This window comes from Gymnoscopelus microlampas, assembly GCF_963454915.1.
Source record: "Gymnoscopelus microlampas genome assembly, chromosome: 19".
Taxonomy (NCBI): Eukaryota; Metazoa; Chordata; class Actinopteri; order Myctophiformes; family Myctophidae; genus Gymnoscopelus; species Gymnoscopelus microlampas.
The window spans coordinates 13084004-13144951 of NC_139956.1; the positions used below are offsets into that span (position 1 = coordinate 13084004).

At 41.5% G+C, this 60948-nt stretch overlaps 1 protein-coding gene across 1 annotated transcript; it reads right to left on the reverse strand.

Annotated features, from left to right (window-relative positions):
* Positions 1-3109: 3109 nt before the first annotated feature.
* On the reverse strand, positions 3110-55979 carry usp53a (ubiquitin specific peptidase 53a). Its single transcript, XM_084042504.1, has 17 exons — positions 55209-55979; positions 43998-44711; positions 42045-42137; positions 41257-41391; positions 39444-39554; positions 36377-36459; positions 35337-35421; positions 33828-33974; positions 30734-30883; positions 26380-26551; positions 23109-23300; positions 19353-19499; positions 14230-15034; positions 12431-12495; positions 4599-4665; positions 3762-4486; positions 3110-3444 (listed from the first exon to the last, which is right to left on the reverse strand). The coding sequence occupies exons 2-17, from the start codon at positions 44139-44141 to the stop codon at positions 3368-3370; spliced, it is 3198 nt and encodes a 1065-aa protein (XP_083898630.1). The 5' UTR covers positions 44142-44711; positions 55209-55979; the 3' UTR covers positions 3110-3367.
* Positions 55980-60948: the final 4969 nt, after the last annotated feature.

Consider the following 60948-nt stretch of genomic DNA (forward strand, 5'->3'; position numbering starts at 1 on the left):
GTTAGCATTAGCAACAGGCTTTGGGGGTAGTGGTTTCACAACAACTCTAAACTGACTGAATTGTCTTTATTCTTCAATACGAGAATGTATGGCTCATTAGCTCTGATGTGTTATGGAAATAATCTACAATAAATGATGATTCTGTGTGTTTTTCATACCAGTAGTTCTTCTTCACAGCTTGTTCTCAGCAACCAAAACATAACCACCTGGAAGGAAGTGAAAATTACAAAACAGGATGACGCTCAACCTGCCACCTACAGTACTTGCAAGTCCTTGATGCAGCCTTTGCTTCAGGATGGAGAGGAGCTTTTTTCAGTTGCTCAGTTCTTAACTACTTTCCAAGATTGAGAAGAAAAATTCTCTGCCTATCTACAGCGACTACGACTCACCTTGAACTAGTGGAGAACTAGCGTCATAATTAAACTTAATGTTGATATGGCACACTGACGAGAAAATGAAAACATGGCAAGGTTAGGTTTAGGCACAACTTCACAGCACCTCAGTAAAACTACCGACCACAGCACCAGGATGTGGAGGCGAGGAGGAGTGAGACGTAACAGTTGAAGGTGTTAAAATATTAGTTGTGTTAAAGGTTTTAAAGGTTTAAGGTTTGAAAGGTTTAAGGTTCTAAAGATTTGAAAGGTTTGAGGTTCGAAGGTTTGAAAGGTGTTAAAGTATTAGTAGTGTTAAAAGTTTTGATAGTTTTGACAGTGTTGAATAATGTAAAATGTAGTTTTTTTTTAGGGTAAAACGGTGATTGCTAGGGTCTAATAGGTGTTTGCTAGGGTAAAACTGGTTGCTAGGGTCTGATAGACGGTTGCTAGGGTTTGGTGGTTGCGAGGCTCTAATATGGTGTACGGTCATCTGGTGCCGAAGTCTGGCTGCAAGTCTGTGGTTGCTAGGGTCTGATAGACGGTTGCTAGGGTATAGGTGGTTGCGAGGCTCTAATATGGTGTACGGTCATCTGGTGCCGAAGTCTGGCTGCAAGTCTGGCTGCACAGTGCAGCGCGGGGACGTCACCTCTCGCTAAATTTGTATTCTTAGGACATCAGGGCACTTTTACCTTCCTGGTCTTTCCACTCGTGGAACATCATGGACAATAAATGAATAAACTTGTATGTGATGTATTTGATGATGTATGATGATGTAAAATAAGTCAATGAATGGAGTGTAAGCAATGGAGTAAGCAATGACCCGTCACCTGAACACAATGTTTTAGGTGAAAACAGGGGGGAGAACACCGAATATTTTCAGATGGTGGCCAAATATATGATCAATTTGGGCAAGGCTAAGCCATGCTTTTTGATGGCTTAGCCTATGGCATTGGCTTTTTGTAATATTGTTCACAACAAAAAAGCATAAAACAAAATGTGGTTACATTGTCAAGCCAATAATGTTCACAGTTAATACCGACATTATTTGATCTGCCAATTATGTTAAAGAAAAGTAGTAGCCTAGTTATACTGTAAGCCATATCTCACCAGTCACCTCCCTAACGTAGGTGTTTGTATGCCAAATGGTATTCCTGCATCATGATTGGTGGCGTTTCCATATGTTCTATGAAGCAGGATTTGCCCTTCTGTTTAGCAATCCTCCTCCAGCATATCCTTCGACTTAGGTGCCATATTAAAGACCAAACAGTAGATGGCAGCAGAATATCATGATCAAATCAGTGCCAACTATGCTCAAACTTGAATTGAACACAATCATTTTCCATTTGATTAATGGTATAAAATAAATGACTTGACATTGCTTGATTGTAACTACATGTTCTGTATTGGTGCTGTTGGGGAGAAACCTCTTATCTCCATATTTTAACTTTTTGCCCTATACTTGATCATACTACGTCACAAAAGTATCAGATCCACAAGGTCGAAACACGGCGTGAAGGGACGCGTTTTCAGCTTGTCGATCTGCTACTTTTGCATCTTTTAATTTGAATCCTGAAAAGTAACAGTTTTGGACATATGAGGTATCCACCCGACAGAGACGATATAATTAAATACTAAAAGCTTTCATATTGTTGAAGCAGCTGACAAGTTATAGGAATGGAAACGCTAAACAACTTGGCACATTTCATGGTTAAATAAAATTGTTTTATTAAACAGTTAATCAATAAAAATGAACTTAAATGTTATAAAATAATCTCAAATTACAGAATTATACAAATTATGACTCCTATTTAAACTTGTTTGGACGTAGAAAAATAGAAAGGCACTGTGCAGTAAATTCTGCTGAGCAGTATACAAAACACCATATTAAAACAAAACAAAAGAACAAAAATTACCAATGAGATTTAGAGCATCTTTTGAGAAAATAAACAAATGTACAGTATGGAGCTTGGGTTAAGCAAGAACATAACCTACTAATAATAATAAGTAAGCCCCTTATATCTCTTGAAGACACTCTTGATATCTCCATACCCTGCCAAAATAGGTGTACTGGAAAGGCAAATTGCAACCGATAAATCCTTAACATTTCACAATGTGGAGGAACATTGGAACAGTGTGAAAGATACAAATTCTAAACCTGGGAATACAATATAAAGTCATATACTGTAAACTGTATATGATTATTGTGTGTTCATGTGATGGGGGGTGTGCAAGCAAGTACGCCTATGTGCCAAATACCTGTTTACCAGCAAACGATAAAGCCAACAAAATTTGCCCACCACCATATACCTGCAAGGACCCTTGGGATCCTTTTTTTAAGTAGCAGTCCTTTCATAAACATGTACAATACAGTATGTACAGTAAATTAACTTCCCCCAAAACATTATTATTAACAGGCTTTAAAAACCTCTACACCAATAAATTACAGCAAAAACATTCAATAGGCGGAATTAGGGCAGACAGACATCTTGTAACACTGAAATGAGAGCAATTCAACAAAGAGATATAAGCATTCCATAGTTTGAGAGAGAACAGATTGGTTAGAAATAGGTTATTCTTTGTTAATCTCTTAACATGGAAAGTGGCTTTTTGAGATAAATTCTTTACTAATCCAACCCACAAATCATTGGCTTGCCTTGCTAGTTCTGGGAAATCCAAACTGATTGATAGCAGCCATCTTGGTGCCATTTTCTTCTCTTTTTTTGTCTCTCTCTCTCTCTCTCTCTCTACCGTGCAAATTCAAACTTGGAGTTAAGGAGGCTCATACCAGAATTCGAACAGAAAATCCTTCCATTCTTTCCGCTGTGTTCGGGACCAATCTCTTTGGCATCCAGATTTGTGTCCAAATTTGTGACAAATGCACAAATCCATTTGAGGGGTTCACTTATTGCAGCTGTCACAGTGAATAATAACTTACAGCTTTGGTGACATCATGTCACTTGGTAATATCAGGTCCTTCAACGCTTTTGCTAAAATCACAGGAACCCGTGTTCATCAAGTCCTTTTGTAGAGACAGGGTTCCATTTTGCAGTAGGTTTATATGTAGAATAACCTGCAAAATAAAAGGACAGACAAAATGAATCAATTATCATCTGTAGTAATATAATCATTCTGACAGATGCCAAAAAGTAATTTGGATAGTGTGGTGCTCTGGAAGATATACAGTATAATATGTTGGGGTGAAGCAATCAAATTTGTTGATCCACAACAAATCCACAAATGTATCATGAAAACATTTGCTCATTCATAGCTTCACTACAATGTGAATGCTTGTATAATTGGGTTCAAATAACAATCATTTTGTACTTTATCATCATTTTATAGCACAAATGAAACTCTTGAAATTAATAATTGAAATGATTTCTATACCCGATTCTGATCTGCTTTTGGGGGGCTCTGGTGGCTGGACCTCGGGCACTGAAAGCCCCTTCTCTTCAGCATCACTTTCCCCTGACAAAGCATGTTCCTCTGCTTTCGAGTCTGTCATCATGTACAAGGCAGGCCTCTTATGGTATTTCGCCCGATAAGTGTCTGTCATACAGTTATCTACAGAAAAGTATGTGGTGGGCAGAACCATTTCTGTCGGAGAGGGGGAGTACATGTTCTCATCATTCCCCGGCTTTGGACTGGGAAACCTCTCTTCACTCTCGCTGGCAGACAGATCATTTCTGTCCTGATCTGACGAGCCTGACTTGGAGCTGGCATCCGAGGACAGCTTGTGCTCGGCAGGTGTCTCAATCCACCGACGAAGGTGTGAGAGGGAAGAAAGGTTACTCTTGTTTAGGGAGCTCGTCCGGGATGGCGGGTGAAAGCCTGATGTGTCATTGTATCCATGGCCATAAGTCTTGGGAGGTAAAGGAGGTGCTAAGTTATGGTGATTGTGCATGAATGGCTCCCTGTGGATTAAAGTGGGTTCTTCTTGCTCAGAGAAGGGACCGGCGAGATCGTCAGAGCTGTTCCACTCAGAGCTGCTGGTCTTGGCCAAGTATGGTGGCACTGGACTAACAGGGCTACCATCAACGTTTTCCTCCCGTTCACTATCAGGACCGTCTATCTTCTCCAGGACTCCGGGAGTGTATCGGAACGCTCTCCCTCTGTTGCAAGCACAGATTACAGATTACATTAATGATGTATCTGTGAGGCATGCAATCTTAATTTCATGAATATAAACAGTGGTACATTTGTTTTTAATTGTTTGTTTTTTACCTTTGTAAACATGGGCTAGATTTGAGGTTTGCGTCTTGTAGATCAGGAGATTTCCTTCCGTATTCACCTTGAAGACACAAACGACAGCTCATATCATCACACTAGCTTCTACATTACAGGTAATTACTGCCAGACCAACACAACTAAACAAAATGGCCTGTGCAAAGTTTCTACATTTACAGGTAATTACTGTCAGACAAACAAAAAACAATGTATTTAGAGTCCCAGAGATGCAGTGTTTTTCTGTCTCCAGCACAGACAGACATGTTACCTAACAGGGGTCACGGTAAGGGCCCTTGTCTGGCGCTGGGAGAGGAAGTATAAAAGCAGATAGCCGGTCTGGCAGACCGCCCTATGGCCCCCTGTGTACCACTCTGACTGTCTGATCCAACAACTAAAAGGGAGGCCCCCTCAAAGGGAAGTTGGGTTCACATGCAGGCCCTGCCAGTTTTTTTAGCTAGCAATGCTAAGACTAATGACACTCTATGATCCCTACACCAAAGGGGAAAGGAAACGTCAAATTTGCTTGATCTTTCATTTGTGTTGCTTTGCCTGCTTTCTTGTTTTCTGTCTTCTATTATACAGTATATCAACCCATCGATCTACATGTGATTGGATGGTATCAGGTCATTAGACTAAGTCACTGGATTAACCCATTAAGACCTGAGGCCGATTCTTACTTATGTCTTCTGAAGCCTAACAGTTTTCTGAAAAACGTATGTTTCTATATCAGTGGTTCTCAAACCTTTTCATGTTAAGGACCCCCAAAATGATATGTATTTGTCCGCCGACCCCCATCTCAAACTATTTTGTTCCAGGGACCCCCAGAAGCAAAGATTTGAGTTAAAAATGTTCGCTTGAAAAGAATATAAATATATTAATTTGCGCACATTTTCTTGATTTTTCAAAAATAGCAGATCTACAAGCTCATAGCGCGGCACTCGGTGCCGCACTATGAGCTTGTATATCTGCTATTTTGGAATAGCCAAAGTGTAAAAATAATGCTGCGTTCCAGGTCTTGATGGGTTAAGTTGCCACACTGAGATAATACATGAAGGTGAAAAGGTGGCCAAACAAAAGCAAATCCCCAAAAGCTGGTGGCATCGGTGTGATTTGTAAGGCTTGAGACAGACAACAGCTGACTAATGGGGCAAGGAAGAGAGTGAGTGGCTAAGGACCATCTGTGATGTGTCAGCACACCCTCCCTTTTTTGCACTCTCTGGGAGCATTAGTGACTAAATCCTTTCTGCTGGCATGCAATTACAGTATGCGAGGGTCAGACTCCTAGAACCCCTCCCCAGCACTGCTGCTGCGTGTTTAAGCCTCTAAGTCCATGTGGCGATTCACTATTTGATGCAGTTGAATTTCAAAGTCAGTAGACGATTTTGAACAATATGACTCTCAAAAAGAAGACAAAGTGAGATGGCGTTTGCAAGCCATGTAACATTGCTCCTCAGCAAATCCCCCAGCCTTTGCAGTCACAAGTGCTGTTGCCAAGACAAAGCTTGGAGGGGGTAAAGAACTGTTGTATAACAAAAGGGCAAAGCGACTGCTAGTTGGTTAGAAAGCTGCCTTTTGCTGTTGAGATCATTAAAACAATGTCGGCATTGGCAACAAAACCCATTCTTATGATTCAGCACTAATTCACCAATACAAATTCTCTGAAGCGAAGTGAGGCTAATAGCTGTTCATACAGTATGCAGTGGAACTTGGGGAGATATGTTGCTGTATGCATCTAAAAAAAAGGCCTGTATCGCTCAATCAGTGTGTCCTGCTGTTTGAAGTGAATACCATGTTTGCCAGGGAAAGCATCCATGGTATCCTGTGACTGCCTCTATAACACAATTAACCGGCCATAACATCTTATCTACACACTATGATAGAGGAGGTGTCTATTGAACAATACAAAAGTCCCACAACTGGGAGTGGGAAAAAAAAACATCGAAACCAGTAGTTTTTTTTTTGTGTTGGACCAAGCGACCAACACTGCCGTCCTTAGAGCCCCGCCACAAGCAGGGCTCAAAAGGCTTACGTTCACAGCTTCATTTCATACAGTATAATGTACTAGTCTGAGCAGAGCACTGCAAAATACATACAACCCATCTATGGAATGATTAAAAAAAGTCTCCATGCTGTGTGCACAACTATATATTTAGCTTTTAAAAAGTGATGGATGTGAAGATACTGTTTCTAGGGATATAAATCACATGGCGCGGCCTTTGATCTCATTCCAGCAGACGCTACTTTGCAGCCGCCAAAAGAGACACCTGTTAGGTGAATTGATATGATCTGTTGAAACCGTTAATCATGTCACTTAATCGATGACTTGAGTCTGAATCTTTACGATGATTTGGAAAATGTGTTGCTATACATTATGTAGTATGTACACTGCGAAAGCAATGCCAATTTAGTTTTGAAAAATTACACAGCCAGGATTGTTGACAGCCTTTTGAAGTTTTGTTGATGTAACAAAATGAGACACCTTCACACAAGTCAAGATTTATAGTGCTCTACCTCCTGCTGAGTTTCCATCCTTAAAATTCCTGAACATCAATCATTTCCTCAATGCATATTTGCAATTCAGTTCTGAATGCGGACCTCAGCTAAGTGAGGAGGAAAAGAGAACCACGGCCAAATATCAAAATTGTTTTGGTTTTTAAATCAAATGTACAGTTTTAGAAATACTTGAAAAAGTAGTCAAAAGCCATTTAGTGGCTTCAAAATAAAGTTCTTGTTAAATATGTTGCCAAATGGTGTGAAGGAGGTCACTTTTGTGTTGATGTGTAAATACATCATCACTGCTTTGATCATTTGAAGTCACTAGAGTCCAACACAAATGATCCAAACTGAGATCATGTGTATGCATATTCATACACTGTAATTACTGTGAGTGGTAAGAAACTGAGCCATTAACCCCATTGGCATGATATTACCGTATATCAAAATGATCACATTTTGATTGAATCACCCCTCTCCTAAACCTAATCACCCCTCCTGGCATAGCGTGTACGGGTTTAGTTATGGCCCTAGCCTGAGAACATTAACCCATTAAGACATTCTAAACAGGTCTTCTAAGTCCAAAAACAGTTTACTGAAAATGTCTATGTCAGTGGTTCTCAAACTTTTTCCAGTCAAGGACCCCCAAAATTATATTTGGCCGCGGACCCCCATCTCAAAATATTTTGTTCCTGGGACACCCAGAAGCAAAGATTCAAGTTAAAAATGTTCGCTTTAAAAACTATATATATATATTCAAATGTTCACGATTTTTCAAAAATAGCAGCTCCACAAGCTTGGCCAAAGTATAATATATATAAAAATCATTGAAACCAGTAGGGTTCTTCCTCCAGGGAACATAAAGGTGCACAGTACCTTTATGTAAAATCATAAAGGTTAAAGTGGTTAAAATCTAAAATGACACCGATCTTTTCCCGGTTTTAAAGGGTTAATCCAAAAAGGTACAATATAAATTTGGACTCATTCCAAGGCATTAACACTTAGGTTAGCACATCAGTCACCAGCTTGTTAAGTGGCATCAATGGGCTCTCTAAGCCTGGCAGCATTATAGTCCAGCTCTCAACACGAACAAACTCATCACCAGACATGCACACCACAGATGCCTGTGTACACGCATTAACGCAATGGATATCATGACCATGCTTTATCCCTGTGATGAAGTCTGATAATGCCTCATAACAGCTTTTATGATTTTTTGATAAAAACCTCTATTCTGACATAAGTATATTTAAAGTCAGGCTGTCAAACATAAAAGCATATGTAAAATGCTTTGCTACCGAACAAGGAGACAAAGGAATTTTCCCCTTCAGGCATCAGAGCCCGGGCACTTTCTCAAGCCGTCAACGTGGACATATTCACTGCCCACTTGAATATCTTCAGCATATTTCAAAAACCCAGACAGTGTGTTTGTTTTTTTGCATGTATATTTTTAGATAGCGTGTCAACGTTGGGTCAGTTCCCTCTTCACCCATTCAGGCAATCGCATAACTTAGAATATGCTAATGTACTAAGGAGACAATAACACTACATAAAAGTAAGGTTTCTAGGGAACCACAGGAGCCAATCTGGGTAAATTAAAGTGAGGGGGGGGGGGGGGGGGGGGGGGTTTACTGGTAAGCAACCACAGGTTGATTTGGCCTGATGCCCTGACCATCTCCCAGCAGCACAGCCTTTCCAGTTATCACCGACACAATCCACTGCCTAGTATAGGGATCAATTTGTAAATTAAACAGGGGGAGACATTTTTAACCACTTAAAAGGACCACTTCACCCATTTTCAACCGATCTTCATATAATTGGTCCTCATTAATGCTCATTATAAGATTCCACCTTTTCTGTCTTCTTGGTCTGGGTCTCAGAGGAGGGCTTTGGATCGTTCAGAACCCTGCCTACCAGTGACATCATCATTAATTTCAAACTTTAAAAAACAAAAATAATGCAAGAAGCCAAGAACACTGGCTTCTATTTCAGCATACCAACTTCCCAGGAAGAGAAAGGGATTCCCAATCGATGATGTCATTGGTAGGCAGGTTTCTGAACTGTCCATAGCCCACCAATGAGACTCAGGTGGTGCCATCTTATATTGTGCATTAGTAAGGACCAGTTATATGAAAGTATGGTACGTGTTTTAACCTTAAGCCCTATATAACCACTTAAGCCCTTTGTGTACGATAAATAGTGACAAGTTCTATTTACAATGTACAAGCTCACAACATGTCGCATCACGATTCGTTGTGAGTTTGTAGATCTGGTATTTTTGATTTTTGAAATGTTTTTGCCGCAAATAGGGATGCCAGAGGTTAAAGTGGTTAAAAAATAAAAGTATTTTAGTGTAGCAGTGGAATCTTCCCAGACGTCTCTGGGAGAGCAGCCCATGCCAGTGTATCACAGCTATGAGGTCCAGCCAAACTGACTTCACACACATTTGCTGCAGTTTGTCAGTACAATTTGCAACTGTGGGAAGGAGAAGCCTTACAGTGGCTCCAAAACAGAAAGCTCTATGTGGGATGTTTTACCATATACATTTGGGGTAATATATAGATCAAACATGTTTATGTTAAAATAACATAACATACACAAAAAAAAATATGTTCATGTGAATTAGTACAGTATGTTTATATAAAGTAACTTTTAGCAAAGTCCTCAATCAATCCAAACAAAAAAACCCTGTTCCATAAACATTAAATGCAAGAAAACTAAAACTAAAGCTCATGTATAGTGTAGCTGCATCGCAATTTTATGTTGTTCTCCGATCCCAGATCAGACTCATAAAAAGGCAGCAACATATTACAAGTACATTTTGATTAAAGACATAAAAAATATAATGTAAAATTGATTTAAATATATATATATTAAGTGTAATATAACACCAACACTCAAAACAAACACTCAAATAAAAGCTGTCTTTAGAAAAGATAAATTCAGGGGGGAAGTAAAAAGTCAAATCAGGGACTAATTGTACCAATGTGGAAAAAAAGCATTTGCTTTCCAGAAAGCATTCCACGTAGATGACTCTGCATACACAGACGCCCATTGCTACCATTAAGTTGTGATTTTCGTCAACTCACCAGAGTTTATTATAGCATAATGCCACCTTCAATTTGGGCTAAAAACTGTGGCTGTGTTTTCTTCCACACAGAGATAATCTTGGCAAAGTATTTGCCCCAGAATGTTCAATAACACCAAGGCAGAGGAGACGTGGTGGCCATACAAAGTGGCGTTTAATTTCTACACATGCTCGAGCAGCACCTTCTGACAGGCCGGGTCATGACGTTTTCTGCCTGACTGGGCACAGCTGGGAGGCCCCCTAAAGCGCACTCATCATCCCCCCTTTAGCATGAGGATAAACCACACATGTGTTCCAGTTGTGGGAAGTATGGTGAAAGGTGAATCAATTTAAACTGATGTTCTCCCCTCTCTGTGTTGTTCATAGATCACATGGTCGGAACATGTGCTCCGAAGAGAGGACAGAGAACTGGAGTGTGTGGAGAATGTGGAGGGTGTCTGAACGACAGACCCCCCCGCTGCTATTCATGACATCTAACCCCCCCCCCCCCCCCCCATCCTGTCTGGGAGATAAAAATAGCCATTATATTTATATCAACTTCTCAACCTGACTCGTGGTCAGTGCGTTTGCCTCTGAAACCTTCTCTCGTCAATCACACACGAGAGGACACGCGGCAGCTGGGTGGTAGGTGGAATGCCACTTTAAACCCAACGCAAGACTTTGCCTGCCATGGCCAAGTAAGACAATTCTCTCACAGCTGTGCAGAATGAATGTGCACACACAACAAGTTCCACAAGAAATTAATGCGTCTGTAATGCAGGGGTCTTTCACACAGCGGGGGTCTTTCACACAGCATCTACTCAATTACTCAAGTCTGCTCGCACACTCCTCACCTTGTATCAGATGACATAATATGTCATCAAGAGATGCACAACTCAAAGCTGATATAAGAAAGAAAAGAAAATCTAAAGACCTGGAACGCATCCGTGTCATTTTTTGATTTGAGCTAAAAAAGCATTATTTTACACTTTGGCTATTCAAAAATAGCAGATACACAAGAGCTTGTAGATCTGCTATTTTTGAAAAAACTTGAAAATGTGTGCAAATCTTTGAATATATTTATTTTTGAAGCGAACATTTTTAACTCAAATCTTTGCTTCTGGAGGTCCCTGGAACAAAATATGTTGAGATGGGGGTCCGCGGCCAAATACATATCATTTTGGGGGTCCCTGACATGGAAATGTTTGAGCACCACTGAAACATACGTTTTACAGAATACTGTTGGGATTTAGAAGACATTTTGTAGAATTGGCTTCAGGTCTTAATGGGTTAAATTCCATCTATCTTGTTTATTTTGCCCTTTATAAGTCCATGCTAACAATAGATACTTGGTACTTGTGCTGAACTTTCAGGTGAAAGTAATGCATGGGTAGTTGAGAGCAGGGCACATTTGTGTGTTGCTTGACAGTCATTAACTTGGCTGAGGAAAAAGGTCAGGGCCAGTAAATGAGGGACCAGATTACATGCATTTCCATACAATATCCCTTCCACCAGGCTCTGACCTTAACATTACTGATGGAACCATAAATCACAGAAATGACTAAGTAATATCTTAATGCGTCCAGTCTGTACAATACATGGAAGTCCATAGGGCAGAGGAACTTGACGGGAGCAAGGATTATAGATGACTCTTTATAACTGATGGCCCTCTTTGCCGCAGAGAAATTAGTCAGTCTTTGAAAATTAGTCAGTCCTGAGACTCCTGATAAGAGATTTACTGTAGGTGGAAAAAGCCTCTACGGTAATATTGAAAGATTTCTTTTGACTGATTCAACCTATGGTGTCATAACTTAAAAAGTTATGTGTTTAAGTTAAAACATAACTTGAAACCACAGTACCCTTTCATTTCAAATAAGACTTAAGGATTTTACTGTGTATATTTACTTTTGCCAGATGTTTGTCCAAGAATGCAATACAAAATAGGCGATCATTACAGCTGCTAAACAAGTAACGCCACATGTGAGAAAACGTTAGAGCAGTGGTTCTCAAAGTGGGGTCCGGGGACCCACCATGGGGTCCTTGAGGGGGATCCAGGGGGTCCCCAGCTAAATTATTGACGGTTAGGAACCAAATGGACCATTTGCAACTCCTGAGAGTGTACAAATGGCACCAAAAGGACCCGTAAAGGTCCACTCCCATTTGTACACCTCAGAGTTATGGGGGTCCGTGGCCTAATTCGTACCGAACTGGGGGTCCTTGAAATAGAAACGCTTGAGAACCACTGCATTAGAAGTAAGTAGTCGCTTACCATAGGAAAATGAGGAGTGCAAAATGTCTGCTTCTGTATCGTCACTTCTCTGAGCATATGGATCCCTAAAATACAAATTCAACAAATTATTAGATTGCATTAACAGGGCTTTCATCATTTGTAATTCAACACAATCAATATGTATATCATACAGTGCCTGGACATCCATATTTTCACGCTACCAACCTTTTAAATAGTTTAGTGCCGCGCTATGAGCTTGTAGATCTGCTATTTTAGAAAAATCTTGAAAATGTGTGCAAATCTTTGAATATATATATTTTTAAAGCCAACATTTGTAACTCAAATCTTTGCTTCTGGGGGGTCCCTGGAACAAAACATTTTGAGATGGGGGTCCGCGGCCAAATACATATCTAAAAATGTTTTCTAAATCCAAACAGTATGTTGCTATATCAGTGGTGCTCAAACTTTTCCATGTCAAGGACCACCCAAAATGTAATGTATTTGGCCGCGGTCCCTCATCTCAAAATATGTTGTTCCAGGGACCCCCAGAAGCACAGATCGGCGTAAAAAAAAAAAAATACAGTATATATACAAAGATTTGCAAACATTTTCCACGATAAAAAAAAAATAGCAGATCTACAAGCTCATAGCCGCGCTATGAGCTTGTAGATCTGAAATTTTTTAAGTCTCTATCCTGTGTAAAGGATTTGTCATGAGCTTGTTGGCTTGATGTCGATCGTTATCTCAAAACAAGACCTGTGCTGAAGACTGCAGAGCCAAAGTCCAGCACAATAACAGCGGTTCATCAGCCTTTTGTGCATTTTTATTTGTTAAAATAAATCTTAAATAGCTCTATATTCCGATAGTAACCGTTGCTATAGGGTTGTTTGTTCAGTCACAGGGATCTCTCACCCGTCTCTCCAGCCCTTTGGTAAAAAGAAAATGCATTTTCAGGTTGGGAGACTAATTCTATCCATTCAGGAGAGAAAACTAATACAAGAAGCAGGATTCTTTTTAAAAGAAAATTGGAAGTGATGAAACAAAAATAAATTAGTAGTCAAAGTTGGAACTGGAACACTATAAAAGTGAAGCTGATAAATCTTTGTGGGGTTCTCTCTCCTGATTGGATAAAAGTGGTATCCCAAACTGAGACCCCATGTATTGCAAAACACCCATAACAATGATTACTAGTATCAGAGAACAGAGATTTTCTATATTTTTTAAACAAAATTATCACACCACCTTTAAAACGGTCTTGCTATTCTTAGAACAGATTTATTTGTACTGTTTAATGATGGCAGCTGAGTTGATGCTCAAATTATACGGGATGACAAAAATGCCTTTCAAACAAACAATCAGGGGAAATTAAGTGACATGATTAGCAGTGACATATGGTAATAAGATATATTCCTAGTAGTTCACTAACCCATTCAATTCTGTGTCATTTTAGATTTTAGCTATAACCATTATTACCATTTTATTACTAATAGCAGATATACAAGCTCATAGCGCGATGAGCTTGGAGATCTGCTATTGTTTTATCTATTTTTTTTGCAAATCTCTTAGGATATATATATATTTAAAGCAAACATTTGTAACTCAAATATTTGCTTCTGCGTGTCCCTGGAACTAAATATTTTGAGATAGGGGTCTGGGGCCAAATACATATCATTTTGGGTGGTCCTTGACATGAAAAAGTTTGAGCACCACTGATATATAGCAACATACGTTTTTCAGAAACCAGTTAGGATTTAGAAGACATTTGTAGATGCGTTCCCGGATTGAATGGGTTAAGGGAACCAATACCTGGATAAAAACAATCAAATGATCTATTGTACCTTGTCCTATGTAGTTCAGGAATAGGCCGAAGGTCTTTGGAGGACAGGTTATCCACCACGGGAGAGTCTAGGTTCGCAGAGCCATTGCTGAGTCTATCGCTGCTTTCGTATCCAGACTCGGTCCTCTGGATCTTCCAGTTGTTGTCCGTGTGAACTTTAAGAGTGGCCACGCCCTTCGACCTATCCTTGTCACCGTAGCCGCCCCGGCTGTCCGAGTCCAGGGAGCTGCGGCTGCCGCCCGTTTCGTGCCTCAGCTCGTCCTCGTAAATGGTCATGAGGCTCTTGGGCTGGCGCTCCTCTCGCCCCGCCCAGGTCGACGAGTCTCTGTCTCGGTCTCGCTCTCGTTCGCGGGTGGGCGACTCACTGCTGGGCCTTCTCCTGGGACTATGCTGCCTTCGCTCCTGACCCGCCACGCTGCCGGCGTTGCCGGCGCCGCTTATCACGCTGTCCACGTTCAGCGCTTCCCGCATGGGCTTCCACGGGCGACTGGGCCTGCTGTTCCCCCGGCTGGCGGGGCGCTCCCGCGAGTCCTGGCTGCTGTCGGTGTCGTATCCGTTGGAGTGCTGCTGCTGCTGGTCCGGCCTCCGGCTGTGGTGGCCGCCACTGGGCACGGCGGGGAGCACTTGGACCCTTGGGTGGGAGCGATGGGTTTCGTCACGGGAAGACCGACCGCCCATGTGAGGCGTTCGCTCGGTCCGCGTGGGACCCTTGCCCTGGCTGGCGTAAAGTCGAGTGTCCAGGTACTGCTTGAAGCCGTTCTCTGGAGGGGAGGCAGAGCGCGAGTAGGGCCGATCCTGGGCTGGATCTAAAGGGCAAGGAAAAATAAGTTTCATTAAAGCTTTAACGGACAGCACACCATCTCATTAAGCAGAGGTTTCATGCAACTGTCGTTCTGCATGGTAATAAATCAACTAAATGCAACATTGTGGTTCATTATTATTATGCAAAGGACTGCAGTGAAACCGCAATGCAGTGAAAAATCAGCCATTTATTAAGATTTTAATTATCTTTTGATCAAAGCATAATATGGAGAAACAGGGAACTTTTAGGGGTCAAAATAACCAAACCAGGTAACAGTAAAACAGTAAATCACTTTTTCTGCAAAGCAGTGCTGATTCAAACACAGCTTTCTGGCTGGTACCATCTCTCTCCTGCTGTGTATCGTGTTGCCAAGAACACAAAAATGCACTTTGAAAGCAACCAAAGATGCAAGGCCTTGCTAAAAACGACAGCAGGTGGTGGGGTGGTGACAACAGGGTCTCTTGACATTTAACTCTGGGATCTCTGCATTTGAGAGGAAGGTGTAAATAATGGTCAGTGGGAGGCTGCTTTCCTCTATGCCGTGTGTCCTCTATGCCAGTGGTTCTCAAAGATTCTCATGTCAACGACTCCCAAATAAATACGTATTTAGGCCGTGGACCCTGATTTGAAAAGATTTGGTACCAAGGATGTTATTCACTTCATTTCAATGTAATCTTTATTTTAGACTCAGGGTCCATATCCCATACACAACATAGTACAAAAATAGACAAACAATAAAGACATACAATTAGTCCAATCTACAGGCACTCCACATCTCCACATCATGGAAGAGAACCAATTTGACCTCTTCACAGGGTTGATTAGAACCACACTGACACAGTTGTCTGTCTCTTCTAATCGACACATGCATTTAGAAATTTAATTTCTTAGTAGAGCTTGACAGGTAGGCACCCCCCAAGTTAACAAACAGCTGGCTAGCACCATGCCATCTTGGAACTCTCACCAGCAACTGCAAAGCATCATTATATGCCAGCTTCTGCATGCTGCTAGTCCTGTAGTTACTCCCCAGGTGAGCAGTATACATCGCCGTACAAAATGCATGAATTAGTGAAACCTTGACATCTGAAGAACACTAGTAAAACGTACGTATTAACATGTTTACCTGTGCGTACAGTTCACAATGTTATCTATGTTAGTTAAGATTCTGTACAGAATTCTACAACTGTCTATACTGTAGGTGGAGAGAGACACCTGTGATTGTGTACTTCCACGACATTCTTTAGCAAAACCAGTTTAACCAGTTATTATCATTACTGTTAATAGTGATAACCTAATAATGTAGACCGTATTAATCCTGCAAGGGAAATTCAGTTTCAGCTTCACCCGGCTGATGGCTGCTCAGGTGGTCATATTGAGTGCTCAGGGGGAGCAGTTACGGGGTTAAGTATCTTGCTCCTGGACACATAGCCGGGGGCCGGGAATCAAACCTGGGACCTTCTGTTTCCCAGGCGGCCCTCTCTGCCCATTATCTACGCCCCCTATTGTCGAGCCACCTTCCATATTATATGCTCTGATCTTTGATTTGTTTTCTAGTGTGTCTGACAGAACTTGCTGACAGTGCATGAATTATAAATTTCGAAGACGCCACAGTCAGAGTGGGCGATGTGTGCGGGATGGGTGATATGCACGGTCACGTCTAAAAAACACAGCAGCTTGTGATCTACAGCAGGGCAGGGTATGCTCTCAGGTGTGCAAAGTGAATTATGGGATACAAGCCCAAGGAAGTAACCTCTCGAGATGTGGGCGTCGCTGTACGGAGGGGGATTCTGCTGACGCCACATGGGACTTTAAATCAATTCAAACAGTGCTTACACGCTTCAGGTCTGTGGCACCGCGCCGTGACGTTAAACTTTCTGATGTCAACTTGAGGTTTATGGGTGGCTGAAAGAGGTCCACACAGTGCATTTTGGAAGGAACAGGTCTAAATCGATACAATAGGAGATATCGTCGCTGTCAGGCAGAAATCCCGTAAGTCCAAAACTATCGCCATTATCGATAGTTAGGATCAGTTATTAGTTAGTTAGGATTAGACATCATTATCGTCAAAATGACCCCAAACATGTTTGAAAGTGACATATCCCTTTTAACAGTTAAAGCCCTTGGACTTGGTAGAATTTTATATATTTTTTTATTGATAACACACTTTTAACTGGACCATGTACTGTAAACCCCAATAGTCCCTGTTAGCACCGGCCCACGTTCCATTATGATTGAATGCAGTAGGCTAAAGGAGGCTAACATCTCTGCCGTGATGGATGACGAGGCTGGGGGTGACACTACGGTTAATGCAAGTAGCATAAATCTACCCCGGCAATGCTTGCGCCCAGACTAGCATTCTGCTGAAGAGCCCACTTTCAGAACAACTTGAGCCACTCAAGGAAGAAGAAATGCCTTTGGAAATATATTGCCAGTCGAGTAAGAATGTGGCATTTTGTGGTATATTTGACCCTGAGGTGTTTTTAAATTATTTTGTTGGTGTCGGGCAGAAACCTTGTATCTCCATATTTTAACTTTTCTTTTTCTTTTCGTAAATTGGTGCTACATCCTACATCGTCGTACAAGAGAGTGTTGCACAAAAGCAGCAAAAATAGCTGATCTAAAAGTTCACAAGTGTTTGTAGCTTGTAGATCTGCTATTTGTTTTTACATTGGAACACATTGTTCTTTTTTCCATCTTCTGAAAATATGCCTCCCCTTCCTATACAAATCCATTGTACCTTCAAACTCTATTTTAACCATGATAGATTCATCAAAAACATACGTCCTTGGTCCTGGTGACTCATACTGCCTCCTAATACGTGAGGGGGCTGTGACTTTTCGATAATTATTGTCATTAATTCACTTATTTAAAAAAAAATAACAAAAAAACTAAATAATTAATTAAAAAAACACAGCGCCCTCACGTCAGTCGGGCAGTATGAGTCAAAGGACGGGTGTTTTTGATGAATCTATCATGATTAAAATTGAGTTTGAAGTTTGTATAGGAAGGGGGTGTGTCTTAAAACTGCTTGGAGTTCTCACAACAGCCTGAGTAGATGTTAAAATTATCCCAAACATGTTTGAAAGTGAAATATCCTTTTCATCAATCTAATATATTTAATTGATATATTATATCATTATACTGTATGTGAACATTTTTCATAAATGTCTGGGTGCTCTTCGTTTCTAGTTACTAGTTTCTAATAATATTAATGATTCAGGAAGGTTTATATCTGTGGAGATGCTTGATGCAAGTTGCTCTGGAGTGTCCGACAAAAGCCTAAAGAAACCATAAGCCTGTCGTGGCGAAACACCAGAAGGACTGATGCTTTAAAAAGGACTGGATCTGTTAATAAATGCTATAGATGTTGGGAATAGGGTTGGAGGAGGGATGGAATGTGTGAAGATGTAGGGAAGGGGGCGGGATTTTCAGCATAAAAAAGTAACTAAGTAACCTAGCACTCTAATTGCAGAACTAACGCGTTAGGTTACTCCGTAACTCAAAAAATATATACACTAACGGCGTTACTTGTAACCCGTTACCCCCAACACTGCAGGAGATCCACGAGGCGCTCTCTTTCCAGTGCGTTTCATTCAGGGGCCGACACCCTAAATGCCTATCCCAAACCTCAACCGTAACCTAAACCTCACTGAAACCATGCCTAATCCTGACCTCAATACCACGGCCATCCGAGGCGAAACACCCTGAAAAAAAAAACTGACTCCCGGAGAACCACAGAGGTCAGTGAAGAAAACGAACTACAAACCAACATCATTTATGCGAGTACGATCGAGTTCAATGAAGGCATGGTAGGCTTTAACAGGCGTCAGCACTTAACAGACGTCAGCACTTGATCCCCTTCCTGACACTTTGCTCCCAAACTTCTGGTTACATAAGTGCTAGTCTTCACTAGCTAGCCTTTTGCTTCATAATGGCTGATGGCGATTGGCATGCATATGTTTACGCGGGAGATTGTGTGCATAGAGTGCTGCTTCAAGTGTCAAAAGCTTTCACGTCACCTGATACCTTGTGTGTGTGTGTGTGTGTGTGTGTGTGTGTGTGTGTGTGTGTGTGTGTGTGTGTGTGTGTGTGTGTGTTTATCTACAAGACTGTCAGCACTGTTGTATGCACATGTTTTATCCATGTGTCCCCCTGTATTGATCCATATTATATACTGTATAAAGTAGTAACATCTTGCTCTAAAAGCAGAGACACAATTCCTTATTGCCTTACAATATGCCTTATTTACAAACTCACAAGGCATCGCAGACACCAGAGCGCGACTAGGTAAATCACCCTTAAAATCACAACGGGCAACCGACCTCTGTAGCGTGACTCCACCCTCTTCTGGCCGTTCCTCTCGGGGTCTCTTCTGGTGGGCTGCATCCCTCGGATCTCTCCTGCCCTCTGGGCAACTTCTCTGGAGATCTCCCTAAAGTGGCTCTTAGGGTCACCGGAGCCCATCTTCGCTGCAAAACAAAAGAAGGCTAAGATATTAGCGGCGGTCACTTAGCAAGCACACATCAGCCCTGATGATCATAGGAGGACAGGAGGCCACAAAAACCACATAAGCCAATATGGAAGTGCTCATACATGGGGGATATTGGTGTGTGCAAATGGGACAATGTTGAAGCTGTTATATGGAACTTATGTTTATGAATATTTCACTGTAGAGCAGTGGTTCTCAACCAGTGGTCCGGGGACCACCAGTGGTCCTTGGCTGGGTACCAGGGGGTCCCCAGGGAAATTAGTTAACATAGAGTCACAGTCATTTTAACCACTTAGATTTGGCTATTCAAAAATAGCAGATCTACAAGCTCATAGCGCGGCACCGAGTGCCGCGCTATGAGCTTGTAGCTCTGCTATTTTTGAAAAATCTTGAAAATGTGTGCAAATCTTTGAATATATACATTTTTAAAGCGAACATTTTTAACTCAAATCTTTGCTTCTGGGGGTCCCTGGCACACAACATTTTCAGATGAGGGTCCGCGGCCAAATGGCTATCAATTTAGGGGTCCTTGGCATGAAAAAAGGTTGCAAACCACTGCTGTAGAGTATGCTAATTCAGTACGACTGGCACATCTGCAGTGGTTGGAGGAGGTCTCCCTATACTCTTCCTTTGAGAAATGTACTGTAGACCGTGGAGTCGGGTAGGACACCTACTAGTTGACAAGTAGTACTGCCTGAAGCACCAGAAGGACAATACAGTGTAAGCACAATATCTCCCCAGCAGAGCAGAGTCCATGAGCAGGGATTCCATCTCGGAAGAAATATAGGTCTCTCGTGCGGCAGAACTGGGCTCAAATCCTCCTCAGGACATAAAAGTTTAATGCGTATTGTAGCTTTAAGAGAGCAAAAAGGTAATTAACGCAACGTAGTCACCCACAGAATGGGTGCCTTGGTAGTGCGTAGATAAAGACAAATTAGCCACATAAGCCACGTTAGAAGTGCTGATAGAGGGTTGATTCTCTCCAGACAGCAGATTAATGACTATTTAATCACAAGGTAACGCTACTGCATCGAGCAGAGGATAGGCTTCCCCTGCGGTGCCTGGTTGGGAAAAAGAATCTTCATAGAGCATGATCACTGTGGATCAGTGGTGTAAAGTAGTTAAGTACATTTACTCAAGTACTGTACTTAAGAACAATTTTATGGTATTTTTTACTTTACTGGAGTATTTCCAGTTTTCAGTACCTCTACTCCACTACATCTCAGAGGCAAATATTGTACTTTTACTCCACTACAATTATTTGAAAAACGTAGTTACTTGTTACTTTGTAGATTTAGATTATTATTACAAAACATACATTAACCACTTCAACCCTATATACATTTCGGCCATTTGAAAATGGCTGATCTACAAGCTCACATGTTATTTTCAAAAGATATTTTATACATTTCGAAAACTTGAAATGGGACATTCTGCACAATGAGTACTTTTACTTTTGGTACTTTAAGTATATTTTGATGCCAATACGTTTGTACTTGAACTCGTAACTCAACTTTTTACAATTTACTTGTAACAGAGTATTTCTACATTGCAGTATACCTTTACTTGAGTAAAACATTTTAATACTTTTTTCCACCACTGCTGTGGATGTCCTGTTCCCATTCTCAACCTTGAGCTACTCTTAATAAAGCTCCCCCAACGCCGTTAGCGCTCGCCCCCAATTTCCCCGAGCTTGTCATCTACAATGCAACGTGCCGCCCCAAAAGGCACTACAGTTGCTGAGTGTGTAGATAAGGGAGGGAAGAAACCTAAAGTCAGATCGATGTGCTGATGTATACGGCGCAATTTCTGCTGCGTACGGGGAAAGGCACCAGGGTGGAACCGTATAGGCCATATCTCTAACTTCTGCCTCACTTCTGTGGCAACAAACGTCTCCTTGCACAGAGGACATTTTCATGTTAACCCTGATTGTTCAAGCTCACAAGTCACATTGTGACGCTTATGAGCTTAGAAAAAGCTTAGAAAATAAAATAAGTGTTTAAACTGTTTCTTTTTTTTCTGGGGGCCCCCTGGAACCCCGTCAAGGACCCCTGGGGGTCCCCATACCCCACTTATAGAACCACTGTCCTAGAGAAGTCAGTGAAGACTGATGGAATTAACCACATGAACCCTAGAATCCTTTAGTCACAATAGGTGAACATTAACCGGAAATAGCAGATCTACAAGCTCACAACACCTCGCAACGCAGCCCGTTGTGAGCTGGTAGATTGGCTATTTTTGGCAAAGAGATTTGGAGCGGAGGGAAATAAAGAAGGTGACCAAGTATAGACACATGGGACACAAATAGTTAAAGATGACCAGTCTCCCCCTCTGAGATAAATTAACAGCATTTAACAGTAAACTGGTGTAAACTGTGCATTCATTGTCCCATTATTTTCAATTGCCCCTTCAGCTTCACACTTCAGCGTATAGCTGAAATCAATAGAGAACAAAGTGATGTCATGTTGTACAGTACTTCTAGTCATTCATACATTGCTCATGGAAAAATATTGAGAACTATTCATCACTCACACCACACACCCACGATGCAACTTTTCCTGTCTTTAGCTTTCTTAAAGGGGTGACTTCTTTAATACGCGAGAAAATATGCGAGGTCCTAGCTAACAACAACAGAGAGGGCAATCACAAGGACATATGCAGCCTCTACGGTAATGATTACACAAGAATGTGCTGTAACACTAAACAAGTCATGGATTTAAAGTCTGTCAAAGGACTTTTCCTTTGACCTTGCACCTGAACACTGTACTGTTCCACTCTCAAATCAACTTTGTTTGTTCTTTCTATGTTTCCTTGTAATCTATGTTCCTGTGTTCTCTCTTTCACTCTAGTTTAGTGTGTTTATCTTCAAGTCACTATCCTCTCTTCTTTTCCCTCTTTATTCTTATGCATTAATAAGTCCCTAATCCCTCTCTCTGTAGAGAGCAGACACTAGTCATTGTGCGTTATTTATCTTCCTGTTTCTCTCTTCTTTTTCTCTCACTATTCTTTTTCTCCATAGTCTCTCTCTATATCTTATTCCCTGAACACATTACTATAAAAATCACACTCACTTTGTTAATGCTACTTTAGCATAAATGCATATTTTCCCCCCCTGAATCTCCTTCTGGGAGATACACTTAGCAGCATGTCCTAAATTGATCAGTGTCAGACTCTCAGACAGACACCACCATATTTTTGCCATATGGACTTTACTGCAATTTTTATATCCCTCGAGGTGTTTTATTTATTACCATTATACTACTCGTACTCATAATGTATTACTATCACTTCACTAGTATTTATTTTGCTTGTTTTGCACTTGAATATTGCCCACTCAGCACCTTTTGCATGCCTGTCCTGTTTGTCCCAGAAGGGGGTCCCCTCCTTTGTGATCCTTCCCGAGGTTTTCTGCATTTTCTTTTCCTGACAAGGTTTTTTTTTTTTTTTTTCCTTGCCTGAGCGTCTAAGGACATCGATTTGGCTCCTTTTGAGACTGGAACAGTGATTAAGGGCTGTACAAATAAACTATACTTGATTTACTCCATCCCTATTCCAGCGCCTTTCACATCTCTCTCCACTGCACTCTCACCATATCCATTCCTTCCACTCGTCCTGCAGCGCTCCTCTCTCGTACCTGGTCCCCGGCCACCGTTGGTATGTGCGCTGGCCCTACTGAACGTTGAAGAGGCCTTCTGTTTGAAGGAGCCCTGGCCCAGCAGTGCATTGAGGTTCTCCCTGGTCAGGTCCAATTGTCTGGGACCTGACAGCGGAGAGTCCAAGTCTGACAAAGACAGGAAAACAGAAAGGATGTTAATTCAATGTTAATGTATTTAAAATAATTCTATAATCATCACACGGCACAGATTCAAGAAAATAAGAACAAAACACCCAAATAGCTGTCCATAAATTACTTAAACTTTATATTCACATCAGGTGTAAAAAAAAAAGGGGGGATTGAATACATACAAGCTCCCATCATTTCAATTTTCAACAAAGGGGGAAATAAACTGAGAAAGAAAGAAACAGGAAAACAGTCAGATGTGTCAATATGAAGAGCAGTGTAAAATATACCTGTACACGGTTAAAATAAAAAAAAACGATTTGCGTGATGTTTCGACAAAATCTGTACGAGTAATATCAAAACAATTGTTTAGCAAAAGTCGCCCTACTGGTGGCGCTATAACAGGACAATGTGAAAAAGGTGGCATGGCTTCCTCGGCCTAGTGGGAATGTGCGTGTAAAGTTTCACGGCAATCAGACGCTGCATTTATGATTTGAGAAATTTTGTTCAAAACAAGCCACTCCTGCAAACTTTAAATGCCAATCTTAGCCAATCAGGATGTATTATGAAAAATCGGACAGATCCGTCTTGATCACATGACTATAGAGATAATGTGTACAGATTTGCGTGATGTTTGCACAAAATCTGTAAGAGTAATATCAAGAAAGACCTCCTGGTGGCACTATAAAAGGCTTGTGTGAAAAATGCGGGGCAGAGGTTTTTCCTTAGCCTCAAGGGAGTGTGAGTGCAAAGTTTCACACAGATCGGTCCAGTAAGTTATATGTACAAATTTGAGATTTGAAAAATGTACGGTGGCATTTCTTCCATGGTAATGTGCGTGCAAAGTTTCACAGCAATCGCCTATGATTTGAGGCATTTTGTGGAAGACTCCTGCAAACTTTGGAAGCCAATCTTAGCCAATCAGGATGGAATATGAAAAATCCGACAGACCAGTTTGGTTTAATGACTATAGAGATGCTGTGTACCGATTTGTGTGATGTTCGGACAAAATCTGTAGGAGTAATATCAAAGCGTGTTTTGCAAAGATCGGCCTCCTGGTGGCGCTATAACTGGACAATGTGAGTGCCAGTTCTGCTCTGGCATCCAGAGAGTGTGTGTGCACAGTTTCACGTCGATCGGGCCAACGGTGCCGGAGATTAGCTGTCCACAGACGGACAGACGGACACGCGGACAGACGGACGGACGGACGGACAAACAGACCAGGGTGCAAAACATAGTCTCGGCCACGCCTTCGGCCTGGCGGAGACAACAAACATGTCATAGTATGCATAAGTGCCAGTGCTGCAGCAGTGGAGCACACGTGCAGTCATATACTGTATACAAAAAGAAAAAAATATCCTGTGTCGTCAGGACAGCCTGGCGACAGGCAGGTTTAAAGCTTGTTCAACAATCTGATGGTAGCCAGGTGGAAACTGTTCAGAAGTCTGGTGGAATGGCTTGGTTCCACCAGATCGGATCGGTATTGTTTGCCTAGCCGTAGCCACAGCAGCGGAGTGAATAGATTGTGGCTTGGGTGGTGACTTCATCACTACAAATTGAGTTTGACCAAAAAATAAATAAAAAAATCACCTTATATCAGTGGTTCTCAAACTTTTTCATGTCAAGGACCCCCAAATTAACACTTATTAGCCCGCGGACCCCCATTTGAAAAGATATGCCAGGGACCCCCATAAGAGAAGATTTTTACGGCTCTATAGCAGTGATTCTCAACCATTTTAATTTCAAGGACCCCCAGTGTGACATGCATTAGGCTATATGGACCCCCATTTAATGACAAGTCTATCTCTGGGACCCCAATTCATATTGTAAAATCTATGTTAATCTAACTCTGAGACTGTACAAATGGAACCAAATGGACCCGTTAGGGTCCATTTGGTTCCATTTGTACACTCTCAGAGTTACAGACCCATAAGGGTCCATTTGGTTCCTGTCCATCATTTAGCTGGGGACCCCCTGGAACCCCCTCAAGTACCCCTGGGGGTCCCCGGACCCCACTTTGAGAACCAACGCCTTATATCACTTGAGTCTAGGAAACAGGCATAATCTCAAGATGAATCACACACAGAAAATCATTCCTCATAGTTTCTGGACAGAGAGTGGACCTTGGCCAGGGCCAGCATGTTGACTTATAGAAGGATGTCTAAAGGGGATTAAAAACTCCCCAATCTAACAAAACCAGAGCTTTCTAATGTACACTGTGGAGATGATCAGCTTGTTGTCCTCAACACATTGTCTACACTGCTGGCCAGCAGAGATAACAAAAATACTCTGTCTGGATATAAACTGGCAAGAGTTATAAGAGTATGAAAAAAAACAAAAACAAGACCTCACCCATTGTACTAAAGACTCTGGTGTCAGAGTCCTGCCTGGGGTGTATTTCAGGACAAACCACTTTAAAGTCACTCAAACACCAGACAACACCAACGCTCCATGGCTAAACTCCTCACCACTGTTACATCCTTGTAGGGGCCAGAAAACTCTCTGTCCACAGTGCCAATTGTCTACGCTCTCCTCTGAATTGACTTTATTTGCTAAATATAGTATCTCCTTATTATGTATGAAATAGAAAAGGGGAAGATGAATAATGGATGATGTGTGGTTCCCATGACTTTGGTACATGCGAGGGTGCCGAGGGAGTGAGATCTTTGTGTAATTTGTGTAAAGAAATGTGTATTATGTGAAAGCCCATGTCCAACAATGCAACAACAAAAAAGGACTGAATTGAGGGTTTTTCTTCCCCTGGCAATAGCCTATCTCACATTTGTGAGAAAAAAAACAACTTCTGACATAAAGAATACAAACTGGAAATGTTATGCTATGAAGTTGAAATTGAGGGAACTTTTTTTTTAATCACAATTCAGTACTTTAAAAAAATATATTTTTGACAAAACTAAAATAAAGCAATCAACAGACCCATGGGGGACCCCAGTCAACGTAGTATATAGGGTTTAAAACATTAAGCAACTAATTGACCTGCTGGAATTGACAAAAAAGGTCACTGACAATGGCTTTAATGTAGAAACATTTGATCTCCCTCTCTTCAATTGACTGCGCTTACCATCCTCTCCATTAACAGGAGCCTTGTAGTGGGACTGGTTGCTGTTGTTGTAGCCTCGTGAGGCATCGTCTGCCGTGACAGCGCTTCCGTCTGGGTTGGAGTAGAACAGCAGCAGGGGCTGGAAGTGACCTTTTATGCATTTGGTGACCACGTCTTTCCACCTGGATCCAATCTGAGGCAGAGGACAAAGAATATGAAGTTACATACTGTACACAAAACGCAAATTCACAGATCCCATCACACACCGAGAGAGAGGAGGAGATGAGATGGGGTCTTTTTTTTTTTTACAACAAAGTGGTACATTTCAGTGCCACTGTAGAGCATTGGTTCTCAAAGTGGGGTCCGGGGACCCCCAGGGGTCCTTGAGGGAGTTCCTGGGGGTCCCCACTCCCCGGCTAAATGATGGATAGACAAATGGATAACCAAATGGACCCTTATGGGTCTGTAACTCTGAGAGTGTACAAATCGAACCAAATGGACCCTAACGGGTCCATTTGGTTCCATTTTTGTACACTCTCAGAGTTAAATTAACATTGATTTTACAATATCGATTGGGGTCCCAGAGATAGGAATTCTATTAAATGGGGGTCCGTAGCCTAATGCATGTCAAACTGGAGGTCCTTGAAATTAAAATGGTTGAGAATCACTGCTAGAGCCGTAAAAAAAATCTTCTCTTATGGCGGTCCCCGCGGCATATCTTTTCAAATGGGGGTCCGCGGCCTAATAAGTGTCAATTCAGGGGTCCTTGACATGAAAAAGTTTGAGAACCACTGCTGCAGAGCATATTTTTTATTGGGTCTTGTGTAAATACTACTCACTCACAAGGCAGAATCTCACAATCACATTAGCTAAGCTGGGTTAGGTAAAGTACGTGCCTCGCCGCAAGAAACGCCACAAAGGCAGGCTGCGAGCTAACAGATGCTAGCATGTTCCTTAATTAAGCAAATGAGGTGAGATGAGGGGAGCAGAAGGTTTGAGAGAGGTAGAGACTGAAGGAGAGGAGCGAGGTAAGGACCCGAGGATAGAAGAGTAAAGGGGGGGGGGGGGGGGTAACAAGGAACAAAGAGGTGATAAAATGAAATAGGAGTGGTGTTAGTGAAGAGAATTGCACAATGGATGACAGTAAAAGAAGAGACAGGAAGAAAAACTTCTTCAGTGACACACAATGCACCTTGCTGTACAGCTGTACACTGGTTTGAGTATGAGCCAATATTAACACAGCAGAGCATGTGCACTTCGAGTATGCCTGGAGCTCTTAGTGACTTCTTATTGTCTCCGTGTGTGCCCGTGTGTTGTGTGTGTGTGTGTGTGTGTGTGTGTGTGTGTGTGTGTGTGTGTGTGTGTGTGTGTGTGTGTGTGTGTGTGTGTGTGTGTGTGTGTGTGTGTGTGTGTGTGTGTGTGTGTGTGTGTGTGTGTGTGTGTGTGTGTGTTCGTCCGTCCGTTAACAGCCAAGCTCTGGCACCGTTGGAACGATCGGTGTGAAACTGCGCACGCACACTCCCTGGATGCCAGAGCCGAACCAGTTGCCCACGTTTTTCACATCGGCCTGTTATAGCGCCACCAGCAGGCCTATTTTTGCAAAACCCATTTTTGGCTATTACTCCTACAGATTTTGTACAAACAGCACGCAAATCGGTACACATTATCCCTATAGTCATATGATTTTGACTATGGGGATATGATCTGATTGATCTGATTTTTTATATTCCATCCTGATTGGCTAAAATTGGCTTCCAAAGTTTGCTGGAGTGGTTTGCTTTGAACAAATGAAGTCAAATCATGAACGCAGCGTCCGATTGCCGTGAAAGGACGAGGAAGAAATGCCACCCTTTTCATATTTGCCTATTATAGCGCACATTTTTTATATTACCTCTACACATTTTGTCCAAATATCACTCAAATCGTTACACATTATGTCTATAGTCATGACGATTCCTAACATTGCTGACCCACAATAACCTACCTGACCTGGTGGAGACCTGTGCTGCGAGGAAAACTTTTTATAGTTCCCTATTGTGAGGGAAGTAATTTCACTATCTTTATAACTATGAAATATGTTTTATAACGCCCCCCCCCCCCCCCCCCCCCCCACTCCCCCCCCGCCAAAAAAAAAATGTTGTTTGGAATCCTTTTATGAATCAATGTTTTGTAATCATATTTTGGAACAACAACATTTCTGTGCTGGCAGTCACTGTTCTAGCTCCTACATTCCAGCCAGGGAGGGAAGGAGGAAGGAAGCGCACACACAGCACTAGCTACTGATGGATTGACAGCGAGCCAGCAAGCTGCTGCACCGCAGTCTGGGAGAGAGAACACTCTGGGATGGGGCGGGAGGATATATGGGGAGGGAGGGGGGCTCGAGAAAGGCACAGGCACACACTCACATGTGAGCACACGAAGAGCAGTGGTTCTCTCAAACATTTTCATGTGAAGGACCCCTAAATTGACTGTGCTTGGCCCGCAGACGCCCATGTGAAAAGATTGAGTGCCAGGGGTCCTCATAACAGAACATTTATGTTGTTAAAACATTTTACGCTGATTCAAAATGTTCCCAAGATGTGTACAAAATATTCAGTATAATAGGGTTAAAGTGGTTAAAGTGTTCCTCATTTTGCTGGACCCCACTTTGAGAACCTCTGCGGTAGAGAAAAGGGCACACACACACACACACATATACTCATGACTGTATCACACATTAAAAACACAACACAAAGACGTCAGGAGGTCACAGCTGACAGCACATAATTTTGCATGCATCCTCTGACCAACGAAACTCTAAACCAGTGAAGACTCAAGCCAGAAACTTATTTGAAGCAGAGCACACACACACACACACACACACACACACACACACACACACACACACACAGCACCACGGCTACAGTGGCACAGTGAGGGAGCTCCTTCCACAGACACAGTGCTGCAGTGTTTTAGTGGTGAGGGAGCAAGGGGAATGCTGTGGGAGAGAGAGCAAGGGAGGGGGGAGCTGTCTATTAAGGCTCATCAACCTGGGCTCCTTACGTGGCAATCGATGGAGCCCTTATTGGGCGATACAGAGAGCGCTGATGTTGATAAAGAGACGGAACACCCGCTACGCCCCTCACTTCCATCAACTCCGGAAACGCAGCACGTTTCATACACTTTCTGCTGCTCCGGAGGAGAGGAACGCAACAACAACAGCAGCCTAACAGCATATGCAGTTAGGCTGCTGAAATGTGGTTTGTTGCTAAATAAATGATGTGCGCATGCAGTATATATAAATGCTGCGCATTTCAATGAGCTGGCATTGGGTGTTTTCTTAATATCTGATGGTGTGAGTAAGGCAAGCATTCTGCACACACAGCAAAGTCTGGTCCGACTGTCAATTCAACTCTGAAGCTGTGTTTCGGCTTCTTTTTCAGTTGTTAACCACTTTAAAAGGAGAGATCCGGGCTCAAATACATATATATTGTGTCTGCCTATAATCATTCACCAACATACCTGATGCAGTTGACTTTTTTCATGGAAGCCCCTGTGCTCCATGCTGCAGACCCCTTCCACAGCTAGAATGGAGCCTAGAGCATAAATCTAATTCAGCTATTTTCGTCGCTCCAAACTTCTTCTTTTTTTTTCACAAATCCTCTCTACAGTATGTAGTGTCCTGGCACTCACACATGCATTGTTTGTCACTCATGAGCTGCCGTTCGTACAGAACGGCTCTGATGAGTGAACTCTCGCGAAATTCTCGCGTCCCGCGAGATTTCACGTGTAGTGCTCCCCCTCCCCTCATAAGTGACAAACAATGCATGTGTGAGTGCCAGGACACTACATGGAGAGGATTCGTGAAAAAAAAATAAAGTTTGGAGCGACGAAATTAATTATGCTCTAGGCTCCATTCTAGCTGTGGAAGGGGTTTGCAGAATGGAACACAGGGGCTTCTATGAAAAAAGTCAACTGCGTCAGGTATGTTGGTGAATGATTATAGGCAGACACAATATATATGTATTTGAGTCCGGATATCTCCTTTAACCCTAGCGTCCATATTCTGGGCTTTTCATAATAGGCAATAGGCGAAAATAGGTGATCTACAAACTCACACAACACGTCACGATGCGAGCTTGATCAGCTATGTTCGCCAACAGGGATTTGGTGTAGAGGTTAAAAAAAAGAAAAAAGGAGGGGGCCAAGGATAGACTCCTGGGGGGTCCATGAAGAACATAGGGTTTAAGTGGTTAAATATAGTAATACTCCAGATTTTGCAGTGTATATACACCATTGTTTAACCTCACATGTACTTTAGTTTTGACAGTAAAACTGGACAACTCCAGGGGGGTGTAAATCTTATGCATCTTTACCATTATGTACTTTCTCTCACCTCTTTCACCGTGGCGTCATCAAAAAAGACCCATTTAGAGGTCTTCGTGTGGAAGGCGAAGGCACAGTAGTGGCGGCTCGAGTAGCAGATCATCCCCACCAGCAGAAGCTCTCCCTTTTTGGCGTGTTCATCCGTCACCCTATAGAAGAGCTGTACGTACGCATGTGCACACAGAACACACACGCACACACACACACATCAATTACTCAACAGCGTCAATGCTGCACCAGCAAGTGGGCAGGGCAGTGAGTGATGCCGATAGCTAGCAGGATCAGTTACCCCATCTGTTTATAGATTAAGCTCTGAGGGAATGAACCGCCAATTGATCTGACAATCAACACAGATAACGGCTGGCTTAACCCATTAAGGCCGGGGTTTCTTAGATTAGATTTCTTTGGGTATTCAAAAACAGCAGATATACAAGCTCATAGCGCGGCACCGAGTGCTGCGCTACGAGCTTGTAGATCTGCTATTTTTGAAAACTCGTGAAAATTTGTGGCAAAATCTTGGATTATATATTTTTTAAAGCGAACATTTGTAAAATATTTAGTTCCAGGGACCCCCAGAAGCAAAGATTTGAGTTACAAATGTCCGTCAAAACAAAATCTAATATTTGCACAACTTTTCATGATTTTTCAAAAATAGCAGATCAACAAGCTCATATGGTGCCGCGCTATGAGCTTGTAGATCTGCTATTTTTGAATAGCCAAAGAAATCTAAAAATGACACATACTGTAGATGCGTTCCCGGTCTTAAAGGGTTAAATCAGGGCCGTCACAGCCTGCATGGCCGCAGTGCTCAGAGAGTGAGTTTATAAAGTCATGTACAATGCTATACAGGCACCGGATTCAATTTTATATGCTTCGATTTCCCAGCGGGCAAAATAATGACTTCATCAGTGAACCAATCATCACATCGGGGGAGAGAGCCTGAACTGTAACCGATGGTGCAGTAGAGGGGTTGAGTCAATCAGGCTGAACCACATGAACCCTAGCGTTCCTATTCTGTGGCGAACATTTGGCAAAAAATAGAAGATCTACATGCTTACAAACGCATTACGTTTCAACGCATTCTGAGCTTGTAGATATTTTCCGCAAATATATTTAGTGTAGAGGGACAAAAGGAGGACCAGTACAGACCCCTGATGAACTCAGGACAACTACGTATACAGGTGGTTATTATAAGTATATAAGAGGTTAATTCTCTGTACATACAAGATGACATGGTGAAAGCAACATGCTTGAACCTCCAAAAACACACTTTTTTGAAAACAACAGCCTTTCTCCTGGACGCCCCATGCCACACTTCCTCAAGTCTGCACGGGGCCAATGGGAGAAGAGTTGTGTAACGGCCACTTGTTTCGCCTGCCTGGGGCGAAACAAGAACAGCCGGTTCTCTCGCCTTCTTTCTTTTTCCTCGTCTGAGACAAAGGATTTCAAAGCAGGGGGAGGCTTCCTTTAAACACCAGAGAGAGAGTCACATGAAATGGCCCCATGAATCAAGGTCTTTGTGGCGCTCCAGTGGGTTGGTGGTAGACTAATCCTTGTGATGGAATGCCTTCGAAACTCTGGAGAGGCGCGAGGAGGGGAGCTGTCAAATAAAGGGTCTCTATACTTCAATGGAAAAGTTATGCAACAATCTCACGCTTATGAACATTTGCCCTGATGTGAACTGCACTGATTGATTTGTTTTGTTGTTCCCTTCTGTTCTTTTCCGTGAAGCTCATCCTACACAGAGTGAAGCATTTTGTACCCACTAGAACTGAGCAATATTAAATCTTTAGATCATCATTTTTCCCTGCATGTCTATAGGCCTAAATCTATGTATTTGTAAACAGATGTTATTTCTGCAAATTGAACCTCAGTTCCACTGTTATTCATGTGCGTTTTAACCAGGCTTATTCATGTTTTAACCTGGACATAATGCAGCATCGAAAGGAGGCGGCAGCTGTAACAGTATCAACTCTACTCTGTTTGCATAAGGGCTTTGAGACACACGTGTGTATTTGATCAAGTTAATGTGAAAATAAACAAGACAACGAATAACAGAGCCTCCTCAAGCACGCCCACAAACATAACACAAACATGTACTACTAAAACTACACGGCACACACACACACATACACACAGCTAAAGGGGTGGGGTTTTGGACACGTTGACCCATGCCAGCAGGGGCTTTTTCATCAGCTGCGCGAGCCAAGTGGGCACTGGGCGCTGGCTGCTGCTTACGCAATGACCCCGACTTACAGAGAAATAAATCCCTACTTTATTCCCCACATATGTGCCGTCGCACCAAAATAAACTGACCCCGCCATGAGGGGGTCAAGAAATACAGCAGCCATGAACCCGTCTTTATGGATTGGCCTACAATGAAGTGTTGTGATGTTTCCCTTTGTACTGTGACCCATCAGGGAAAGAGGTTTGAGGCCCACGCCCTTCAAGGGTCAAGGTTTATGCACATTTTGTTTTGGTACAACGCTTATGCACCTTACATCTTTAATTAGACCAGTGGTTCTCAAACTTTTTCATGTCAAGGACCCCCAAAATGATATGTATTTGGGCCGCGGACCCCCATCTAAAAATATTTTGTTCCGGGGACCCCCAGAAGCAAAGATCTGAGTTACAAATGTTCGCTTTAAAAAATATATATTCAAAGATTTGCAAAAATGTTCAAGATATTTCCAAAAATAGCAGATCTACAAGCTCATAGCGCGGCACTCGGTGCCGCGCTATGAGCTTGTATATCTGCTATTTTTGAATAGCCAAAGTATAAAAGGTCATAATTATTGTGATGCTATATTAACACATTTTGCTGGGTACCCCCTGGAACCCCCTCAAGTACCCCTGGGGGTCCCCGGACCCCACTTTGAGAACCAATGAATTAGACTATGTGTACAGGGTAGCAGACTTTGAATAAGGCTTTTAATTAATCTCACAAATCTCAGAATGTTTTCTTTTTTTTTTTTTTACTGAAGACCATTTTCTGAGTCATGAAATGACCGGTCTATATGAAGTAACTGTTATTCAAGTATTGGTACATATTAAATATGTGCATAAACAAACAAAAACAGCACACCAGCAATGAACAGACCTACCCCAGAGAGATTTAGATGAGAGCCCAATGAGCGGATGACGTCCTCGGTGAGGTCTGACTGCTCTGTGTCCCAGACGAAGCCTATGGTGACAATCTCTGGGGAGTTCATAAGTACCCGACGAATTCTGATCCTCTGGCCACAATTACTCTGGAAACACAGGAGAGACGCAGAGAAAGAGACCATTAGCCAACAGCAAGGATTACCAATTAGCAACTACACTCTAAGGGCTCTGACAGATAGAAAGCGGCAGACACTTGAATCAAGAAATACACCGTGCTGTTAAAACGTATTAAGTTAATAACGAGGTACAAAAGCACCCTGTTCCCTGGAGGGAGAGAGGGAGGTGTGTGTGTGTGTGTGTGTGTGTGTGTGTGTGTGTGAGTGTGAGTGTGAGTGTGTGCGTGTGCGGGGGGCCGATCAGTCCCAACTTTGTATGCACACGGGCACGGCTAGTAGGTGAAAGAAGTACCTCATACTTGATGGAAGTCAATGGGGGCTCTGATCAGGCTGAAACCTTGCCCAAATTTGGAGATATGTCATAGACTACGAGACTGACTTCATAGATGACAGACTTGACATGCCACATGAAGTCTGAGATCCACACTGGAGCCACGCCGTTCCCATGTGGATCTCGATATATACATAGTTTTATTTATTTTTTCAGTCCATCAGTCCATCTTTTTATGGAACACAGGTGCATCTCAAACAATTTAAATACAGTGGTAAAGTACATGGAATATGTAAGGAATATGACATATATTAATCCAAGAAAACATAATTTCATTTTCAAAGCTATATATCCTATTATGATTTCTTAATTTAAGGAATTACTTCATTACAGTTACACTTTTGAGATATTTTGAGATACTGATTATTATTATTTTTTCATAAACTGCATGCTGTAATTATCTAGATTAAAACAAAAGGCTTGAAATATTGTACTTTGTGTCATGAATCTAGAATACGTATACACGAATGCCCTGCCCTGTAGGTGGCGCCGCCATTGCTGCGGTGTCAACCTCAGTCAGCTGCTGATGCGACTCTGTCCGTCTGTTGGCGTTACTCTTTACCTGCTTGGCTGTTGGAGCAGCCATAAACTACACAGGTTCATCCCGATTTTCTGTACATCTTTGTAAAGTTAGTGTTAGTAAAAAGCAGGTAAAAGAGTAACGTGGGCAGTCAGTGACTGCAGCTGACTGACGCCGCGCAGCAGCAGCTGATCGCGTCTGACACCGCAGCAATGGCGGCGCCACCTACAGGGCAGCGCTCCGTGGATTCGTGTATATGAAAGTTTAACTTTTTAGGGGAAAAAATCTACGATATTCAACATTTTCGAGATGCACAATGTCATTTTAAGTGTCTTTATGACCCAGGGGTCGTGGTTTTGACATCACGACTTTGGTACTCTATAGCTGTGGTAGGGAGTGTGACTGTCGCAACGGTTCCTTAAGCAGATTCCTCATCCTGCGCACACTTCATGTACTGTACAGTAAGCGTTCCGGTACTTACTGGGCAGTTACGCATGTCTCCGATGGTGCTCGCCGCTTGTAACACCTCCCCAAATGACTCATCTCTCCTGTGATTCATCTGGTGGCTGTGGGGGAAGAGACGGAGTTGCAGATTGTCAGAAAGAAAGATGATGTGAGAAAGAAAGACCAGGAGAGAGGAGAAATAAACAGTCTGCAGACAGGCTCTGGGCGGTTTGGAGTATGTGAGGTGCGAAAATGTCAGCAAGAAAGCATGTCAGCCCTGCCAAGCCAAAGTGCAGTAACTACGAAAAAAAGAATCACTGAAAAATGGGTTTAAAAGTGATTCAACTGGTCAGCCAAATGAGATATCGGCATATAAGTGATATTACACTAATTGTACATCTGTTCTTGAGGTAATTGTTTATCCCCCAAAATCACGAAGGCTAATTTCACCTTTGGGATACACAAATAAGTCGGTGTGTCCAAAGATGTAGTTACTGCACTTTGGCTTGGCAGGGCAGAATAGCTGGTTTAAGAGAAAAGTTATTATTACTGGCCAGATCATAATGGGGAAGATAATAGTTTAACCCCTTGAACCCCAGCATGCCTACAGTATTCGTGGGGGGGGGGACATTCACCAAAAATAGCAGATCTAGATTGGCTATTTTTGGCGAAGATATTTGGTGTAGATGAAAGAAAATGGTCCTAGTACAGTTGTAAAGGAGGAGTTCACCCAAAAAATGACTTATTTTCTATCAATTGCACACCCCATGAAGCCTTGAATTCATGGATTTATTTTTGTTTTTGTCGCATTCTTAAGCCAAACATTTGATGACCGGGTGCATTTCCGGGAGGAGACACAAAGAATCTAATTTGTGTCTCCTACCGGATACATTAGCCGGGTAGGAGACGGGAATCAAGTTATTAGCTTAGGAATGCCACAAAAACAAAAAAATAATCCATGAATTCAAGGCTTCATGGGGTGTGCAATTGATAGAAAATAAGTCATTTTTTGGGTGAACTACTCCTTTTAAGTGGTTAATGCAGGCTGCGGACACAAAAAAAAGATCTGTGGCTTACCAGAGGGCAGTAGTGGAGACATAATGCACCAGCTCGGTGAACGGTAGAGGGTCAGAGGATGCCCCGCAGCTACGGCACACAGACTGCAAGACAGGCAAGGGTAGAAAAAAGCACAGCGGACACTGGGGTGTTAGTGATGCTCATCACTTCATTTTCAAGTCAGCGGGTCATTTGTGGAAAAAGGGATATCATCAAGGTCAAAAGGAAATAACCCATTTTGGGTGTGGTTCAGTGGTGTAAAGTAACTAAGTACATTTACTTAAGTACTGTACTTAAGTACAATTTTGAGGTACTTTTACTTTACTGGAGTGTTTCCAATTGTCTCTACTTTTACTTCTACTCCACTACAGCTCAGAGGCAAATGTTGTACTTTTACTCCACTACAATTATTTGAAAACTTTAGTTACTAGTTACTGTTGCAGATATAACTTAAATATAAATATTACATTATAAAACATACATTAACCACTTTAGCCCTATTTTATACCTAGGCTATTTGAAAATAGCCGATCTACAAGCTCACAACGCGTCGCGATGCGTTGCGTTGTGAGCTTGCGTTGTGAGCTTGTAGATCTGCTATTTTCAAACATTTTAGTACTTTAAGTACATTTTGATGCCAATACTTTTGTACTTTTACTCAAGTACATTTTTAATTCTGGACTTTTACTTGTAACAGAGTATTTCTACATTGCGGTATTGATACTTTTACTAAAACATTTGAGTACTTTTTCCACCACTGGTGTGGTTTCTATCACCCGCGAAAGTTGATGACATGCAATGCACGGCAACATCCTAACTATAAGAATGTCAAAATAATAACCTGCAATAAAACATTAAGTAGTTGTAGTGTAGGATGATGTAGCACTAGCAACAGTATCCTTGGTGACAGAAGAAGAGTGAGTCAGAGCTTGAATTTGATCGTGACACCACCAACAATAGGCTCTATGCTGTTAGTTCTTTAGCTCAACACTTCTCAGAGCTTGATATATCATGTGTCCAATTTAATTTCTCAAGTCATCAATCCTGTATCGACAGAGTGCAGCTCACATAATCTAGTGTGTGTGTGTGTGTGTGTGTATTCTGCTCATGTGTGTGTGTGTTCCGTGACAATCCAATAGTCATGGGAATGAGCGGCATGGAGTGGGGAAAAAGCAGATTCAGATCTAAGGTGCGTCACCAATTACAGTGGGTGGTTTAACCCTGAGGTTCCGATTCTACAAAATGTCTTCTAAATCCTAACAGTTTTTTGAAAAAAAAACGTATGTTACTATGTCAGTGGTTTTCAAAAATGTTTATGTCAAGGACGCCAAAATGTATATGTATTTGCCCACGGACCCCCATCTCTAAATATTTTGTTCCAGGGACCCCCAGAAGCAAAGTTAAAAATGTTCGCTTTAAACAATGTATATTCAAAGATTTGCACACATTTTCTTACGATTTTTCAAAAATAGCAGATCTACAAGCTCGTAGCACGGCACTCGGTGCCGCGCTATGAGCTTGCATATCTGATATTTTTGAATAGCCAAAGGGTAAAATAATGCTTTTTTGCTCAAATCAAAAAATGACACAGATGCGTTCCAGGTCTTAATGGGTTAAAGACTCGATATGGTGATAACAAGCATTGCTATGGGATTTAGGGATGGGAATCAAAGTGACAGAGCAGGGTGTGTGCAAACTGGAATGTATGTGTACTTTATCTATGATTCATCTTGTTGCTCTAAAAGGAATCTGACCGGGGGCTCCCGCCCTCCTCCAGTGGGGTAACCCAATGTCCAAACATGACAGATTAGACCACTAGTGTCTCAGACGGTGATGCATGTGCCTTTCTGTGCGAAACAATGCTCAGTCTGCACTCTGCACATAGCTTTGCTTCTTTGGGGTCAATGTGTCCTTGAATTGTAAGAAGGTGCAAGTTGGACTCTTGTGCATTGACTAAATCATTTTACCACTTGAAGCCTAGTTTCCCTATTCTGGGGCAATTATTTGGTGAGAATAGTAGATTTACAAGCTCAGAGCGCATCAAATTATGACGCGTCGTGAGCTTGTAGAACGGATATTTTCAGCTAAGAGATTTGGTGTTAAAGGTAAAAAGTAGGGAACCTAGTATAGACCTCTGAAGGACTGCAGTCATTGAAGTATAGGGTTTAAGTGGTTAAAGCAATGTGGGAGCAAATATACTAGACAAGATGTACTACAATGCTGTGTAAAGCATTTTTTATTGCCTTGTTGTTGAAATGTGCAATACAAATAAACCCTTTCCACAGACTGGTGCAGTAATACAAAGCAATAATTCAGTGGGTGGTAAATTAGCTGTCAACATCTCTTCCTCACATTGGTATGGTAGCACAGAAAATGAGTTCATCAAGTTCAATTGCCCTGCTGAATATCGCAGAAAACCTGTCGGGCAGAAACCTTTTATCTCCATATTTCAAGATTTCAAGATCGGCTATTTTCACAATTTCTGAAGAATTTTGAAAATGAAAGTGGTTAAGTGTGTCTGTGGGTTTTATGAATATTTAACCAATGAATGAAAAGTGTGAATTAATCCAATTAGACCTGGAACACATCTGTGTCACTTTTTGATTTGAGCTAAAAAGCATTATTTTACACTTTGGCTATTCAAAAATATATACAGATATACAAGCTCATAGCACGGCACCGAGTGCCACGCTACGAGCTTGTAGATCTGCTACTTTTGAAAAATCGTGAAAATGTGTGCAAATCTTTGAATATATATTGTTTAAAGCGAACATTTTTAACTCTATTCTTTGCTTCTGGGGGTCCCTGGAACAAAACATGATGGGGGTCGGTGGCCAAATACATATCATTTTGACATGAAAAAGTTTGAGCACCACTAATATAGAAACATACGTTTTACAGAAAACTGTTGGGATGTAGAAGACATTTGTAGAATCGGCTTCAGGTCTTAATGGGTTGATAATAACTACAAAGTGTGAATTAATAATAACTACATTGGATCCATTGGAACACAGGTTATTTTCTCCATGTCCTGAAAAGTAAAAAGAGATACAAGTTTTCCACCCGACATGGGAGGTGGTTCATTTACCTGCTCATACACTGACATTGCAAACTTTTGGTGTGTGATGCAAGACTTTGAGGTGCAGGCATCGGTCTCCTCAGGCACAATGTGGAGGTGAATCCTCTCCAGAATGTTTTCCTGTGAAGGATAAGGCATAGGATTACATTTTGATATTTATACTTTGTTTTTCATTTAAATAATGATCTGTCCGTCTGTCTGTCTGTCTGTCTGAATAAAGCTACTAAACTAAATTAAGAGGGCTTTTTACCCTCTATATTTCCTATTGTCTGGCAAAAATCACAACAAAACTGGATATTTCTGGCTATGTCAGGCACCAAAGTAGCCTAACAGCGCATCGCAGGTTTGAGTCCCGATCACTCCCCATCTCTCTCCCCATTTCCTGTCAGACAGACTACTATCCTATCAATGAAGGCATAAAAAAATATATATATATCTTAATAAAACAAATAAAAAAAGAACAGGATATTTCTATCCCACATTTTAGGAAAGCTGGAACTAACTTTCCAGCTGAAGAAGAACTTTCAAGAGTGTTACTCAATTTGAGCACTCTCTTCATTCATCATTACGAGTTCATAATATATTTATGTTGCTTGTAGAACTGGAAATGTTATATGCATGATTCATAACCGATTAATTTATCTCAGTAAGCCAACAGACAGTGTGACACTGCTGCCAATGCATTACATTGTCAGTACTCTACACTCAAGTCTTGGATCTATGTTGGATTAAGTAAAGATTACCCACCAAACTGCAGAGATTTTGGCCTGTGCACAAATACACAGAGAGATAGGACCTTAAAATGTATAATTTACGGTGTATCCACGTTTGAGATTTAAGATAAAATAAAAAATAAGTCACTTCAAAGGGTGCCTTTGTATTCAGAGCGTAAGCCAAACAAAAAGTTGTTTTGCCTGGCTCATAACTTCACAGAACAAGAGATTTGATATTCACTGCTTATTTTCTACTAATTTCTTATCCACATAACACGCCTGTGTTATAGCTGTGGGAACTTGAGTTGTGTGTGTTTGTGTGTGCGTGCCAGCGTGAATTGTAATGTTTTAGTTTATGTCCCCCATGCAGAATATTGGGGTGTGCTCTGGTTGGGCTAGCCTCTCCTCCAAAAACAACTGCCGTCTTCATTTTGTCAGCTGTTTATCCAATATGCTACGTAATGAGACATCTTAACTGAACACACCCATCATTGCAAAACTGCTGAGCCACACAGAACAGAATGATTACACATCTATGCTGCCTAGCATCATAGCAACTACGCTACAGGAGGAACCTTAATCCAAGCTATTAACGGGGCCAACACTCGATTAACTCGTGAAATGCATTGTGAAGCAATGTAGGCTACAGTATGTGTTTTATGTTGCAGCCATTGCGGCCAAAACAGAACTGTAGTGGAAAAAACTGACCTAATACTAAAGCCTTACAATTCAGCTGACAAAAAAACAACTCAATTTTGGAACAGTATCAAATTGAACACAAGAAAACAGTCCAAATGTGTGAGGACCCATTAGATCCATAAACAAACATTACTTGGCAGAAATAGTGTCTCAAAAAGCTGAGGACTCCAGACAGAGCTCTGGCGCTTATGTAACCTGCCATGAAGATATTTAGAGCCAGTGTGGCAGAGGTTGACGGGAGGGGAAGGCAGGGACAGAGGCTCTTTCAGTGACCTCGCCAAACAATTTGTTACAGTGCATCACCCTACACAGTGTTTGGCAAACACCCCTCACACACACACACATTCCAGTGTCCCTCAACCCCCTATGCCCACCCCTGCTGGGACGGCCTGGTTGCCGCGGGAACTTACAAAGCACTCTGCGGCATCATCCATGTAACCAAGCTGGAAGCGCTGCTCGTCCTTAAAGGTCTCCGCCAAGGCGTTGCGCAGGTTGTCTGAGGGCAGCGCGCGCTCGCGACTGTGCTGGAATTGGGAAAAGATTCCCTGGAGAGGAAGAACAAAATGTTTTATTTGCACTAGATTGCAGAAGATATTGACATTATTCACAGTCACCTGTGTCACCTGACACAGTCACACTAGCAAATGAAACAGATACAGGTCCAGTGGGCACAAAGTATTTCTGGGCACCACCGCAGTTTCCCCCCCCCCCCAAAAAAAAAATAGGCCTATAAATGTATGCTTTGGAAAAGGGTTGGATATAATGTAAATTATATATGATTTGAACATAGACGGATCATAATCAGACCTAAATTTACACATACATACATGTTTATGACTGGATATCACAGGTTTTGCAGCAATGTGTAGCAATTGTAGAAGTATTGAGCTTTAAATGTAATTTAAAAAATATTACATGTATTTGGCCCCTCATTTATAAAATGTAAACATAAAAATCTAATAGAAGTTTCTTGTTAATGGTGCCCAGAAATACAGGGTGCCCAGTGTTCTGATTACCAAATAAAACCATTATTCTTACATTTTAATTAATCTGTTCATCCTGTGTTCAGTATTATAGTGCCTTGCTAATTTTACTGCAGCTACTTATGTGACGGTAAAATTTGTTTTATTTATATACATTATAGGTATTGTAACTTAAGCATGTGACAATAAAACCCTTGAAAAGCTGATTATGTTACCTTCAATGCACAGAAGATGCAGTTGTCTCCCAGACAGAAGTGTCCAGGTAGCTGCCTCAGGCTTCGCCTGAAGATATCCAGCTGCCACAGAACCTAGATAAGGGAAGAGAAATGGCATTATTGTATGCTCATCTTACAGTTGTTTCCTTTTCTTCTCTGTTATCTTCGTTTTAATTATTTTACCCATTGATTTTGTGTGCCGTTTTAATTCTTATGATTATCATGCCGTTCTTTCTTGTTCTGTAAAGCACTTGGTAACCTTGTTTGGAAAAGAGCTATACAAATGAATTAATTAAATTCTAAAAATATATACAGAAACGATTCACAAACATCAAAAACATTCTGCACCGTTGGAGGAAAACCAATAAATAAAACATTTACAAAAATAAAAGTAACACTGAACATTGTCATCAAAGTATTCCCTATTTCATTACGACAGGGAAATGATGATGCTTTGATCAATGTCTTATTGGGTGACATCGTATTAGAATAAAGTCTCGGAGGACACGCAGGGAGATGGTGGGGGAGTTGGGGGCTACTTCCGAGCAGAAACAAAGCCCAAGGTAAGGATATTCTTCAAGAAGCTCATCGGCTGTCCAACCCTGTGACTCAGAGAGTCTTAGAATGACCTCACTGTGGGCTGACCACAGTAGACACTCGTCTACCAACGAACATCCCACCAGACAAAAACAACCTTCGTGAAGTTCTGGGAAGTCATGACACATCTAGAGAGTGACTCAGCTTTGGGGTTCTAATGTAGAATTGATGTCCTCCGCATGATGACAAATCATTGAGCAAGAAGGATTGTACATGCATATTTAAGATAACGGCTTTGCTTCTGAAGAATTCATTACTCTGCGGGACTGTGGCGATATAGAAACTTGAAAAACAAATGATAATACTAATCTGCCGAGAGTGTTGTTTTGTTTTCCCCAGAGATATAATTGTTTTCACTGTTGTATTACATTTTGATGGTATGGCAAACAAATAAGTGTGTGGTCACAATGTCATGAGGACAGGTTATTACAGTACGTTCGTGTTTTTGTTAAATGGAAATCCAGTGCTAATGTATTATTGGAAATCATTATATACCATAATAAAAAGGCACTAGCTAAAGGGAACAGAACACATCCATGGTACCCATTACACAGAGTAGGATGAATGGTACAGCTCTGTGTTGATCAATTTTGTAACAGAGACAAATGGTGTTGAGATGTCTAGAAAAAAATGCTAAAATCTCTCCATTATTAAACTTGTGTAATGATGACATGAGGTTGTAGCCTACAATGGAGTAATCATTGACTTACTTTAGAAGACTAATCAATCTGTTCCTGTCCAGTAAATGTCAAACTAATTAGGATGAATGTTTCAATAAGAATCGTTGAATTGCTTTACAAGGTAAATGGAACTGTGGTCCTGAAAACGTGTGTAGGAGACATGGGTAATATCTCTAAAATTATAAAAGAATTTTTAACCTCAAAATATTTTACATGAACAGCAACTCCAAACACATTGAATGTGTTTTTTTTTTCTTCTTCATAAATGAATGCCCTACTGCTACACAAAAGTAGCCACATTAGCCCATCTACAAGCTCACAATGTGTCACAATGTGACGTGTTGTGAGCTTTTAGATCTGTTATTTTTGCTACTGTTTTTCAAAGTGAAAGTGCTTACTGAACATGAAAAACCGAAAAATACTGAATCAGTGAAAAGTATTAACAAGAGCTTGTGACTGATAATAACTACATCGGATTCTATGGAGCACAGGTTATTTTTCTTTTTTCTGAAAAGTAACAGTTTTGGACATACAAGGTTTCCACCGACAGTACAGTATATGACCATCCTCTGGAGAGGAATCTTTCTAAAAGCATTCTCAGCTGAGTTTGCGAAGCTTATCCTATAATGGCTCATTAAACTTAGAGGAACAATGGTTTGCAATGTGTTGGACCCACCTGCACAGCACTGTTGAGGAAGCAGCTGTTTTGGCCCGGCTCGTTCAGCAGACCCTTGGTGGGGGCTAGAGACAGCATGCTCCCCGGCTGGTAGGATTTGGCAAGATTCCCCCCCGGCTTCTTGAAGAACTTGACCCATGCCATTGGATAGAGGGGTCTGCCTTTGGGACGGGTGGAGGAGACGGTCTACGGGGCTCGCCGGTGATGGTTGGCGGGAATCCTCGGCCCCTGGTGGAGGAATTCCCAACAGTCTGAAGCTCCGTTAGCTAGCTATGCGCGCTAGCTGCTTCAATTGTCCCGCTACACGCATTAGCCTCTAATCCCCCATTTCTGCAGCTTCAAAGGGTGGTGCTTGGACCTCGTTTGATACTTGGAAATGTCTCAAATTAATATATTGAAAGGGGGAAAGTTACAAACTAAATTCAAGGTTAAGGAAAACCTTATTGCTTGTCAGATTGTTCTTCAGAGTAGTTTTTTGACCATACTGTAGAGAGCAAGAAGCTTATTGCCGTCATCTTGTCTTCCTGGTTCTGCACGTCACCTCACAGCAACGTTGGAGGGACTGTGACACCCCGGCTGTCCGCTGGTGGATTACCACATGGCTCTGGCGTTATTGAGGGCAATCAATCAGAATCAATTGTTGCCCGCCGAGGTTCATCCATAGGGAACGTCCAACCATGCAGCTCTTACCATTGGATTTCAAATTCAAGTGGACTGCATAGAAGAAAAGAGAAAAATCAATATCATTATAACAGTGATGACTGAGCCTATTATCTGCTATTTTACACGTAATAATTGATTAATGAATTAGCAATCAATTGTTCAGTAGCAGTACTGAGAGGCGACATGTAAATATTGTAGTTCCACAAAACAGTAAAAGCAGCCTTTACATATCTAACTAAAGATCATGTGTCAACCTGCAATCTTTCAAGACATGTCAACAAAACATTATACATTAACTTTTATGAGTACCCTTTGCACTAGACGTGACACAATATCAACATCTGACTTGTTTACATTTTTAACCTAGATTTATTGGATGATTTCCAAGACAGTATAGCTTGAAAGAAAGAAAAGAGTAATACTGGACAGAATATAAAGTTGACTTTGCATAAACAAGTGCAATAACACTGGTAATCTATTCATTTCAAATAAATGTTCATTAATTATAAGATAAAGATACCTTAACGAAACTTGACCATTTGATTTCACATAATGGAAACCTATAGTCTACAATATGGTACAAAAACATTCTTGCCGTTTTATTTCGGTTCCAGCACTAGTCATATTTCAGATTTTCATTTTAGGCACACATGAAAGAACAAACACTAACTGCCTCAAATAACTGCCATCATCACTGCCTTTTTTTTCCTTCTCTCAATATTGATATAGGAATTTTACTTTTATGGGGTATTATGGGGGAGGTCTTTATGGGATAAAATATTTACTCAGGTCTACTCTACTTTGGCAACTTTGACTGTTTTTGGACTAGATAAATAAACAACCAGGACTTTTCTTAAATTATTTATGCATCCACTGAGCCATCAATACTAGCGGTTGGCATTTTTAATTAATTTACTTCCTCAAGTTACTTGGTATTTGGGCTGGAAACAGAAAATGTTTCAAGTTTATCGATTGAATTTCTTATTTTATTTTTGTCCAGACTGCATCATATGGCCCCTTCAATTTAAAGTTTATTGTCACATAACAAGTTTACACAAGGTATAAAGAGGAGTGGGAGAAATTATTTTTCACAAGCTTCCCACAAATTGTAGTGTCAAATATGAAAGAATGAATATCAACTCAAGTACACATAAAGTTAAGTCTGTGACAGTGTTCCACAGTCACAAACATAGGCTTAACCTTGTCATGTCAACACAAGAGAACAACAAACAAAAATAGTGCATTGAATATGCAGGGCACACAGCAATGAAAATAGAGTTGTTTGGGTGCAGTATGCTTCCAGAGGCTCTCTGAAAAGTGTCATCTGTACCCTGTGGCTTGGCTGGTTCGAAGCATGAGTATGCAGTCCAACCTGCTTCAAGGTTAATACTGTAGGTCTGCACATGCCACAAGGGGGGCATGAGGTAAGCAACTCTTCGTTCAGGTCAGGAATGTGAAAGTTGAAACCTGAAAGTTCTTAATTATAATGAGGCTCAGTAGATTATAGCAGGGGTTCATCTCGTGCTAGTAGACTTAAGTACCACATTAAATGATAAATGGTTAGAGGAAATCATCCAAAGCTAAAATGAGATAATGAGCAGCTGTTTCCCTTTGTTGGATATCCTATTTTTAACACCAGACACCTGACAAATAACCATGCTGACTAATTTACTAAATTTAATCCTCTGCCATTCAGAAAACCCCAGTTTGTAAAAACGAAACAATGAGACTTGTTTACCTCTCACAGAGAACGCTCCGGGATCCTACAACATTTTAGCCAGAACCAGTTGGACAACTTCTCCCTCCCTGGTATTTCAGGAATTTTCACCTGATCCTGACATTGCAACCCCATGTAACTTAAGGTATAGCAGGTTAATGTTGCAACCAAAAGTTTAGCATTCCTGTTACATCTTTCCCCGATTTCCTATCCTACTACACAACAACTTGCTAGAAGGCCCAGTCTCTATACTTTGCAACTCAACTCCATTCTATAGCAACAGCATTACACAGCAATCACTTACTTAAGACCAACTAAAGACCGATGTTGCTAAAGTCTTTGGGATTATCTTCAGTGCTGGAGGGGCAATAGGTAAACTGAGTACACTCCTTTATCTGCCACCTTGAAGAATGACATCATACAGGCATGAATGTATTTGTAAATAAATATCCCAGTCTCAATAAACCACATTGCCTCCTCATGCACAAGTTTGTTGACAAATTTGATCAAATTGACAAAGACTAAAACTAAAGATATTTTCTGTATATTAACTTTTTTTAAGAGCACAATCCAGTTTGTGTTAGCTTGAAATGTAGCTTTTATTTACTATATCAGTTAACTAAAATGTGTTTGAGTTTAGTTTTAGTTAACTCTAATAAATGACCTGTAATTGATCAGATATTAAGTTGTGTTCATAATACCATGGTGTTACATTAGGCCCAAACATCATACTGCCATTTCCCTCGCCTCGGGTCAAATTTGGAAGTTATCAGATATTAAGTTATGTTCATAATACCATGGTGTTACATGAGGCCCAAACATCATACTGCCATTTCACTCGCCTCAGGTCAAATATGAAAGTTATCCACATCACAGTACATGGCTGTATTCAGCTTCAACATCACACCTCAGAATGACACAACTAGACAATTGCACTTCCCTGCAATCACAGATGACACGTACAACTCTAATATAATCAAACTCAATTTCTTCCACATGAATGTTCAACCAAATGAACTACCAGCCCCCTGCATAATGCATAATGATAGCCCTTTTTTTAATTTTATTTTTATTTCAAACATATTCAAATATAAATGAGAAAAGACAAAGGAGGAAAAAGGGTAAAGTTAGATAACAGAAACAGCACCAAAATTATTTTAACATACATCATCCTTAAATTATATTCCATGTTCAAAAAAGGAGTAGGAACTAGGAAGAAGTTTTGTGAAAACTTATCAGGTCCACCCCTTCTTTATGTGTCTCAAATATCTCAAAAGATTAAGAAAATATATTTTGGCTTTCCGCCCCAGTGTTGACACACTTATAAACAAAACAAAAACAAAAAACAAGTAAAAAACAAATAAACAAACAGTCAAGCATACAAGACAGTCGAAATGATGCTGATCCAGATCTAAGCCTACATCTGTTATACCTAACTGGCTATTCTATCCTATATCTATTTAGTATAGCCAATACAAGTTTTGCACTGACAAATAGCCAACAAGTAACTCTGACTCTGTCCTTCCTGTAGAATTTGTATTGTATTATACACTAGTATAGCTCAAGCTAAATTAGCTGCTGAACGTCATATTTGCGAACATTTCTACAAACTCATCTACTGTACAAGCCTTGTAGATCTGCTATTTTTACCAAAGAGATTTGGTGTAGAGTGGGAAAGAATTGGGGGGATAAGTACAGACCCCTAGGGGACCCTGGTCAACCAAGTACATAGGGTTTAAGTGGCTAAGGTTAAAGGCCATCTCCATTTAACTGAAGAGGTAAACAGATGGTTGTATGTACTATTAAAAGTCAGGATAACAGGAGAAAGGGCATGGTCATTCCTCTCAATATGGGAAAGGGTAGACTTGGCTTGGCTAGCTGTGCACTGCAGTGCAATGGTTTGGGGTAACAAAAAAAAAACAGAATGAGAATCTCTCCACCCAGTCTTTTGTCATAATACTCATTCAAACAGCTGCATCCCCAACTACGTCCTCCAGATTGTCATGCACTTATTTAGGACTTTTTTACATTTTAATTTGGCTTAGAGAGAAAATAAGCATTGTACCGTATGCTGGGTAAGTACAGTATGTATCCTGTGGCTCTTAGTAGCCTACAGAATGTATTTTGTGAATTATACAGTAGCACCTAAACAAACACATACTAGACATAGAAACGCAGCATGTGACCTGCAAGTAGTATTATTCAGCGTTGGACTGACTAAACGCCAATGCACAGGAGGTTAACGTGAGACCATGTTGCTTAGTGAGATCAGGTGTAGAGATGGAAAGTTGATACTGTAGGACTGAAAGAGCGATACACGTTGTCTGCCCAGGTGACTAAGGCCTGATTTGTACTTCGTCGTGTGCCTGTGTCACGCACCAAATATAGCAGATCTACAAGCTTAGCTCACAGGGTGTCTCTAAGAATCACATCGCGACGCCTTGTGAGTTTGTGGATCTGCTACTTTCCGCAGGCGACACCGGCGTGCAACAAAGTATAAATCAAGCCTAAGACTCAGAAAACAACATGTTTTTCAGTGACTGTGTGGTATTGCTAATTTGCTATTCAAATATCTAAATCTAAAATATAGTTAATTTGATTTAGATGAGTGTATAACAACAGTGATTGAGGTTAAAAATCTGCTTCCTCATTTCAGTTATATAGGTGGAGTAAATGACTACTGTATACACTTTGGTCACATGTCTTATGCAAACAAACAGTTATGTCATGACCTAGTGTAACCCAAGCGGTCAGTCCACACCCTTCCGTTTCAAGTATTCAGTACTATGAGTGAGATCATTTTCTTCAGGCAGCATGGCTTCCATACATTTCAGAGATGTTTCTTTTCTTAATACACTAACTTCTCTTGCAAAGCACTTAAAAACAGGACAGTCAGGTCCTTAAACACTTTGAACCTGGCATGCCAATGTTGGCCATGTCATTAACTAGGTGACATTGTTTCAACAATTTTCAAAAACATTCCAAACATTTGCAAAAAAAATCAAACATTTTCAAAAACACCATCTTATAGATCAGCTATTTTCCCTATTTGTCATACGTATACACACCGACAACATGTGAGCTTGTATATCTGCTATTTTCAGCGAATATTCTCCCCAGAATAGGGGTCATTTAACATTGCTCTTGGATCACTTCTCAATAGGGAAAGGTTAACCACCAAATTGATTTAAATCGATTAGAAAAAAATAATCAATAATTTAATAAAATAATAAATGTATAATCAATCCCTATTTTGGGTATCTCATAGGTAATGTTTTTTTAAAAAGGTCTTAAAATTAAAAACTGTGCAAATAGCAGATCTACAAGCTCATTCAAGTTGATGTGTTGTGAGCTTGTATATCCGTCTTCACTAATTTTGCCTGACACCGTTGTGCAACTGGTTGATCAATTTCTTGACATATAAAAGGAGATAATCAATAGTAGCAGCCCTACTACATTTCCAAGAGCCATCTTAATCTTTTTGCTACTTATTATCATCAGAACTCCCATTAGAATTCCACTTTGTTTTGGACATTTGTCACTGTGAGGTATGTATATAAAAGAACAAAGCGAAACACCCCTCTCACTACACACTGGATATCCGCCAAATATAAAATACAGATTTGAGTAGCAGCCAAACAGGGGGGCTCAGAGAAGAAGCCATTTTACTTTTCAGGACTTGGAAGTGACATTTCACACACAGGAAGCCCCGGGGTTTTCCTTTGTAAACAAAGACTCCCCAGGTTGTGAGCAGTGAATGCCAGGATTGACTTGTTTTTTTCTTTCTTGTCGCAGTAAAAATGCTATGGCCAGCACCTTGGGGTAATCAGCCAAAGAGTCTCTGTTGTGCATCAGCAGCTTTAACAGTCAGGGCAGTCTGCTAGATACTATACAGCATGTACGTTTCTGTGCGATGGTACCGAGAGTCTGGTGCTGTAATTTATCTATTAGTGATCCGTTGATGGATAGCCTCATTAAGAATGATTTAATTGATCTCCGTTATATGGTGGTAATGCTAAGAGCCTGTGCTGCATTGATTCATGGTGAAGTGAACCACACTAATTTAGTGTCTGCAAGATAAATAAACACAGTTGCATAGTGAGAATAGAGTATTGTTGTAAAGCATTGTTGGATCAATTGATATTTGTTGGGCTGACTGACTGTACCATCCATATGTGATGTCACCTTCTGACAGCGTGATTACGTCATATTGCTACAGGGGGAGGACACTTCTATATTCTTTGCATGCTGATGCTAGGTCTCTCTGCATGCTATGTACAGTATGTGATTGCCTTGCTTATTGTAAGTCACTCTGCAAACAAACAGTTATGTCATGACATATGTCATGTCATGTCTCAATGCCTAACTTGTAAATTGTGCAGTCTATTACGATTATTTGTTTAGAGGTCCCCCAACATTTCCTAATCTATAAACATCAAACTCACACAATTGTTCCAGTGTGTGTCAATCTTAACAATTTAAATACCGTACCAACTGACCGGGGTCCCCCAGGGGTCTATACTTGGCCACCTCCTTTTTTCCCTGTACAGTCTACACCAAATCTCTTTGCCGAAAATAGCACATCTACAAGCTCACTATGTGAGCCCCAGCTCTACCTTACTCTGAACAGTCCGATACAACTTGAGAACTTTACTTCTGAAATTCTCTAGAGTTTGACCATGGCGCAATATGCTTTTTCTTAATGCAGTTCAATACATCATCTCGCTGGCATGGCACATTTACACACCTGTGTGACAAAATAGTGTGTCCCTTCCTATGTTACCCCTAAACTCTGTCTCAACATTGATGGATGGCTTTCCTTACTTTGGATAACATTCAGCTGCAAAACGTCCCTACGGACACTATAGAACACTCTTTGTTTTCCATAGTAGCTCCTGAACCGGCAGTATCATACACATGATACATTGCATGACAGCCAGAGCTGGGCCAACCCATGTTCAGCTAAAAGTTTAGAGATGATTAAGTTTAGGTATATGATTAAAATGGTTGTGATTATGCATTAGGTTGAAATGGGGGGTGTTTAGGTGTTAAGTTAAAGATGGTTAAGTTTAAGAATGGGTTTTCACGTGGTAAATGTCAGGGTAAGATTCTGGGAGGTCATTGGGTAATGAGAATCTCATTACCCAATGAGATATTGCGTGACCTCAAATTCCTGAATTTGGAGCTTGTAGAAATGGGTTACCGGGTAGGATCCACAACCTTTTTTCCTTAAAGTCTTTTTAACCATTACAATGACTAATTAAAAATATTCTAGAAAATACTGGTATTATTTAACACTACAACTACAACAAATAACTAGAAAAAGTGCTCCTTGGAGCACAGGTCTTCGCCAGGTCAGGTAGGTTATTGTGGGCCAGCAATGTTCGGAATTCTCCAATCAGGATGGAATATGAAAAATCGGACAGATCTGTCTTGACTATAATGTGTACCGATTTGCATGATGTTTGGAAAAGAAATGAAGGAGTAATATAAAAAATGTGTTTTACATAAGTCGGCCTCCTGTTGGCGCTATAAATAGGCAGATGTGAAAAATGCAGGGCAAAGACACACATAGACACACACACACACACACACACCCAGGGTGCAAAACATAGTCTCTGCCACACCTTCGGCCTGGCGGAGACAATAAGAAGCTGAATGTAATTCCAAATGTTCCACACCTTGGCCAAATTAGTTGTCACAATTTAACTATTTTTATGACAAACTCCTACACTGAATTCAGCCTCCACAGGTTCGTTTTTTATATTAAATTAACATGTCTTTGGCTGACAGCATCACTGAAGAATGAGATAAGGTTATAAATAAGAAATGATGTTGCTAGAGTAACAGAGAAAGAAACATTGTCGTTCAAACTATTCTTTAAAACATTTCACAACCCATTGACTCAAGTTGGTAATTAACTTTCAAAATGCCACTTGCTCTGGGAAGGGGGAAAAGTTCAATTTCCTCACCAGATAGTTAGGATAAATACCAGGTAACAGATAATAACGGCTGTTATTACAATAAAATAATAGTTGCAGAAGTTTAACTACCTCCCTTGCCGAATACACTCACTTGAATTGTAGTTCACCGTTCTATTGCCCATGGATATTTTTAATGTCTGTCCCTGGAACGCGTATGATGACACATCAGACAGCAGCTCCAGTATGTTTTTCCTACTTCCAGAGTTTGGCCAGGGAATGCACAAAAAAATGTTTCCAAGCTTAACTGCCAACTACTCAGAGTCCCAACTTGCATGCTGGATTTATGAATGAATTCACTGATTGCTTGATACTCCTATATAGCTCACAGCAACATAATAATCACCCTGGATTCCATTATGATTTGTGCAGAACTATCACATGGTGAACTACATGTTTGCGGCCAAAACATACAACTATAAACTCCCATATTAAACATTTGCTGCTTACTGCTCACATAGATATCAGATTGTCTATGATTTCCTAATGCTTGATTCCTCCGATTACTGTCAGTGTGGATTCTGACTGATAAGAATTGGCATCTGGCCTAGAGACAAAAAGTTTGTCTGAGCACAAGCACCCACTACTTTGAATCATTATGAGCAATTCAACTCCTAATCCTCCTGAGCACTGAAATCCTATGCACTGAAATCCTAAAAGATCTGTAAAAATTGCAGTATTCCCTAAAGACTACGGACACGGTTCAGGCCTCGGGGTAACAATGCTGCGGCCCGTTTCCTGTGTGTGCTTCCTGCTGAAAAAGGCTTGCTGCGTTCCAGCACACGGTCACCACTTCCAGCCTTGTGAAACTGAACAGTTCACCCATACTGCTGCGCTGAGTCACCCAGTGTTCCCTGCTCTGTCCAAGAGAGGAAAGCAGGGAACAAAAGCAAATGTTCCTGGAACTATATTCTGAAAAGGATTCGATTGAAATATGACTTTACCACTTTCCGGAATACTTCCTAAAAGTCTCCTGTTTTCTTTACACGTTGCCAATAATGTCAAGAAGATTGGTGCTGATGCTGGCCAATAGCTTTATTTCCCCATTAGTTTTTGCAACTGAAGCTAAATGCAGCAAAGCACTGGGTCAGGTGCTTTTAAATATGTAAAGCTCTGGCTTTGTGTAAACAGGGGTTGCGGTACCTGGCTTAATCTGACAAAACAGACAAAAGCTGTTATTAATATCTCGTTAAAGCTTAGCACATTGGCCCAATAGACAGGTATTATAAATGGGTCTGTACAATTGAACCTGTGATGAAATCTTCCATGCCAGAAAACATGGCTTATTTACGTAAAAACTGGTTCTTCAACGTGCTTCCTTCAACATGCTTCAGGGCAAAATGGAAATGTCCGACAGTAGCCGTAAAAGTGATATATTTGTGTTAAAAATAAGTGTTAAATAGCTCTATATTCTGATAGTAAGTAATAAGAGTGTTTGTTCAGTAACACAGTAGGTCCCGTCTCTCCAGCTCTTCAGTGAACAGAAAATACATGTTCAGGTCGGGATACCAATTTTATCCAATCAGGAGAGAATTCATACAGGATACAGGACAAACAAGTGAAATTGTAAGTAATGACACAAGGAAATGAGCTGACAAAATTGGAACTGGAACATTTGAAAATTGATTAATGGCTACTCTCTCCTGGTTGGCTGAAATTGGCAACCCACCTGAAAATGTATTTTCTGTTTATTAAAGAGCTGGAGGGGCGGGGAGACTCCCATTACTGAACAAACACTCTATAGCAATCATTACCATCAGAATATAGAGCTACAACCTTTAAACAAAAAAAAAATATATCACTTAGCCTACCTTGCCAGGTTGACAATGGCATTGTATTTAACATCAGATTATCTCACTGTTCCATCATCCAAATGCTTGTGACGTGTGCATACTGTGCAAGGTCAGGATCTTATGACTATAATGAATTACAGATAAGAAAGAAAAGAGAAAAGTATTCCATAGTTTGCATAGACTGAAATGTGTTCAAGAAAGAGGAGTTCTTTAAAGTCCTGACTCCTGGATGTTTTAAAGAACGTTATAAAAAATATGTTTAAACAACCCACCCCTTCATAGAATTTTCTATCATGGACCTATGCTTTAAAGTGTAGGAGGTAGTAATGAGTAAAACAAGTAGTCTCATTTGAGAGGATGTGCTGGTGCCCTTGAGCCTATAACAATAAGTGATGTTGAGTTGCCAAGCAGTGGATTGTGGACTATCAAAGATACAGGACTTGCTGCCTTGTACTGAAGTGACAAAAAAAATTACAGAAACTTTTTTTCACCTATCAAAGTCACTACAGGACAACAATGCAGTGTGGTAATTGTTGTTAGTTACTGTTGTTTGTTTTTAAAACAAAGAAACCGTATTCAATAAGGATTGGAATTGCAGACGAATAAATAACAGCCTCTCAAGTTCAAGGGATTGTTTACAACAACACGTCAGGAAACATTAAGGACTCAGTAGTTAAAAAGTTACACCTTGCAAGGATCAGAGAGAGAGAGAGAGAGAGCTGTCAAACTGGCCGGTGGGGAGACCATTCATTCCAGCTTTAATGAGGAAACAATCGCGGAACACTGAACACAATGCAGACTAAAGTAATAAGTTGACCTTTTCCCCAAGCTTTCAACAGTATATTTGTCAACTTTCCAGAGTGCTAAGCTATCAGATGCTACCAGCAACAACAACAGGCCTACACCAGTACCTGCTTTACGAGTTACCTGAGTTTCAGGTGAAGTCGATTTCCGCCTTTGCGCATAATAACAGCAACAACAATAACAGCGCATTCAAACTTTGAAGAAGAAACACAGGCACTGGGTCCATTGAAGTGGACAAGCAAGCGACACTCACCTCGAATGACGTATTGTTCCAAAAAGAAACATATCCTCCAACGTAAAAAAAGAGCCAAAGTTCTGTGTTTGGTGGTGGGTTTAGTTTGAACGGACTGGAGGAGTTTCGGTGAGAGCAGCAGCAGCAGCGGAACACAACGCGTGGTGCTTCAGTTCCAACCCCTCTGTCCTGTCTAATACCAAAACGCTCGTCCAAAAACACAGCCGCCCCCGGGACAAATCCGCCGACCTCGCAACGGTCGCCTCCTGGTATTCCTAAACGTAACCTCAGTAAACTATGCCTAAAAACTTAACCGTATTCCTAAACTTAACCGCAGTAAAACTATGCCTAAGCCCCAAACGTAACTAACCGTCGTACGTACCCTCAGTAAAACAAATACAAGAATACAATAACCTCTGGGGGGCGAGCGGTCAGTCCGCGAAAAATAAATGGGGGCGAGCGTGTTTTGGGGCGAGTCTTCTGGTGTGTGTCAGTCTGCCCTGCCTGAGGGCTGTAAAGTAAAACACGCAAGAAAAACAAACAGTGCAGGTTGTATAGTGTCTGCAAAACAACCTAAATATCACTACCCCGCCTGTTTACAAATACTAAAACTCTTTTTTCCCCTTTTTTTAAAGAAGAATAAAACAACAAACAGCCGTCCCCTGCAGTCACTTCTGTCTTCTTGGCTGTGAGTACATTCCGTTTCTTGAAGCGTGTGCAATATATTTCTGTTGCAGTTTGTTGATGCGCGTCGCGGCGGTAGTGCTGAGCAATGGTTGACTTACTTACTACTGTCTGCCACCTGAAATACTGGATTAGTGATGTTTTCACTAACCCCGCCTCTGGTACAACTCCACAGTACTGCTGCAGTCCCTGTAGCCAGGCTACTGTACAACACTGCCACACACACACACACAGACACACACACACACACACACACACACACACACGCACGCACGCACGCACGCACGCAGCATGCACACACACAGGCACACACACATACCCCACAGTGGCAGCCCCTCGTTTTGCTGTGATGATGGCAGGAGTTTAACCACTTAAACCCCGGCCCATTATGCTAGAGCGGAGTCCCTCAGGGCTCAATGCTAGTGTCTGTTCTGTTTTGTGTTACTGTGGGGAAAGCTTTCGCTGAAAATAGCCGATCGACAAGCTCACAACGCAGCTTTCCCCATTATATGGATGCTGGGGTTTAAGTGGTTAAGTGCACTTGGCTTACAAATATGAATCATCCACATGATGCTCATTACTGAAGTTTTAGAGCCCGAGTAGTTTTTTTAGGTGTGAAGTGAGAAATTATTAACGGGGATTTTTATTGAGTTACATATTTACACGCCAAAGTAATTCTGCGGCAATGTGGTGATAATTAGGCTATAACACACCGCTCAACGTCCGTATGAAGAACTGAGAGCAGAGGAATGTGATGTAAGACCCTTGTTATCCGAACACCATCTGCCCGATCCTGTTACATAAAGACATGCAATGGACCCGCAATTAAGCTTTTCTTCCCCGTGTCACTGGTACTGACTGAAATGGGTCTGACAGCAGGCAAGGCATTGCAAATTGAAATGTGTGGCTGCCCACATTCTATCTATCATTTGACTGACATTTTAATTTGATACTGCCCACATAGTTTTCATGGGTCTGTTTAAAATACATTCATCTATCACATCATATTTGACTGACATCTTAATTTGATACTGCCAGCATAGTTTTCATGTGTGTGTTTAAAATACATTCATCTTTCTATCGCATAATATTTTACTGACGTCTTAATTTGATACTGTAATAATAATGACCAATGGAATTCAAGCAACCAAGCCAACAAACTCTTCAATAAAAAAGGAGGGGGGGTCACTCAGGGTTTCTCCCCATAAAACACAATGCTGAATAAACTATAAAACGACATAATACATTAATCCCGCCAACACATTCCTCATGCAAACAACTACTTTAAATAACACAGTAACAGAACAATAAGCATGTGTACCCCAAGGCATGTGAAGTACCTCTCCTGTCCATTGGGACACTACATACCTAACTGACCTACAGGCTTTTACTGCCTAATTCATGCAACGTTGCACAACGGCGTCACACCCTGACAATAGCAGACCTACAAGCTCACAACATGTCACATCCGCAACGCATTATGAGCTTGTAGGTTGGCTATTTCCGGTGTGTGACACCATCGTGCAATTGCGTTACTTTTCTGACCGCAACAGCACAAAGTCCCAGAGGTGCCAAGGCAGACAGACACCTTATTCTCTTCCCAGGGCTCAGAGGTTCTGTAGTGCCCGGGAAAGTGATGTATGGTGTGGAGGGGCTCTTTGCCTCCTCCTGGTCTTCCTCTGTACCGGTGAGGGGCTGGAAAGGTGCTAGCTGGTTCTGATGTATGACCACGTCATGCCCCCCCTGCACCCGCATCTGACATCTTGGCCAACACAGTACATGGTCCAGTCCAGTTCACGTGAAGCTTTGGTGAGATCCCTTTTCTTCCCACACCCGAGCCTCTCTGACACAAAGTCCTCTCTTACGCAAGCGATAGGCACATTTTTGGCAGACATCTGCTTCAGAGATTGCTCACCGCCATCTGGAGCATTGGAGCATTGGCATCGTTGTACATAATGAACTGCTTATTTGGTTTGAGTCTGACATATACCAGGACGGAGGTTCTGGTAAGCGACTCCTGCTGCTCATGAAAGCCGGTGGGGCAAGCCGCGTCCCAAAGGAATGCCTGTCCCTTATGTGTCAACCGATGTAAGGGGCTGATGATCGCTGCAAAGTCCCACACGAACCAACGTTAATAAGAAGCCAGACCCAGAATGGCCTCAAGCACGTACTGCAGGCTGACCAGGGCCTGCAGTATGTGCTTTGCTCTGCTTAATGAGCAAAGAGATTGTCGAGATAGACCACACAGCAGTTTCGAGGGACCCTGGCCAGGACCTTTTTCATTAGCCATTTGAACATGGAGGGTATGTTGCAGACGGCATTATCAATAAAGAAGGTGGTATCGGGCAGAGGCTCGGGAAATAGCTGGACTTGCCAGCATCCACTGCGCACGTCCAGTGAGCTGAACCAGCTTGCACCTGATATGTGGTCAATAATGTTGTCTATTCAGGGCAGTGGGTAAGATTCTTTATAGATTCTCTACAGTCCACAGGTTGGACAGTTGTTCCCTGGCTGAGGTAGGCCAGCAAAAGTAGTGGAATAGCTCATCCTCTCCTCCAGTCTGAGGCTCACCATTGTATTTAGCACCTGTCCTTTCAATGCCAACGCAAGATGGGCAGCTGTTTCATGGTCAGACCAGCCATTGAGTTAAAGTTGAGCTGCCATTACAACCTGGATGCGGTAGATACTGCTAGATCCATCTCTGTTGCACCAAGGTAACTTGGCACCTTCTCTTGGTGGCATGTTGCCGGTGGGACCAAGCAGCGGGGAGCAGGCCTGGCGCCAGGATGAAATGACTAAGGGTGCAGTTGAAAATTGTGAGGGTGCACACCAGTGGCGCAAATTTGGGTGGATTTTGGCCGTTTTTGGGCGTTTTCATTTTAAACTTTATTTTGGTTTTAGGGTTAGGGTTAGGATTAGGGTTAGGTTAGGCTTATGTCGCTGACGTCTAACTCAACCTTTCTCTCCCAAGACACTGAAGGGCAGCGGTTATTTCCTTGATCGACAACATCCCACTTCTGACAACAATGTAATGACTGATGGAATTCAAGCATGCTGCAACTTCTCTCAAAGAAACACTCTTATTTTTGTGGCTGTAAAGCATGCTTCTAACTTCGCCATAGAAAGGGGGGGGGGGGTTCTCCCTTTTCCCTAAAACACACATAAAATAAATGCTGAATAAACAATACCACCACATAACACCCATTAATCACCAAACACATTCCCCATGCAAACAAAAACTAAACAACACAGCAGAATGTGTGTGTGTGTGTGTGTGTGTGTGTGTGTGTGTGTGTGTGTGTGTGTGTGTGTGTGTGTGTGTGTGTGTGTGTGTGTGTGTGTGTGTGTGTGTGTGTGTGTGTGTGTGTGTGTGTGTGTGTGTGTGTGTGTGTGTGTGTGTGTGTGTGTGTGTGTGTGTGTGCGTGCGTGTGTGCCAGGCATGCTGGGAACAGTGGGGAGTCCCTCTCCTGTCCAACGCACACCCCGGGACACTACAATAGTTTATAGCAATAAGTTAATCAAGTCCATGTAAATCTTATCACAAAGGGAGAAATATATTTTCGGGATGAAGCCAGAGAATCATTTTGACACGGTTTAATCAGGCGGAGTGCATTTGCATGCTTGTGGTTAGGCATGGTGACTTTATTTTGTGAGTATGCCAGGGAAAAGAATTAGCGCTTTAGTTTTAATAAGCACTCCTGCTGATATGCAAAAAGGTCTTCGCATCAGATCAACCGGTTTAATGCTGTGTCAATCCGGCTTCAGAATTACCCACAATCAATTGTACAATCAAATTGCACAATCAATTGTACAATCAAAAACTCACACCATAGGTCTAACAGGCTCTTTGTGGAAGATAAACATTGGTTTTCAGAGTAGGCTGCACAATCACGGTGAGTGGCTGGGGAAATCGGACACGGTGATCAAGTGCGCGGTGAAAGGGGTCACTGTGTATCAGTACGGTCCAGGCTTTCCCCAGGAAGTACTTGAAAGAGCCCATCGAGGAGACAATGCCTTTTCCCTCTGCACACGTTTCCCCAGGGGACATATAATGCTTCCTCTTAAAACATGGAACATGTTTAGGAGCGTGTTAATCATTTTAAGTGATGTGAGCTTGACAGCCTGGCCACTGGAATATTATGCCTATCTGTTCAATTGTCCATTCAAAATTCAAGCAGCGGAAGTTTTCTTTGACTTTCTTTTTTTTTTTCCTCCTGAACTACAGTATATTGTATTCAACATGGAGCCTTTTGAATGTAAAAGGTCACTGACATGCTTGAATAAGTCTTCAGTAAAACAGAGAACCTTGTAAGTACAGTAGCTAACCCAAACAAGCACATAGAAAACACCTGTTTTGTTTGCCTTGTACAAAAGTCCTCTTGAAAGTTGACCTCACCATATTACGATATTATTACCACACATTATGAACTATGAACTGGCCCTGCACTGTTCATGTTAGGCCTTGTATTGCCATTTTGCTACTGTACATATTATTTGTTTACTTATTTGTTTCATTTATATGCCAAGCACATTTGCAGTGGCGTGCACAGACATTTTGAGGGGCAGGTGCTCAAGTAAATTATACTTTTTTTTGTTTACTTGGTCTGCTCTTTTTTCCCTCTACACCTATACCTCTTTGCCAAAAATAGCCGATCTACAAGCCCACAACGCCTCGCAGCGCGAGGCGTTGTGGGCTTGTAGATCTGCTATTTTTGGCTAAAGTTCTCCTCAGAAAAGTGATGCTAGGTTTCGAGTGGTTATGGTAAAAAGAAAAATCATATCACATAAAGATTTGGCGGACCCCCTGTAGTAACTCTGAGGACCCCCTGTTGAAGACCCCTGCTGTAAACTGGAAAAAAAAACTTTTTTTTTTCTTTTTTTCAAAAGGGCACTTCTGGTCAAGAGGGCAAAGGGCTATCTATCTGTGCACGTCCCTGCACATTTGCACATACAGTAGGTCTACCCAGAATTTTATGCATTATGAACTTGCCCGGCACTGTTCATGTTAGGCCTTGTATTGCCATTTTGCTACTGTACATAGTATTTGTTTACTTATTTGTTTCATTTATTTGCCAAG

Coding starts and splice junctions, on each gene's coding strand:
- usp53a (XM_084042504.1), bottom strand. CDS start 44,141: ATGGCATGGGTCAAGTTCTTCAAGAAGCCGGGGGGGAATCTTGCCAAA. Junction 36,460..39,443: donor CAATGTCAGTGTATGAGCAG/GTAAATGAACCA, acceptor CCTGTCTTGCAG/TCTGTGTGCCGTAGCTGCGG. Junction 35,422..36,376: donor GTCTCCACTACTGCCCTCTG/GTAAGCCACAGA, acceptor CTTCCCCCACAG/CCACCAGATGAATCACAGGA.